The sequence below is a fragment of the Carya illinoinensis genome, chromosome 2 (genome assembly GCF_018687715.1).
Source record: "Carya illinoinensis cultivar Pawnee chromosome 2, C.illinoinensisPawnee_v1, whole genome shotgun sequence".
In the NCBI taxonomy this organism is placed as follows: domain Eukaryota; kingdom Viridiplantae; phylum Streptophyta; class Magnoliopsida; order Fagales; family Juglandaceae; genus Carya; species Carya illinoinensis.
The window spans coordinates 2,655,024-2,714,374 of NC_056753.1; the positions used below are offsets into that span (position 1 = coordinate 2,655,024).

At 35.6% G+C, this 59,351-nt stretch overlaps 3 protein-coding genes across 3 annotated transcripts; 1 reads left to right on the plus strand and 2 right to left on the minus strand.

The window, feature by feature from the left end:
- The first annotated feature begins 11,774 nt into the window (after nucleotides 1–11,774).
- Nucleotides 11,775–14,906, plus strand: LOC122296853 (BES1/BZR1 homolog protein 2-like). The gene is made up of 2 exons (XM_043106653.1): nucleotides 11,775–12,200; nucleotides 13,894–14,906. Exons 1-2 carry the CDS (start codon nucleotides 11,976–11,978, stop codon nucleotides 14,617–14,619), a joined length of 951 nt encoding a protein of 316 aa, XP_042962587.1. The 5' UTR covers nucleotides 11,775–11,975; the 3' UTR covers nucleotides 14,620–14,906.
- A 1,116-nt stretch (nucleotides 14,907–16,022) lies between these two features.
- Nucleotides 16,023–31,461, minus strand: LOC122296861 (aminopeptidase P1-like). The gene is made up of 16 exons (XM_043106661.1): nucleotides 31,175–31,461; nucleotides 30,399–30,462; nucleotides 29,882–30,021; nucleotides 28,729–29,013; nucleotides 28,459–28,581; nucleotides 27,959–28,237; nucleotides 21,832–21,918; nucleotides 21,381–21,448; nucleotides 20,784–20,850; nucleotides 19,865–19,999; nucleotides 19,609–19,689; nucleotides 18,511–18,565; nucleotides 18,271–18,375; nucleotides 18,106–18,177; nucleotides 17,360–17,484; nucleotides 16,023–16,349 (listed from the first exon to the last, which is right to left on the minus strand). The coding sequence occupies exons 1-16, from the start codon at nucleotides 31,265–31,267 to the stop codon at nucleotides 16,188–16,190; spliced, it is 1,941 nt and encodes a 646-aa protein (XP_042962595.1). The 5' UTR covers nucleotides 31,268–31,461; the 3' UTR covers nucleotides 16,023–16,187.
- Nucleotides 31,462–32,553: 1,092 nt separating this feature from the next.
- LOC122296866 (probable NAD(P)H dehydrogenase (quinone) FQR1-like 2) lies at nucleotides 32,554–35,357 on the minus strand. The gene is made up of 2 exons (XM_043106665.1): nucleotides 34,622–35,357; nucleotides 32,554–33,062 (listed from the first exon to the last, which is right to left on the minus strand). The coding sequence occupies exons 1-2, from the start codon at nucleotides 35,167–35,169 to the stop codon at nucleotides 32,834–32,836; spliced, it is 777 nt and encodes a 258-aa protein (XP_042962599.1). The 5' UTR covers nucleotides 35,170–35,357; the 3' UTR covers nucleotides 32,554–32,833.
- Between the last annotated feature and the right edge of the window lie 23,994 nt (nucleotides 35,358–59,351).

A 59,351-nucleotide genomic window follows, 5' to 3' on the forward strand; every position in this document is an offset into this window, starting at 1 on the left:
TCTAAAAAGGAGCATTATAGACAATTCTAGAGTAGGAATCTAGAAAGTTCTTTACCCTTGGATTGATGACAAGTGTCACAATCCTAACCATTCTTTGTACCAAGAGCTCCCTATAAATAGAGGGGCTCTCATTTGTGTAAATCACCAAGCAATAAGAGAAACAAGTTCTCTAGAGCATCTCTCTCTATCTTCTCTCTCTAGTTTGTTCTCTATTGTCTTGAGTCCTTTAGAAGGCTTACTTAGGAGCTTTGTGGGAGAGAAAGCCTCCTAAGGCCGCACGGGTCGAGTGAAGAAATTCTAAGTCCGTGACACCTAGCTGATGGTCTTAGTTTATGTGCGAAAATGAATATTAAACACATAGAAGTTTAAATGGATTCTAAGCTAGTGGTTAATTGGTGGGAGAAAGGTGGGCAAGTTCCATGGCGTAGTCAAAAATATTGGAAAGAGGCTAAAGAGACAGCTCGTTCAAAGGTGATATGTCTTTATCATTCCTTTAGGGAAATGATCCACATTGCTGACATATTAACTAAATTGGGCACAAGAGGTACATAGTTATTATTCAATACTAGAGACAACCTTCCAAAAGCTATTAGGGGATCTATTTGTATGGATCAATCATGATACAAGTTATACGACATCGATAACAAGTTAAGTTTTCTGATTGCAGGTTGGAGCATACCTTTTTATTTTTTATTTTTTGTTAAGCATACACTTTTGTGTTTTTTATTTGACATGTATTCTGTGGATTAGGTTTACTGTTTTCTTTTAATTGTGTTATTGCATTCTATTTTGATACCTGGTTTTAGATTTTATGATTATCTGTAATCTCAAGTATCTAGTTATAACCATGATTTTCCTCCGTAATAAGTGAGGGCATTCAATAAAATTAGGATACAGTACTCTTTATTAAAAAAAAAAAAATTACTAAGAAAACTGAGTAATTTGAGCTTGCATTGTTGGGAAGGGTGGTCCCTGCACTCACAAGTGTCTCTCATCCAAGTTGCCCCCGCATGTGTTTCAGGTACTGTTGCCTTTCATGCATGGTTTCTCCAGCTGCCCAAACTTAGCTAGATATGCACATGGCCAATCCTCTATAATTTTCTTTTTTTTATTGGCTGTCTGGTAATAATGGTTCGATTAATTTTGGATATATAAGCTCTCAGTAAGGAATTTTTTATAAGTATACTTTAGATAATTCCAGAAAAAAAATCTCTCAATCTATAATTCCTAAAAATTATTTACATCTAATAATGTAAGAGCATACCCTCAAATGCAATCACTTTTAACCCTTAGGGAACCCCAAATCCCATATAATTACTTATTTGGATTTAGACCCACACCCACTTTCCTTTTTTATTATGTGAATATAGTAGCAACTTTGCAGTAGTTTATTCTTCAATATTTATTTTTAGAGTAAGCAATACACCCATAGCTTCTGTTTGATTTCGTCGAAGATGAAGGTGTGAGTCTCAGCTCCACCTTCCTCTCCATCTTCTTTTCCTTTACTTTTCCTTTCCACTACCTATATGTGAATATACTTATATGATAATTTTTGTTCATCGATTCGGATTTTTTCAGCTCTGTTGCATTCCAGCCATGAAAAGTCGATACATGCCCCACAATGATGTTCCCATACCACCAATCTGATGGGATACGTGGAATCACACCCAAAATGTTGGCGTGTGGTCTTCACGTGCCGCTGCCCTCCGATAGCTTCGTCGTCTATACGCGCCGCACTAGCAAATTCTCTACCTTCCAATCCTTCAGATTGGCCCGACCCCACCTCCATACCTCCAACGCGTGGCCCTCACACGCCACTCTGGAGGCGCGAGTTGACTGTACCTCAGTCGCAAATCTACTCTTCTAATGTCGGTCTATCTGGATTATCGCTATTCATAACCAGTGATATTGTTAAAGGGATTAAAGATCTCCCAAAAAAACATCTCAAGACAACGAATTGCAATGCACCCACTTACACCGTCTCTACCAGTGGCTTCTTTCTAAACATTTTTTAAGATGATACCCTCTTTGTAGGGCTTGGATAGAGACCAAAATATTGGTCTCAAAACTTCTTCTTTTTTCCTTTTTTTTTACTACTTTTATATTATGGTTGTTGTATTGGAGTATTTGTTAGGAAACCCACCCCCTAACATATATCAACTTTTATCTTAATAAAGTTTGCTGGCATAAAAAAAATAAAAAAAGGGCATTACACCCACAATCTTTATAATTATTTCTTAAACGGTCATGTTTTAAGATATTTTTGTGAAATGAAATGATATTAGTTTTATAAATTATATTTTATTTAAAATATAGTTTTGTAAAAGATTGTAAAAAAACATTATGTATCTATAATTTTTTAATTATTTTATTTTTAATGGATGCGAAATTTAACAGATATAAATAATTAAGAAAAATAAATTGATTTTGTTATATATGAACTTATTTGTATGGCCATACATAGTCATTAATGGAGACTATTGAAGCCATTAATTAAGATCATTGAAGCCATTAATTAAGACCATTGAAGCTATCAATTAATACTTATCTTTAGCCTACAATTAAGACCATTGAGGCATACCTACTCCTTTGTACTCCTATATATATGGGCATCATTCACATGTATATCATCAAGTTTTGCATTGAAGAACAACTCTTTCTCTTGCGATATTCTCTCTATCTTGTTATATCATTTCTCTTTTAGTTTCATAGCACGTTATCAGCACGAAGGTTCTAATGAGTTTGAAGCTAGTAGTCTTCTACTTCAAATAAGTTTTTCAATATATTTTTATAGTTTATATGAAAAGTTACATTACTCATTATTATTTGATGAAAACTTTATGTTTATTCTCTTGAGTTTGTGAATGTATTTCTTATTTATAATATAAACATACTTATGTTCCTGATTTATATATATACAAAATGTGAAATCTTACAAAATTAGAATTCATTGCTCTTGACATTTCTGGAAAAAATTATTTATCTTGGATCCTTGATGCTAAAATCCATCTTGATACAATGAACCTGTGAGATATAATTAAAGAAAGAAATCAAGGGTCCCTGCAGGACCGTGCTAAGGTAATGATTTTCTTTCGGCACCATCTTCATGAAGAATTAAAAATTGAGTATCTAACGGTGAAAGATCCACTTATTTTGTGGAATGATTTAAGGGAGAGATATGAATACCAGAAAACTGTAATCCTCCCAAAAGCTCGTCATGATTGGATACACCTGAGGTTATAAGACTTCAAGAGTGTTAGTGAGTATAACTCTGCACTCTTTAAAATTATCTCACTATTGAAATTATGTGGTGAAAAAGTCACTGATGATGACTTGTTAGAGAAGACATATACTACTTTTCATGCATCGAATGTGCTTCTGCAGCAGCAGTGTCGAGAGCGAAAGTTTAAAAAATATTCTGAACTTATATCTTGTCTTCTATTAGCTGAGCAAAATAATGAGTTTTTGTTAAGAAATCACCAATCACGTCCTACTAGTTCTATATCATTCCCTGAAGTGAATGGTACTAGATTTACATCATTTCCAGAAGCAAATGGTGCATCTTTTCAAAGAAACCGAGGGCGTGGACGTGGTAGGAAAAACTATAGAAGTGGAGGTCCTAAAAGTGACCACATTAAAAAGGATAATAATATATATACACTGTACTACCAGAAGTGGTTCAACTCAGAGAATGACAAAAGTCTTCAAAACAAATTTTTAAAGAAAGATGAAGATGGATGCCATAGATGTAGTATGACTGGACATTGGTCTCGTGTCTGTCGTACAGCTAAGCACTTGGTTGACTTATAACAATCTTCTATAAAAGAAAAAACAAAAAAGTTTGAAATAAATTTTGCTGAACCATCATATACTTTAGATTCTATAGATGGAGAAGATGTAACAGCCCTCTAGAAATTCAATTGTGAAATTTTTATTATTTTTAGGAATCTCGTGAAGACTCCGTAAGTTTTCACGAATCCATTAATCGTATAGGTTTTAGTCTAACTACATAGTTAGTGTTATTATTTACTATGATATTAGATGTGTGTTTTTTTTATTATTGAAGATAGTTAGAAGTGTCAAAATTTATTATGGTTTGTACCATTAGACTCGGAGGGTCATTTAAGGTCTTATAGTGCAATAACACTTTTTCATATTTTCGGACGAAACGTCGGTTCAAAATTGTGGATATTATTGGATAAAAATATCTTAAGTTAATTTTTTGGTTATTATTGGATAAAAATATCTTAAACTAATTTCGTGGATATTATTGGGTAAAAAATATCTTGAGATGATTTTTGTAGATATTATCGGGTAAGAGAGTCCTACACTTAACTCTCACTCTAGATAAGAGAGACCTACACTCAACTCTCACTCCAGCCTCATCTCTTCCATATCTCATCCATAAGTATTTCCAGCCACCCCCCACGAAATTATCTTCATTTACACTTTCCATTAAAAGAATACCAAACACTCTCTCTCGGACAGCTTTTAGGAGTTCTTTTGCACACCCATTTCGAAGCTTTTACAAGTGTTTTATCATAAAGTCTCCTTCATATAAGTTGTTCCTTTTTTAGTCTAGTTTACGTAAATATCTTATTTGTCCCATTTGAATATCATTTGGTCAGTCAAATATTGTGTAAACTATAAAAAAGTCATTCTGAGAGATAAACTGAAGAATATGTTATAGTTTGGAGTTTTTGACCAAGCTAATGGATAGATATTGGTCTGAAAGTTTTATGAAATATTGTTAACATGTGTATATGATTATTGGTTGAGAATTTTTGCATGATTAAAGGTTTTGATGAAAGATTTTTTTAAATTTAGAAACTTAGAAACTGGAATAGGAAAAACAGTTCTGTTTTGAGAAAATTTAACTCTTTGGTGGTATAAACCTATTCTAAATGACTTTGATAATTTTATTGGAGGATCCTAAGCATCTTACATACATATTATATTATTATTTTGAATATATTTGATGTTAGTTTCAAAGATATGAAATTTTATGCAAAGAGATATTCGGATAGGCTAAAGTGTGGATGTTATTGGCTCAATTTATGTTTTGGTTAATGTTTAACCATGTGATCTTGAATTAGAAACTTATATATATTTTAGGACATCTTTTTAAACCATGTGATGGTTTGGTTTGAAGATCACATCTTTATAAGTCATAGATCAAAAGGTTAATAAAAACAAGTTAGAAATAAAAATCAATGGAAATAGCATATGAGAATTTCGGCCATATGGAGTTTTAATAGTTGTGATTAGTTTTAAATTTTTCTAAATTGATATTTGAGTTGAGGATAAAATTTACATGAGACATGTAAATTTTGGTGACTTTTGGAGTTAGTATGCAAAATCCTTAAGTTATGGGTAAAACGGTCATTTTCCTACATGTAGAGAGTAAAATGGAAATTTTACTCCTTAAGTTAGTATTTTACATATTTCAAATTATTAGTGATTTAGTGCTAACTTTTAGAATCACTAATTACAGTTCCTCGTGATCGCACTTGAGGTTTTATAAGAAACGGGAAGATCGAGGTAAGTTAGCTTTTAACTTACTAGCAGTCTACTGTGTATGTGTGCTAAGTAAAGGAACTACAATGTATGTATATATGTTATCATATATGTCATGCCATGCCAAGTCATCACGTAATTGTCTGTTATACAAAATTTATTCTATCATCAGTTTTTATCTGTTACATAATATATTCTGTCATGTATTGCTATACATTACAAGTATATCATGCTAAGTATGCCATTTATTACATGTATGTCAAGTCATATAATATTCACTGTTGCAAGTATGTCATGTTAAATATGTTATCTATTATATATTATGGTATGTTACGAAATGTTTCTATCTCAAGTTGTTCATGTATTTCAAGTTATGTTCAAGTCACGTTATGTTATGTCAGAGTTTCAGTCCTTTCGTATTCCAGTCACGTTTCATCTTGAGTTACATTCAGTTTTGTGGGGTCCACAACAACTATGACACACAAAGTATGGGGTCACAACAATTGTGACGCATACACTACATGAGATACAGCAATTGTGATACGTAGAATACATGGGACTACAACAATTGTGGAGTATATATTTAACTGCATTGTGACGCGTAGAATATATGGGGCCGCAACAACTGTGGAGTATGTATTTAACTGCATTATGAGGTGTAGAATACATAGGGCCACAACAACTGTGGAGTATGTATTTACACGTAGAATACATGGGGTCATAACAACTGTGGAGTATGTATTTAACTGCATTGTGATGTGTAGAATATATGGGGCCACAACAACTGTGGAGTATGTATTTACACGTAGAATACATGGGGCCACAACAATTGTGGAATATGTATTTAACTGCATTGTGATGTGTAGAATACATGGGGCCACAACAACTATGAAGTATATATTTACACGTAGAATACATGGGGCCACAACAACTGTTAAGTCAAGTTTCAGAACAAGTTCATGATAAGTCAAGTTTCAGATCAAGTTCATGTCAAGTTAAGTTCAGTTTACGTTTCAATTTAAGTTATGTCAATTATGCTATATACATGGGGCCACAACAACTGTGGAGTATGTATTTTTTATGTTAAGTCAAGTTTCAGAACAAGTTCATGTTAAGACAAGTTTCAGATCAAGTTCATGTCAAGTCAAGTTCAGTTCACATTTCAATTTAAGTTATGTCAATTATGATATGTTGTACGTCAAGTTATGCTTTAATTACTTATAAATTTGATTATACATTCATGTTTTTACTGTCATCCATGCATCATTAGCCTGTGTGGAAGTTGTTGTTAACTTACTAAGATTTGTAATCAAATCTTACTGTGATAGTCCCAACTATCATTCCTCCCGAATGGTAGATCTTGTTATAAGACCTGAAGGAGAATCAGGAACTGATCAACTAGACATAATTGACTAAGCGACGATGCGACGTCAATGTTAATATAGTAGTTAACGTAAATTACTACTTGTACGATGGAGTTGCATCTCCAGTACTTTTTAGATCATAAGCATTTTAAATTAGTGTTATGATCTTAGTTATTCAATGGGTCTTTATATATGAAGTATGTTTTAAGCATTTGAGATATTTTCAATTTGGTGCATAGTATTGCTAAAGAAAAATTTATCCGCTGCAAATATTGCATAATGTTAGATGCATGTTAGGAACATTGCATCTTATGTGTCATGAACGGGGGCAGGTAACCTTGTGTTGCATGTCTCGACGCCTCAAATGTCCATCCAATCCCAAACAAAAATTTGGGGGCATCACAGAAGATATTACAAACCTTGATGTTTCTGATTTCTTTGAAAATTCTAGTGGTAGAGTTGATCATTTGATTGGTGATGGAAGTGTTCATTTTAATTAATGTATTTCCTTTATCTTATTATAAAATATTTTTTTTTATATTTTGCAATGTTTTGTAGCAATGAAAGTTTTATATATTTTGTAGAATCATGAATCTTACTGATGAACTTTCTATCTCTGAGATGAATAATAGAGATGTATGTCTAGCTGACAGTGCTACAACTCACACGATTCTTAAGGATAAAAAATATTTTCAAAATCTAACATTGAGTAAAGCCTATGTTCATACCATTTATGGTTCATCGAATCTAATTGAAGGTTCCAAAAGAGCTTATATTATGTTGCCTAATGGCACCAAATTTTGTAGATGATGCTCTATTTTCTTCACGATCCATAAGAAATTTACTGAGTTTTAAGGATATACGTCGTAATAGTTGTCATATTGAAACTACTGACGAAGACAATAAAGAGCATCTTCTCATTACTAAAACAATTTCGAGCCATAAGCTCGTATTAGAAAAACTGTCTGCTCTCTCATCTGGATTGTATTATACAGAAATGAGAACAATTGAATCACATATTGTAATGCACCAGAAGTGCATTGATCCCAAAATATTTATGACTTGGCATAATCTTCTTGGACATCCAGGATCAATAATGATGCGACGAATAATTGATAATTCGTATGGGAATACCCTAAAGAATCAGAAAATTATCTTACCCAATGAATATCCATGCTCTGCATGTTCTCAAGGTAAATTGATTATCAAACCATCTATCTCAAAAGTTATTTTTGAATCTTTATCATTTTTATAAAGGATTCATGGGGATATATGTGGGCCTATTCAACCATCAAGTGGACCGTTCAGATACTTTATGGTTTTAATTGATGCATCAAGTTGATGGTCACATGTTTGTCTACTTTCCACTAGAAATATTGCATTTGCTAAACTTCTTGCCCAAATAATTAAGCTACGAATACAATTCCTTGACTATCCAATTAAAACTATTCGATAGAATAATGCAGGAGAATTTACATCTCAAACTTTTGATAATTATTGCATGTCAATAGGAATAGATGTTGAACATCTAGTTGTCCACACACACACTTAAAATGGTTTAGCTGAATCATTAATTAAAAGGCTTCAGCTAATCGCTAGACCTTTACTCATGAAATCAAAACTTCATATTTCTGCCTGGGGACATGCTATACTTCATGAAACATCGTTGATTCGAGTTAGGCCATCAACATATCACAAATATTCACCATTACAGCTTGCATTTGGTCAGCAACCAAATATTTCTCATCTTCGTATTTTTGGATATACAGTATATGTTCCAATTGCACCTCCATGACGTATAAAGATGGGCCCCCAACGTAGACTTGGGATATATGTTGGGTTTGATTCTCCATCTATTATTAGATACCTTGAGTCTCTTACATGGAATATGTTTAAGGCACGTTTTGAGGATTGTCATTTTGACGAATCCATTTTTCTAACATTGGGTAATGAGAAGTCGGTGCCTGAAGCATGACAGGAAATTATTTGGAAAAATAAAACTCTTTCCCAATTTGATCCTCATACAAAAGAATGTAAACTAGAGGTTCAAAAGATTATTCATTTGCAGAATGTTGCAAACCAATTATCGGATATATTTACTGACACTAAAGGTGTGGTAAAATCATATATTTCTGCTGTTAATGTTCCAGCAAGAATTGCAGTCCCTGAAGGACAAGTTGTCAAAACAGCAATATGTGAGTTTAAGATACGCCTGAGGCGTGGACGGCCTATTGGTACTAAGGACAAAATTCCTCGGAAGAGAAAAATAAAAAATGAATTTGGTACTCCTGAAGAGTCCATACCCACAACACAGACCATAAGAGTAATTGATGCTCTTGAAGAGACTAAATCTCCTTAAAAAGAACCTCCTGAAGAGATATTTAATGAAATGTCTTCCCTTGAAGAGGGACAGGTACCTGAAAATAACGAGATCTCAATACATTTCATGAGTACTGGAAAAATTTTGAACAGAAATAAAACTATTGTCGACAACATATTTTCATATAAAATGACCCTTGACATTACCAGAAGTAATGAAAAAATTGAGCCAAGAACTGTCGAAGAATGTCGACGTAGAAATGACTAGCCAAAATGGAAATCAGCTATTGAAACTGAATTAAACTCACTAGCAAAGCGAGAGGTCTTTGGACCAATTGTACAAACACCAAAGGGTGTAATGCCTGTTGGATATAAATATGTATTTATACGTAAGCGTAATGAAAGTAATGAAATTGTGCGATATAAAGCACGACTTGTTGCACAAAGTTTCCTGCAGAAACCGGGGATTGATTATGAGGAAATATACTCTCCTGTTATGGATGCAATCATATTCAGATTTTTTATTAGTTTGGTAGTTATAAAAAGATTGGATATGCAGTTGATGGATGTGGTTACTACATATTTATATGGATCATTAGATCATGATATATATATATATATGAAAATCCCTGAAGGATATAAAATGTATGAAACTTCTAATCTGAGTACATCCAAAAATATGTATTCTATTAAATTTCAAAGATCTTTATATGTGTTAAAATAATCTGGACGCATGTGGTATAAATGTCTTAGCGAATATCTATTGAAAGAAGGATTTGAGAATAATCCAATATGCCATGTGTTTTTATTAAGAAATCATACTCCGGATTTGTTATTATTAATGCGGTTTATGTTGATGATCTAAATCTTGTTGGAACTCTTGAAGAGATCAAAAGAACCGCTACATATTTAAAGAATGAATTTGAAATGAAGGATCTTGGCAAAACGAAATTTTGTCTTGACCTGCAGCTCGAGCATTTGCAAAATGGAATTCTTATTCATCAGTCAAATTATACAGAGAAAGTCTTGAAACATTTTTACATGGACAAAACTCATCCCCTGAGTACTTCAATGGTTGTTCGATCACTTGATGTACAGAATGATCTATTTCGTCCTTGTGAAGACAATGAAAAATTTCTTGGTCCCGAAATACCTTATCTAAGTGCAATTGGAGCCTTGATATATCTTGCAAATTGCACTCGACCTGATATTGCGTTTTTAGTTAATTTACTTGCAAGATATAGTTCCACACCAAGTCGAAGATATTGGAATGACATTAAACATGTCATTCGATACCTCCGAGGTACGGTTGATATGGGATTATTTTATCAACATGGTTCAAGTTTACAATTACTTGGATATGCGGATGCATGTTATCTTTTAGATCCACACAGAGGTAGATCTCAAACTGGATATGTATTTACTTATGGAAATTCTGTTATATCATGAAGATTTGTCAAGCAAACACTATCTGCTACCTCTTCAAATTACTCAGAGATCATTACAATTCATGAGGCAAGTCGAGAATGTATTAGGCTAAGATCAGTGATCCAACATATTCAAGAAAAGTGTGGCCTTTCAGTGATTAATGATAATCCAACAATTTTATACGAAGATAATGCTGCTTGTATTACTCAAATTAGAGGAGGATATATTAAAGGTAATAGAACTAAACATATTTCACGTAAATTCTTTTATACTCATGAACTTCAGGAGAAAGGTGAAATTAACGTCAAGCAGATACGATCAAGTGATAATCTGGCAGATTTATTCACAAAAGTATTACCAACTGTAACATTTAAGAAGATTGTGCGGAACATTGGAATGCGAAGATTTAAAGACCTATTATCATGCATTTTTCAGGAGGAGTAATGTCTTAAAGACTTGTGCTGATTGTACTCTTTTTCCTTCGCTAAAGTTTTATCCCACTGGATTTTCCTTTGCAAGGTTTTAATGAGGCAATCTTAAAGCATTTGGTGATATACATGAATATCGTACTCTTTTTCTTTTGCTATTGATTTTTTTTCCACTGAGTTTTTCCTTGGTAAGGTTTTAACGAGACATATTTTTTATGTATGATCATCCAAAGGGAGAGTGTTATATATGAACTTGTTTGTATGGCCATACATAGCCATTAATGAAGACCATTGAAGTCATTAATTAAGACCATTGAAGCCATTAATTAAGACCAATAAAACCATCAATTAAGACTTATCTTTAGTCTATAATTAAGACCATTGATGCATACCTACTCCTTTGTACTCTTATATATATGGATATCATTCACTTGTATATCATTAAATTTTACGTTGAAGAATAATTCTTTCTCTTATAATATTCTTTCTATCTTATTATATATATATTTTTTTAAGTTTCATAACAGATTTGATATTATTATTATTATATTATTCCTCTCACGCGTGGAGATGACTTGACTCTTGGAAAAAAAGGGAAAAAAGAAAAGGTTGGAGGGGGGTCGTAAGACTCGTAACGTGAAGTGTGAACGTGGGCCATTTTGATTTGGGGGCCGACGCGCCCTTCTAAGTTCTCAGCACGTTGTTTGTCCGTATCCATTATAATCCCCCTCCAACTCCAAACTGGTCCTCACGAGAAAGCAAAATACCTCCTATTCCTAATCACGACCCCTTTTCTTGTGAGGCAGAGATACTGCCCAATTTGATATCCCCCTCTACTCTTTCCCCGACAAGTTTCAGTAGCAACGCAGAAGTTTAGAGGGGAAACCAAGAAGCGAGAGAGAGGGTTTTGGGTGGACTGATGTCGGGCGGAGGGTCATCGGGGAGGTTGCCGACGTGGAAAGAGAGGGAGAACAACAAGAGGAGGGAGAGGAGGAGAAGAGCCATTGCTGCGAAGATATATGCTGGTCTCAGAGCTGAGGGTAACTATAAGCTGCCCAAACACTGCGACAACAACGAGGTCTTGAAGGCTCTCTGTGGCGAGGCCGGTTGGCTTGTTGAAGACGATGGCACCACTTATCGCAAGGTTCCGTTTTCGCAGTTTTCCCTTTTTGTTTTATGCCTTATTCTCTGTGTTGGACACACTTCGGGTTTTTCGTTTCAGTCATTGATTTTAGTCGATTTATTTATTTCCCGTATTTACTCGTCTTTAAACTAGCCTTTTGGAGTTTCTGGGACATATCAATCAGGTGTTATTATCTGGGTTTCTTCTTTCCTATTCAAAGATCCACACAGTGCATCTAACAATCAGGTGTTAGTATCTGATTAGATTTTAATTTCGATAGGTTAGTTGAATAATTTTGTTTGTTTTCCAAAAAAAAAATGGTCTTTTATTTTCTTAGATAAAAAGGAACATCCGGATCATGGAAACCGCCCAAATATTGGTTCGAAAGCACAATAACAAGACATTTGCGGATAATATCTGAAGTGCGACATGTTATGCATGTAATGTATGCTATGATCCAGACGGCAAGGAAAAAAACATTTGCGGAGGGATCGTCTAAATTAAGAAATAAGGTCTGTATGGCAATTTGAGTTTCAAATGGATGGATTTTATTGCTTCTGAAGAAAAATTAATTACAGTTTCAAAGCGGGAGGAGGACTTTGCTATCCTGTGCCTTTCTTGGAATTGGAATCCCAAAGAAGAAATTTGAAAGGGTTAAGAGTCATATTATCATCCGTGATGCATTCATTTGCGAAAGATACTTATTAATTATTATGTCTATATAAAATGTAAACAATTAAAAAAAAAAAAACTACTTTAAATTGTAGGAGTTTTTTTTTTTTTTTGAATTTGCCATACTACAATACATACTTTTCGTAACTCACTTCTTCTCCACGCAATTCCCTCTATTCCCTAGCCTGTGGTTTCTTTGTGTAGCATGTAGGCCACCCGTGGTAACTAGATCTATGGTCTCTTCCTCTCCATTTCTTTTGTGCAAAGAGAGGATGTCCTGTTGGGGATTATAAGTCATAAGTTCACTCCACCCTTTAGGGAGGGAGAGGATATGCTGAATGAGCTATAGCTCAACCGGTCATAAGTTTTTTGGATGTTTCTAATAATACCTCCAAAAGTCATGGCAACCCTGTTTTTTTATTTTGCCTGCAAGTGCACCTCGGTTAATTAATTCAAGGGGAAGCTCCCTCAGTCAAATGTCCCCTAGCAATTGTTTGCACTCAAAAGGATTTGAGCCTTAGACCTGGAGGGAGCATACCACCAAGACTAAGGTCTTTACCACTTGAGCCAACCCTAAGGATTTCTTTTTATACACGTCTGCTTTATCTGAAGTCTACCTCTAAATCTAAAGTCTGCTTTATATATTCACATGTTATATGGCATAATGGATTGGCTTCATTTTAGAACATGTTTGATTCATTACTTCTGAGTTTTCTTTGTCAGCTGTTTTACAAGTAGATTTTCATTCCTTGCCATATGCTGCAATTTACTCGAATCATTGTCTCAAAGATTTATGTACATTATTGTGTTGTAAATATGCCTTAACAGTTCCTGCTTTGACTGGTAGGTGGATTTTTGATTTGCTTTTTTTTGTACATTGTCCTGGGAGTCCCATTTATTCAACTTAGGGTGTTTTTTTTGGCGCGGTGGGTGGCGGGACACAAAAAGCCATGAAAATTGAAACTATTTGCTGCTTAGCAATTGGTGAACATTTTAGATTGATATAATCTCATCTTGTGCCTAACATTACTTTCCCATACAGGGATGCAAGCCACCCCCAGCTGAGATTGCAGGCACTTCAATTAACCTCAGTGCAAGTTCCTCTCTTCAACCAAGCCCACAATCCTCAAATTTTGCAAGTCCTATACCATCCTATCACGCCAGCCCTTCATCATCCTCATTTCCAAGCCCTACACGCTTTGATGCAGACCCCTCCTCTTACCTTCTGCCATTTCTCTGCAACATTACCTCCATTCCTACAAATCTCCCAACTCTTAGAATATCTAACAGTGCTCCTGTAACCCCACCTCTTTCATCACCAACCTCTAAAGGCTCAAAGCGGAAACCTGACTGGGAATCTCTTTTCAATGGCTCCCAAAACTCATTTCGCCACCCTCTCTTTGCTGCCTCTGCCCCTGCAAGCCCCACACGACGCCACCATATGACACCTGCCACAATACCAGAGTGTGATGAATCTGATGCTTCCACAGTTGACTCGGGTTGCGGGGTCAGTCTCCAGAAAGTTGCACATCTAGCAGCTCCTCCTTCACCAACGTTTAATTTGATGAAACCAGTGGCCCAGCAGGGTTTCCTCCGAGATGTTGATGGGCATGGAGGCCTAGACTGGGGGGCTGCAGCACAGAGAGGGAGAGGCGCAGAATTTGAGTTTGAGAGTGGCAACGTGAAGCCATGGGAGGGCGAGAGAATTCATGAAGTAGGAGCAGAAGATCTGGAGCTTACACTAGGGAGTGGGAAAGGCTGTTGTTAAGCATCCAGATGATGATCAGGGATGAGGATGTTATTAGGGAGGAAAGATTTCAGCTTGCGTGTTGGCTTAGTTGTGCATTCTCATCTATACGTGGTTTTTTAGCCGTGCTCTGTGTAGCATTTCTTGGGGTCTCGTGTGAATTCTGCCACTGTAGGAAGACTTGAATTTGAAATTGATGCATCCTGTTTTTTCTGTGTACAGTTCTCTTTCTGTAGGAGCCATTAGAGGATTGGAAACCGATTAACTATTTATGAAAATATCGAATTGAAGGAAAGTGTTCCTAGTTATCTTTGTGCGGTGAGGAAGGCTCTGGCGGGTGAATGTAGAGGTCATGTTCTTCTCCCCGTTGATTATGTCTAGCTTCTTACTCAATTCTTCGTTTATTACGGTAGTGACTTGAATTGTAACTACGGTGGTCCTAGAATTGTGTTCTTTATTACTGGTACATACTTGAAAAGATTACACAAACTAAACCTATAAACTGACGTGACTTTATGAAATCTATTAGATTTATTTTATAATAAAATTAATTTTATAATTTAACATATTACATTAAGTTATATCAATTTATGAATTTACTTTTGCATAATCCCTTTATAGTTAAAATATTTTCTTATATATATATATATAAGCAATAAAACAAAGGGGCAAAACCACTTGAAGATTGTCTTCATCCATTCTTCTCCGTTTTGGTATTTGTGGTGAGAAACCAAACCTTACTTTAGCGAAAACAAATTAAAAGAAGAGGAATGCTATATATCATTCCACACCACACTTTATATATTAAAATATTATTTTTTATTTTTATTATTTTTTATTTTATTTTATTTTTATTAAACTAATTGAATTATTCTATTTATCATCCACACACTACATATTTATTATAGAAAAAAATTAAAATAAGTGTAATATGTGAAGTGTGAGGATAATAAGAAAAATTTTCCTTAAAAGAATATAGGTTCACAGAAAACTAAAAAGTAAAAAGATTACTCATCTTAAATAACAATAATAATTTAATTAAATATATCAATTTCATTTAACTATTATTATAAACAAAATTAATTATTTAATTGGATGTATTATTTTTATTTTTTAAACTTAAATAATAATAATAATAATAATAATAATAATAATAATAATAATAATAACAGAATGGAGAAGGGGAATGAATGATGTGATTTAATTGTAATAATGATCATTTAATGATAATACAGTATGATAATTGAAAATGTAACTTCGTATGAATAAAATTTAATGCTTTGGAAAGTATATAGTAAATATAAGATATAGATATGGTAATGAACTCAAAAGAGTTCCATTTGACAGTCTCTCTTTCTCTTCAGGTTGCCACAGAAATCAACACCCATGACCAATTGAGTATCAAATCCATATGGGACCCACTATTAAACTCAAGTTGATTAATATTCTTAACTTTTATAAGAAACAGCAGCATAAGCAAATTTTAGAATAGGACATAGGAGCATCTTGTGATTCAACAACCAAATTATTGAAATCAATATGTACATGACAAAGCTTTAGCAACAGTGTATGACATTATTGTGCGTGTTTTAAACGCGCAAAGGCTCAGTAGCTTTCTTCAGCCATCCCTTCTCAGACTCATTCAAGTAGGGAGCGAGAATATCCCTACACTTTGAATGGTAACCATTTAGCCAATCCATCTCTTCACGAGTTAAAAGGCTCAACTCAATCAGCTTTCTCTGGTATGGTGCCTGCATGTCAAATGCAAAACAACAAATTCTAGCTATCTATAATCTGCTGTTTCCATGCAAATACAACAAGCTCAATTTGTATAAGAATCATCAAATACAAGACACATTCGGCTTGGCAGACGGCACATTTGTTTCTCGTCTTTCACACACAAATATAGGAGTAACACCCACAGTGAATCATGTTATCATTGTTATTGTTATTATTCTTTTTATATTCTTGCTACAGAACCTTCTTTCAAGTTATGAGATATAGTTGAGAGGGTTAAAGAGTATAAATGTAAGGGCATATTACTTCTTTTCCACCTTAAACTATGAGGTCACTTGCAATGTCCCTTCTAAAATTCAGATTTGAGATATGAACCCCAAAAACTACAGGTCAGTTGCAATGTTCTCTAACATTAAATTTTCTTGTATTTCGTCTTGAAGTTCATGTCTTAATCAAACTATCACACAATAACGTGCTTATTGCTCAATGTTTTGATAATGTGATAGGCATGTTAAAGTCAATGACTATACAAATGACCTCATAGTTTAGGGTGAGAAAATTCGCTTCATCCTAAAAGTTAAATCTCAGAAGGCATAGTATATGCTATATTTCCATTTAAACGGCAAAGGACTGGTCAGTTGAATAGATACCAATTTTTGGAATCAGTTGCATATTAAGTAGTGTTCTAAGCAAAGAAGCTCTGGTCAATTGGCATTCAAAGGAGCATTTGTACAAAAAAAATTTAATAACAAAAATGAAATAAACTACGAAAGGCATTTTTAGAGTATAATAAGAGGCTGGGAGTTGAAACCAGCTAAATGACATGCATGATTGACGGCCAATTGGTGCAGAATCTTCATCAGTTCCAAATCAAAACTAGGTGAAACATATACCATTTTTTTTTTTTAGAGAGGAGAGAAGAAGAGGGGGGGGGGGGGGGGGGGGGGGGGGGTTCAAACAAAGTGAAAAAATTAACAAACAAAAGATTTAGATGATTTCCGAAGATGGATGTATCAGAACTTACCCATGTTATGTGCTCGAAAGACAAGTAACCCTTGTCAGCAAAGTTGAATTTTGTACCAGCTTCCTTTATTACCAGCACATTCTCCAATCTTATGCCGAAGTTCTCGTCCTCATAGTAACCAGGTTCTGACAATTGCAATTCCAATCCATTGTTATTAAAGTTGCAATGGCATGGTAGGAATCCTTCAATTCTTAGGAAAAAGATCAAGTTTGAGGAAATAAACCCAGAACCATGATATTGAGATACAAAACTTCCGATTGAGTTTAAACTATAACAGCATGTGAAATTACTTATCTTGAGACCATTTGACTAATTCACCATTGTGGACTATTGTCCCAAAAGTCCTTGGAACAAATATGCCCGAGCAAAATATCAGTTGAGAACACACAGAACAAGTATGCATGCACAGCAGTGAAGATTGAGCAGCAAGAAACAGAACAAAATAAACTAAATGGGAGAAGGTAAAACAGCAGATTTGAGATTCCTAAGCATTTTAGCACTAGATGCCAAGGATCGTAGGATGCCAGGGTATTTATTTACCATATAATAAAACCTTTCTAAGCAGGAAATCATTAGCAACTATGTCCACCATCCTGGCTATATTTTTTTTGATAAGTCCATCCTGGCTATAATTACCAGATGGAATCAACCAAATAGTATGGCAGTCCATGTGGCTGTCCAAAGTCTGGTATATAATGTTCTGTAGTCTTAGCAAAAAAACCGTAGTCAATGGCAAGGATATTAACCGTCTGTTACAGTCATGGATGCTTGTAGCGGCACATTTCGAGCCTGGGGCCTGAAACTGATCAAATGAGGTCCTGTAGAGTGGAAAAGGAAAAAACCCTGTAATTAAATCAAATCAATCTGGGTAGAGAATAGCCAAAGGCAAGAAGTTATCCTTCATCCGTTACCTTCATGAACATTTAGGTAAGACCCAATTCCATGACCAGTACCATGACGGTAATCAAGACCATCCTTCCACAAAGGAACTCGAGCAAGAATGTCTAGGGCCTGACCTGAAAAGGCACGCAGATGCAAATGTTTCCACTTCATCTTTAAATGTGGCAGATCAATAGAAATACACTTAAAAAAGATCTTTGTTTGAATGTGGAAAAAATAAAACATAAAAGAATAAAAAGAACTTGTTATACCATTAGTTCCATTAGGAAATCGAGCATTTCCGAGAGCAATATGGCCCTTGAGGACCTGCACAAAATGCATCAAATTAAGCAACTTCTTAAGAACAAAAAATATTGATCACCAAAAAGAATACCTATATACGCATACCCACACACACACATAAATATCTATGGGGAGAGAGACAGAGACAGAGATTTAAAAAGAGAAAAAGAGGTACAATAAAAGTTTGGCCCAATAAATATAGTAAAAGAATATGAAATTTAAATCCTTTGCTAAATTCATACAAATTGGAGAATGAAATAGCAATTTGAAAAATAGAAAGAAAGAAAGAAAGAAATTCTCTCAAAGCGTAGGCAACTGAACTGAACAAAATCTCACCTTCATTAATTGGTTCAGAGAAATGGAATATGTCACTATAGCACCACATAAAACAACCAAATTTAACAGAAAAATAAACTCCTTAAATTTTCCTTGTTTTCTTACTTTTCTTTGTGCTTATTATTTAATGATGTTAAAAATTGCTTTGATGAATGACTAAAATTTTAATCTTAGAGAGGAAAAAAAATTATTATGGAAAAGATATTGTAGGTTCCGCTGAGAAACAGGAAAATGATTCAGGTGATTCATGCTCCTGTGGGCTGTTGGGATGGGGATGTGGTTCTAACTGCAGGTAATGGGCACATCTGCAGAACAATTTATCACTGGTTTTCCAACATGAACATTATCGACTAGGCTTAATCTTGCAACTAAATTGCGTGCTTCCAAGCACAAACTCCTTCAGTAATATTCATTGATTTTTTTAATATAGCCCAACATTTCAGAACTACTGAGTGATTTCCATCATATAAACTGTTCCTCAATCAGTTACGTTTGTAGGATAATCAAAAGGACACCTTAGCATACAAAGCCATAAATTGTTCTGCCCACAAGAATCAAATCGTTTTTTTTTATTTTTAGACAAGGCCTGCTAATGACATCTCCCTCTGGGGAAAAGCTATATTTCAAAGTTCAAACTAATATGGTTTTTTTATATTTTGATAAATGATTTTAAATAAATATGATAACAGTTGGGACAAACTAAACTACCAAATGAAGTGGAAGACACTTACTGCAGTATAGCATGCTTTCTCGTGTTCTGAAGGTTTCCCAAAATGAACTGTCCGTGTTATATCAGTTGTTCCATCCAGGTACTTCGAGCACACCATCAACATTATCGGTAGCAGAATAGAAGCATCAAGGATATTTCAGAACTAAAATATAAAAGTTGAAACAATTTATGACTATTATTTTGGTTATGGCTATGTTGCAAACAATTTATGATAATTTCAAATTGAAAAAGTAAACTACCTATGATATTTGACAAACCTGTGCTCCTGAATCAAAAAGATAGATTCTGTCCGGATCAAACTCGGCGCATGTTTCTGCATGTGGGGCATAATGGATGATTGCTGCATTGGGGCCAACTGATGAAATAGTACGAAAACTTAAGCCTCTGAAATACTGCAACCATAACACAAAATAATCATCATGTCAAACTATGCAGACAGAGATAAATTAAACTGCATTCCACAGTTCCAATTCCAGCAACCAATTCAAGGTCTTTCATATTACTTTTTATCCTTGAATATCTCAGGTAGCTTTATCCCAGTTAACTTTAATAACCAAGAACATTTCACACTGAAACTATCATTTTCAAATAACATGAAAATAAATAATCATCTCTAATGCCAGATCATTAGTTTTGATGGCAAAAAAGGTACTGAAATAGGGATATACATGAATGAGTACTTATTTTATTGTGATACCTTATCACATGAGTTGTCATGGACAGGGAGACAACAGAATACCCCCCTCCCTTTCACCACCACACTGTGGCTGGTGGGTTAGTGGGCAGGTGGGCCTCACGCAATACTGAGAACTGGGAATGGATTTACTGCTGCTTCTTAAAATCATTTCAGACATAGTGATTTTCCTTTAACAGGTATAATCTATCAGATTATAACCTTTTGCAACCCCTTTAAGTGATTGAGTCATTTAGACTGAAAAGAAAGCAAGGAAGCAACCAGAAATATATATATATATTTATATAAGGAAAGCCTCAACTGGATTCATTGGACCCCAGTTTCACCGTAAAAAAATCAGATTAAAGAAGATGATAACATGAATCATTTCTTCAAATGAATACTCAAATTTACACAGAACAGGTCTGGCTGTGTCAAAAAGGGTAGGCATGCTAAAATTTTTCTTTTACGTACATAGAAATCTCACATGAAAACGACGTTACCTCTTTTGATGCTCGAAAACTCTCCAGCTTATCACTTGCACTCACCTCTGTCAGCTTCAAGGTTTCCCTGCCATAAGTTCATTGCAACAACATGCCAAAATACCAATCAGCAACTTGTAAACTCCTGTCACTGCAAATATGTTCTGTGCATTTTGTGCTACAACGAATAATGAATCAATACTGATAGTAATCAAATAAGTTAAGGACTTGCAATACATAATTTCAAACAGAGAAAAAAAGAGGTCAATGAGTAGATGGGGAAAAATGCACAAGCTCCACTCATTTTGCCATGTGAAGAATAATAGTGGTACTGCCATAGAAGGTAATGCTTTCTATGCAGTATTGTCACAAAACTTAGTGTTAGAAGATGAAGTTCTCATTCAATTATATGTATCGGCAATTTATACCATGTGAAACATAAGTTCATTTTTAGTGCCACTATATTTTTTTCCTAGTAGTACCAATAAGTTATATGATATGTCAACTTTCACTGAAATAATTTATCAGTTTATGCCTGGACTATGATACATCTCACTAACAACTGTGGACTTAATCCATGAGAAGCGCTAGCATAGTAAATCAGGATAACAAACTCACAAATGCTTTTTCTGGTTCACTCCTATACCCTCCAAAAAGTAGCCAGAAGCACCATAAATCTCTTGCATCTGCAATGAATAAGATTAGGCATCATTTTCATGCCTTGGATTTCGTTTCATATGTTGGCAAACATAAACTAAATGCATGAAGACCACAAGATCTGAGAGAGAGAGAGAGAGAGAGAGAGAGAGAGAGTAGAAAAGCAGAGACTGTGTAAGGACTCGGTACTCTTACAGCTTAAGGGTGTTATTTTACTTATGTTATAGTTTACATAATATAAATATGTGGTGAAAAACCTTTTATGCAGAGACTAAAAACAAGACCTTTCTTTCACATTTTCCTTGTTTCCTCTTCTTCTAACTATTTTCAACTTTACAATTCAACTTTTACAACACTTGTTTATTATCCAGAGAATATACTAAGGTCAGAATTAATAAGTTTCACAGCATACCTGAATATCTAACCAGGCAAGATATTGCACAACAGCTGCACCATCCCGAATGTGTGCCCTTTTTAACCCTTCCAACTCAACCGGGTTCTAAAATATTATAAATCTCAGTCAAGGAGTAAAAAAGAAACATAGATAGTAATGCTTGAAAATATTTCAAGAACACAATCAAATAAAATCATCTGATTGTTTTGCTATTCTAAATTTCAAATGATGCACTGATCTTGTATGCTTGTAACAAGCCAAGCATCCTCTTCTTTTTTGGGTTATAAATTAAAAATAAAAATGCACACTTGCATGTTTAGATCCCAACCTCCAACCACCTTTGCAGCTTGCAGCCTTCATACTGGCACAATTGTGTGCATGTGTGTCTGTGTCCATATACCGAATATATAGTTTTCTAGGAGACCTGGGAAAAATATTTAGACTCTGCTGGAACACCCCAGAAAAAAAAAAATATATCACCGATATTGATAGGCTAAGAAACTCAAACCAACTCCTTACTAAATGTATAGAATTTAGAACTTGCACTACTCATACAAGAAGTTCAAGTGACTCTTTACTTTCTTGATAGCCCTTTTTCACTTGCATCCTTCAAAGTAGTGTCTATAGCCTCGCTAAGTCCAAAACCCTGTTCGAAGGTGACCAATGTTGACTTTAACATGCTTTTTTTTTTTATATAAGTAATTATCTTTATTGATCGAATGCAACTAGGCAGAGCTCATGTACACAGGGGGTATACAAAAGAGACACCTAATTACACTCTAGCAAGCTGAAAAGAAATCAAAAACTCATGAACATCCCCTCCCTTTAGTACAATAGCCGAAAACCATTGGACCAAAGAAAATACAAAAAAATTCCAGATTTCCCCCACTGTTCTCTCCTTGTTGTTGAAGCATCTCTCATTTCTTTCCACCCATAGGCACCACAGTAAACACAAAGGGATCATCCTCCACAGCGCAGCCAGTTGTGAGCTTTGATGGTACCTCTTCCAGCATGCTAAGAGATCCACCACCCTCTTGGGCATGACCCACTTCAACCCAGCCCTACATATAATGCCATCCCAAAGCACCCTTGCCACTTCGCAATGCAGAAAAATGTGATCAGTCATTTCGCCATTCTTCTTGCACAGGTAGCACCACTCCAACACAATCATCCCTCTTTTCCTTAAATTGTCAGCCATCAAAATCTTACCCAAAGCTGCAGTCCATGCAAAAAATGCAACTTTCGAAGGCACTGGAACTCTCCATATACTCTTCCAAGGGAACCATTCTGGTGGTCTTGCAAGGGAACTCTCCATAGGCTGGTGGTCTTGCAAGTGAACTCTCCATAGGCCGGTGGTCTTGCAACACCTTATAAAATGATTTGACAGAAAACTTTTTGTTTCCTGAGTGTTTCCACAGCATTTTCTCTCTCCCATTCCCTCCTATCTTCATGGAGTAAAGAAAACTGTAAAAATGTACTAACTCCTCCACTTCCCCCAATCCTGCACATTTCTGGGAAAAAACAGATTCCAATCCACTATGCCGTTAGCTCGACACAGCACATCTGAAACAGCCACCTGTTGATTTTCGGCAAATCTGAAAACTCTTGGAAAAGCAGCAACTAGAGCTCTCTTTCCACTCCATTCATCAAACCAGAAGCTAATTCTTGATCCCACACCAACCTCAAAATTGGTATGTGTTGCAAACACCTTCCACCCCTTCCTAATAAACTTCCAAAGACTCACCCATAAGTCCCCCTACCCTCCTTAGAACTCCAACCCCACCAATCGCATCCATACTTCTCCTCCACTACCATTCTTCACAACGAATCCTCTTCCGATTGAAATCTCCACAACCACTTTACTAATAATGCTTTATTGAAAGTGATCAAATTCCGCACCCCCAAACCTTCCATCTCCTTTGGACTGCACACCTTAAGCCACCCCACAAGATGAAATTTGTGTTCCTCACCCATGCCACCCCCACAAGAACTCTCTAAAGAGTTTTTCAATCCAATTAGCCACCCCCACCGGTAAAGGAAAAAGAGAGAGATAGTAAGTGGGAAGGTTTGAAAGGGTACTTTTGATAAGAGTTACTCTCCCACCTTTAGAAAGGTAAAGCCTCTTCCAACCCGACAATCTTTTTTCTACCTTCTCTACTACCCTATCCCCAATGGAATTTGCTTTAAAAGAAGCTCCCAAAGGAAGTCCGAGGTAACTCATAGGAAGTGCTGCCACTTTACAACCCAACAAATCAGCTAGGTGGTCTATATTCTCCAACTCCCCCACGGGGACCAATTCCAACTTTCCCAAGTTTACCTTGAGACCCAAAACTGACTCAAAACACAGGAGTACAGCTCTTAAAGCTTTAAGTTGTCCGCAGTCCGCAACACAGAAAATTAAGGTGTCATCTGCATACAGTAAATGGTAGATAGATAACCCATTACTATTATTTCCTGCAGAAAAACCAGCCAAGAACCGACCCCTTACCACAGCTTCCAACATTCGACTCAGCACCTCCATTACAAAAACAAATAGGAAAGGAGATAGCGGGAACCGGGCAGTTGAAACACAATGTTTAACCCACCCACACCACCTATCACCCAATCCGCATCTCCTTAACATTTAAAGCAAAAAATCCCAGCACACATGGTCGTAAGCCTTTTCCATATCCAGCTTGCAAAGGACTCCGGGGGTACCATCCCTCAACTAGCTGTCCAAGCAATCGTTCGCTATCAAAACTAAATCCATAATTTGACGATCCCGAACAAATGCATTCTGAGGTTTGAAGATAATATTATCCATCACCATACTCATGCAACTTGCTAGCACCTTCGAAATGATTTTATAAATCCCTCCTACCAAACTTATGGGTTGAAAATATTTCAACTCCATGGCCCCCGCAATTTTTGGAATGAGAGCAATTAAAGTGGCATTAAGGGACTTCTCAAACTTATGACAAAGACGAAACTCTTGAAAAAACCGCATCACATCATCCTTCACCACATCCCAACACTCTTGAAAGAAAGCCAAAGAAAAACCATCAAGGCTCAGGGCTTTGTCTTTACACATACTACGCACCACTTGATGCACTTCATCCTCCTCAAATGGTCTCTCCAACCACCTAGCAATACTACCATCTAGCTGGTCAAAAGACAAACCATTCAATTTGGGGTGCCATCCCGCCGACTCTTTAAGAAGCTCCTCATAGTAACTCTATGTGTTCTTGAACATCCTCCGGTGCTTGAAACAACGTCTCTCCCGATTGGATACCCTCTATTCCATTGTTCCTCCTATGTGAGTTTGCCATTTTGTGGAAGAACTTAGTACATTTGTCTCCCTCCTTCAACCATAACATCCTAGATTTTTGTCTCCAAGAGATTTCTTCCGACAACAAAACCCTCTCTATCTCCGCCACCACCTCAACCTTCCTCAAAGAGTTCTCCTCATTAGCCCCTCCTGCTTCTAGAGAATTCAACTCCTCCTAGAGAAAACTCTTTTGCTCATCCATGTGTCTAAAAACCTCAACATTCCAACTCTTTAAGTCAAACTTAAGAGCTTTTAATTTGTTAGCCACCGTGAAACTGGATGTGCCATGGAATGAATAGGAGGCCCACCAATCTTCACCCTCTCCATGAAATTAGTCAATTGAAGCCACGTATTCTCGAATTTGAAATAATGTTTACCCTCTTGAATTCCCCTATAATCTAACATGATGGGAAAATGGTCTTAGCAAACCCGAGGCAATATCTTCTGGCATAAATCTGGATACTGAGACTCCCAAGAAGTAGAGATTAGAAATCTACTATTGGACCACGTAGTGCTCCCCCCATGCAAGGGGAGATCAATCAAATTAAGATAAAAAATCAGCTCCAAGAATTCCTCCATCGCCCTTGTCAAAGAGGAAGCCCCCTCCCTCTCACAAGGGAAACGAACAACATTAAAGTCCCACACACAACCCAAGAGAGTTCCTATAACGAATATAAACCCGCCAATTCCTAGCACAAATAACTTCTGTCTCTATCAAGATTCGGCCCATACACTCCCGCAAGAGCCCAGTCCCACCCATCCTCAGTGTTCTTGAAAGACCCCGCAATTGAGTAATTTCCAGGGCAAACCTCTACTAGTTCCACCACTCTCCTATCCCACATCAACAACACCCTACCTGAGGCCCCCAAGGAAGCTAAATGGGTCCACCTCACAAACGAACAACCCCATAAGCTACGGATAATATTTCTATCAACATAATACAGCTTGGTCTCTTGAAGACGAACGATATCCACTTTCCAACTACGAAGAAGGGATTGAATGCGAAGTCTCTTATTAACGTCATTGATCCCCCTGACATTCCAAGATAAAATTTTAGGATGCATGAAGTAAACAGATCCCCCTCCCCACACTACACTCCTTATTGTCATAATTAATAGTGCACGCCAATCTTTTCAGCTCTCTATCTTTTTTAACCGCTGACTTCATAGCCATTGATCTACCTGCTTCTATGGCCACTAAAAGAGCCTTAAATTGCTCTTCATAACCTTCACATGAAATCCCAACCCACTACTATAATTCTACCACTTTTTCCAGCAACCAATCTGGTGACTTAGGGATTGAAATGGGTGGGATAGCACAAAGAGGAGTGGGGCTACCCAACTCCTTCAGTTCATCACCCCCACTCAGAAACCCCACCTCCCCTGTAACTCCATCACCCATCTCATCCCCTTTGGATGAATTTTCTAGCAGTTCTGTCCCTGTTGAAAGAGCCAAACTGCACTCCCCCTTCAACTCCTCAATAGAATTCCCATTTGATACCTCAAAGGGCCAAACTGCGTCACTCTCGCCACTACCCCCAACTGATACTTTACCCACATGGGACTAGCTCCCTCGAAAGATCCTTCCCCACCAAAACCTCCCTCGAAGGAACTTACCTCGATGAAGCCTCATCCGCCTCCTCCCCTTCCCCTACCAGCTCTCCCTCCTCCATTTCCTCTCGTCAAGGTGGCTATTGAGACCCACCATGATGTTCAACGGCAACCAACAAAAATTTTTGTGCCGGTAAGGGGTCCAGCAGAACTCGTGTCGACACCACGGAAGGGTGGCTCAAGCCCTTGGCCGATATTTCGGCTGACATCCGAGATGCCTTCCAAAAAAACTTAGGGCCTGCTATCTTGCCCAACCCAAGGCCCAGACTGTGCCGTCTGCCTTATGTCCTTAAGGCTCGAGTCTCGGCCCAAGCCCATCTGCATAATTCCCTTTCCTTTAACACAACGTTTAAGCCAGTTTATATCTTCCATTAATAACCCCACTCTTTCCTCCATCTCAGCCAACACTTTTATCATACTATCCTCATTTGCACCCAACATCACGCTGCCATCAACCTCTCCTCTCTGAGCACCTTTCGAAATGGAAATGCCTGCCAACATTGCGTGCTTCATGGCTTGAGGTAGAGCCCTCTAAGCTTGGGTCACCTCATTGTACGTCCGAAAACCTACTGCTGTCGACCGTGAATGAACCACCTGTGATGTGCCTCCGTCTCCGCTGCCCACTCTGTTTCTCCCACTCAAAATAGGGGAAGAAGAGGTGAGCTCCTTCAAGGTATCCCTGAAATTCCTCCACCCCTCCCCCTTCCTCCCTTCCTGCACCACTAACAAGCCTCTCCTCTTCTCATGGCCAACCACTAAAACAGAGAAAAACCTGCCATTGTGGTTGCAACCCCTCTGCACCACTAGCACCTGATTACCTTTCCTTCGAGTTCTAAGGAACTCAAATGAGTGAAGTTACACCCTCCATCACCATAGACCATACACAAATCAGAAAACTCAAAAAAATATAAAGGTAATTTCAATAACATCCAATATCAGCCAACCATTATAAAAAAGGGATATTCAAAATCACATTGAAAGACATGTAGCAAAATATATCAAGAAAAAAAAAAAAAAGAGTACCAACTAAACTAGCAAGCTGTCTGCAGCTCAAGAACTATTTGCTTAGCTGCAAATATTTTCATGGATGGGGTTCTATACAAACACATTTGATTAATTTATCTATGATCTCAGCTTATCAGTTCATTAATATCATAGGTAAGCTTCAGTTATCAGCATTAGAAAAAACCATTTATTATCAATTTTGGATAGGAAGCATGTATACTACCTTAATAGCTTTTGCAAGAGCCAAAGGTGATGGCTGTAGAAGAACCTTATCAGCATCCAGTTTTGAATGCAGAGCATAGCAGCATGAACCAGGGTCAATCCATATGAGGTCAAAATCAGCCTCACTAGGATTAATTTCCACATCACTCTTGACTTCTGTTTGAGCTCCTTTGATAGCAGACAGAGAATTGAGTTGATCAGATGCAAGCAAGGTCACATCTGCACTCAACGCACCATACTCCCGAATTTCAATTCTGTTCTCCTCCATATAAGAGTTTACCTGCATACAATATGTTTCTCAGAAAAGTCTACCAGTGTAATTAGGTCAACACTATGAGCTCAAATTTGTATTGAAAAATAACAGTTGGAACAGCCACTATGATACAGTATTCGTTAAACTTGATACTTCAGGGAATATTATTTGTTGTTATCAGAAATTTGCACCATCATTTATCTTTTCAAAGACAGCAAAAGCAGTATTAAAGTTCAATCTTATCTGACCTCCGAAGAGAGCTTCCTCCTGTCCACATAAAAGAAAGCTGAGTTGGATGTTACTATAGCAAACGCATGAACAACTGGGCAATAGGATACATCAGTCCCACGGATGTTATACAACCAAGCAACCTGCACAAGCAAAATACTGAAGTTTTGCATGAAAGAATCAATGATAAAGTATCTGAATGGAGGTCAGAGGCCCAAATTTCAAGAAATTATTAACAAGAAGATACAAGGAGCAGAAAGAATATAAGTTTAGGAAAAATATAAACTTACCTCATCAAGTGCTGTAATGATTATACCACGAGCCTTTTGTTTTATGAGATTTTCTCTCAAATCATTCAACTTGTCTATGACAGAACAACCAGCAAATTCCAATGGATGTATAACAACAGGGCTAATTTCCAGTGGAGGCCGATTTTTCCAAACTTCATCCACCAAATTTTTAGAAGTCTGAATCAGTTTCTGCTGTTTTTTGGCAAAAGCACGCTCCCATCTTAGTGCGGTGTCTACGGACACGCACCAGGGATCGACACCAATGGCAGCTTGTCTCGGCAGATTCTAATAAAACAAAACAAAACTTACACTAGATATAATGAAGCAAGATAATTTAATATATAAAAATGCATATTTAAAATAAAAACTAGATTTATAGAAGTAGTAGAACCATCAAAACTATCATTCTGTACGACCAATATTAAATGACATGATTCTATAGCAACCTGGGAAGTTAAGTGATCAAGAGATAGAGACTTAAGAATCAAGTTGGAGTCTGCATGTAACAACCAAAAGAAAGCCCAAGCTAAAATTTAGATTATACTCCAAAACAAATGGTTTATGTTACAGTTGGAATATCTTGAAATCATTATGAACCTTAAGAATTTCTTCCTCCTAGGCAATATGGCGTCTCAGAATTTCTTCTTTGTAGGCAATGCAAGATCTCATTCACCATAATTCCTTTACTAAGTCTGGGTGTCCCTCACTCATATGACTGACGTACTCATTAGGCTATTCCAGAAAAGGTATGGCTCAAGTCTCACACTGGTAACTTGAGAATTGTCCCTGATACCATTGTTAAACGAGAAAAGCCCAAGTCACATTCAAACTTATACTTGAAAAAAATTAATCAAAATTATAATTGAAACTCCTTGCCATTATAAACCACAAGAATTTCTCTCTCCCAGGCACTATGGGATCCCATGCACAACCATTCCTATACCCAGTCCAGGGTGTTACATAATGAGTCCAACCTCGTGACAATAATCTAGAAATAAATACATGCTTTGGTTGAAATTGGGTTGATATAAAAAGTACAGAACAAGATTCATGAAGACATACTGAAGATTGAAAAGGGATGATAGAAAGAAAAAGACATCCATGAGAGTATTCAAGAATAATTCAAACGAATATTTAAAATATAGTGACTCACATCTGCCATCCAGACATCTACAGATGGGTCTTCTCCAATACGCATGAGCTCCCATTCATCACTAAGTTCTTTCGTTGCCTGCAAAAAGTAACGCCCATCTGTCCACAGCCGTGCTTCTTTCATTGTTATAAGTGCCAAACCTGAATGAAATACAGATAAAGGATAGTGAGTTTAATGCAGAAGGTTTTTTTTTTTTTTGGGGGGGGGAAGGGTGTGGAGGACGATTTCCTAGCAATGTGTTCTATTCAAATTTGCACATAAAACCCCTGACCTTGACGGGTCATTGCTGGAAAATGGGGCTCTAGTACTGCACAAAGCTGTGCAGTACGGCATGTTAACAAAAGATGGAACAAGTCAGCCCCAACGAGTTTAATGTTGCTTAAATAAAAACTACAATCAGCTCATCCTAAGATGGATTATTGTCTCAAGAGAGTATCGTACTGTATGCTTCCTACTACAATTCAGTACCAAAAAAAAAAAAAACAGTTATCAGTTGTTTCTTATATTTAAAACGAACCAGCACTTCCAGTGAAGCCAGAAACAAATTCACGTCTCTTGTCTCGTGCAGACACATACTCGCTCTGCAGCAACAAACACAGTTCACATTTAAAAAAGTAGGAAAAATTAAAATTAGTACATTGAAATACTGTACTGTTGAATCGTGTGCTGCAAAAAAAAAAATAATAAATAAAGATTAATAAACAAAGTCAATTCATCCGAGATAATCAGAGGAAAAAGCAACTCCGATCCCAAAACAGATTCAAAAGACGTAGTGTCATAAATGAGGCGAGATCAAACTTATCAATTGCTAAAAAGAATAGTGACATCGTCTATAACTGGTAGTCTGGGACCGCAGCTAAAAAGAAGAGATTAGAGTTATATCTAGCAGCATGAATTAGAGTTGGACGAAATTGGAGGCTTCACTTTACGGTTGTCAACATAAAGGTTCTCCATTCCATCAAAAGTCCAAATTTAAAGCCGAATTCCGTGGTGCCAATCGTATTTGCCACGGTGACGCTGCGCAGCTAATCTCTAGATCCCAAACACCATTTACAGATAATCTATGATGAATAAAAATGTAGCATAGATTTCAATGGAAGGTTACTGTTCATGACTGATCAGAATGTTGTTAGTGCAGCCAATTATTGAATAAGAAGTTCTATCCGAAGCATGAGAAAGTAAGAAAACAAAGAACGGGAAATAATATAGCTGGGAACACTTAAGACTAGACGGAAAGGAGATGTTGGGACGGGGACTGAGAGTGAGAGAAACAAAAGAGAAAAGAGGCAAAACCTGATGATAATCTTCGGAAGGCACAACCAAGGCAGCAAGAGGCGGAGAGTGAGAAGCCATTAGAGATCTCAAAGCACCCAGAGTGTCTTCCATCTCTGTCTCTCTTTCTTTTATTTCTTTCTTTGCGATCTTAACGAGTTTGGAGTCTCGAGTTGGGAAGAGTTCGAGCAAGCCTGGTACTTACATATAGCATGCACATATCGCTGGTAGGAAAAGCAAAAGGAAACTAGTCGGTCACAGATGCGTTGCGCTTGTTCGGAAATTCTTTTCCTTTCTTTCTTTATCTCTAGCGTAAATCTACTACGCCGAACCATTGTTATAGCATAAATCTAGCATGTATAATTTTTTTTTTTTAAAAAAAAAAAAACTAAGGAAGTGGTTTTAATGTATTAATGTATTTTTTTTATTTTTTAAATATATTTAAAAAATATTAAAAAATATCTTAACGATAACAATAAGCGGTACTACTCTCGCAGGGCACCGCTGTTATTTCTAATCATATTTATTACGAGAACAAAGTATGTACAATAAAAATTCTAAAATTTAAAATTTAAATTAGGAAAGAAAATATTGAATTTAAATTAAAAGATACTAAAATGAGATTATTACAAAATTTTATGTGGCACTCTTCTAACAAAATATATAAGAAAAATATAATTTATCATTATCACGCTACACACTAATATATCATTTGTCATTTTTATCATTTTATTTAACATACATATATCATATATCACCACATTTTATAAGAGATTTGTCATTTTTATTATTTTATTTAAACAAATATATCAGATATTGACATGCGGTGAAAGAGATGATAAAAAGAATTTTTTTAATATATAAATATGCGGGAATCATATGTCTTATTTATTTGGTTCGTTTGATGAGAAATGAGAATCCAGATGTACAAATCTTCGTTTCTATACGCGGGAATCGGTTCTCTTTGCTTCCCCATTTCCCTTGAACTGCCTACGTGGAGTTTCACAAAATATTGGCTGTTTATAACAAATCAAGGGTTCCGGTTATGCCAGCTCAGCATATTCTTAACCAATAGCTTGGTTGTAATATGACCACCGAATAATTAAAGTTGTCATTTTATTCTATAACTATTTTCGTGCTTTCCTTCTCTCTTTTGTGAAAGAAGCATGTCGTTTGAGAAGAGGAATCTGTTACATTTTTAGTCTTTCTATTCTTTTACTTTCTTGATGGGAATCTGGAATAATTTCTTCATCCTCTACAGTGTTTGGAAGACAAGAATATTGGTCAATTTAGCTAGATCTAGACTGGTTCCCTGTATTCATTCGGAGCTCATTGAAGATTTAAGAGCAGATAAACTAATCCAAACTGGTGTAGGTGATTTGTCGAGATGCGAATCTTTCTTTATACAATCTACTAATTTCAATTTCATTTCATAGAATAAAGTATACATGAAAAGCAATTGGACGAGTTCACATGATTATTAATGAATCAAGCAGAAAAATTTTCAAAACATATACAGCTTTTCAAAGAGAGAGAGAGATAGAGCTCCCCGGGGGGAGAAGAAATAGGAGACATAATTGACTATGGTACCCAAAATTCCAAAGACCAATCAAGGAACGAATATTTATGATTTGATGAGCTCGAACTATGTATACTCATGAACTGTGTAGTATGTGACCATCATGCAATGTTGAGCCTCTTGAGTACTGCAGCCATATACTTGCCCTGATGCTCCGCGATTGCCAATTCTGTCTCGCTAGGCTCTCTTGTGCCATCTCCAGCAAAAACTCCAGCACCATATGGTGAACCCCCTCGAATTGAGTCCATCTTGAACATCCCAGCTCCGAAAGTGTACCCAATGGGAACAAACAGCATTCCATGGTGCGCTAACTGGGTGATTGCTGACCAACTGCAGCCAATAGGAGAATGGAGACCATTTGAATCTTTTCTCTCCAACTATTTACACTGATGTTAACAAGCATCAAAACTAAGGAAAGAATGAACAGATGCACTTATGAACACAGAGAAATAATCCTTTTTTTTTTTGGTAAGTAACACAGAGGAACAATCCTTCAATTCCTATCTGCAAAAATACTTTCATAAACGAAAATTTATATGGAACCCACAACTTTAAATCTTCAACTTTAGCCACACCAACCAGCAGAGGTTAGTCAAAAATACTCTGATTAAGCTCAAGCAACTGCCACACCAATCTCCACTAACTCAATAAAAACATTAGGATAAAAGAAAATATTGATAATGTGTAAAATTTTCAAGGCTCTGAAGTTTCCGACTTTCAAAATCTTAGCCCTGTAGAAAATTCTGCCCTCATGATGAATGCAATAATCCATACTACAATCATAGTAATAGACGACAGAAACTTACTAGTTCATTTTGATGGTAGGAGTCTCATCTCTTCAGAATATATTTAGTAAAAATTCTGTTCATGTTGCAGTATTGGCAACTGATAAAACCTTTTGTGAAGTAGAATCAAGTAACAGCATTCTTCCGTATAGAGTAGAAACCCATTTAACGAAAGAAAGTAAAAAAACAAGGATTATTAAGGCATTACAAAACAGTTTCCATCAAGTACATGTACATATGCATGTGTGGAGTATATAAATGTAGCACATTAGCATTTCCACTCCTAATTGAACTATGGGCATTGGAATAACCGATTCTTCATAATAAGTGGGCTGAAAATCTGAACTTTTCAGAATAAAAACCAGTTTATATATCTGTAATATAGAATAGCTAATGTTAGTGACCCAAAGATAGCCACACTGCATTAAAACGAGCTCATATTAACTTGGCCCTCCAACTTTAACATCACAGGAAACACATGCATTCTTCTGAACGCTGATAATCAAGCTCCCACATCTCCTTAGATACAGATTTCATAAATCCCCAGAATGAAGCAAATGCCTGATAGATGGTCAGTGGCAGAGGAAGAAAATGCCACGCACTTTCTTGCCTCTAAAACTTTACCGGATACGCACCTACTAATGGGAGCAACAATTCTTTTTAATCCCCAGAATTAGGCTCGCCTAATTCTTTCACGGAGAAGTACAATTCTATACCCATAATATTCTAATCCACCTTGACAGCTTTTTAACCCCCATTTTCATGACAGCCACCCCAAGCTCATGACAAATGACACCAGAAAATAGCCAGTGGAGGGTGACTTGAACGTCATTTTATACTAGAAGCCTTATCGAGGATCACATTGACATTTGAGTCAGAGAACACAAATATTTTATAACTAGAAAATCTGAACGTCATCCTATGACTATGGTTTGAACGTCATTTTATACGCAAACATTTTGTCAAATAAATATATTAAACCCATTATGAGTTAGAGAACAATTATCATGGTCTTCTACGCCACTGAAGCAATCCTTCAAGCAGACTAAATGCACAAATACAATGATACAGTATCGATATTCCATTTGGTTAAAGTACGCTTACGCAGTGGTTTCTTGGCCGCCTCCTTGGGTGCCCGTGCTAACGAAGAAGCCTGCCGGCTTACCCGCGAGCTTCTGCTCTTTCCAGAGCTGCCCCGTCGAGTCAAAGAACGCCTTCATTTGCGCGGCCATGCACCCGTACCTCGTCGGAAACCCGAAAAGAAGCCCATCGGCCGCAGCCAGCTCCGCCGCCGTTATCTCCGGGATCCCGTCATCCTTGGGCGGCGCCTTCATCTGCTCCAACACCTCGCTCGGCAACGTCTCCGAAACCCTGTAAAGAACTCCCTCGACGCCGTCGACCCCATCCACACCTTTCTTCATCCTCCGGGCCAGGCCTTCCACGTGTCCGTACATCGAGTAGAAGACTATGAAGATTTTCAGCTTTGCAATTGGACCGGAGGTCGTAGTTTCGACAGTGGCGTTTGGCTCAGCGCCATGGGGTTCGTCCTCGACCGGGATCGGCGCGTTCCTCGAGCCACTCTGGGCATCGGCAGCAGCGACGGCTGAAGGTACTTTCTTCTTGCTTGGAACACAGCCGCCTCCCTTTCCCATCGAGGAATTCCTTTAAATGGGGACAGCTCGGGACCAAACCTGGAGAATCTCTGATCCGATTCTGGATACTGAAAAATGTTTCCTCAAATGTTTCAGGTGAATTCAGAATGATTTTTGGACATTGGAAGTTGGGATCTGAATTGTCGAATCCAAATTTGGCGAGCTCTCGGGTAGGACTGTTCTGAATGGTACCTTAATTATTGTCAGACACGTGTCATCTACGCTAGTTATGAAGAGATTTTTTTTTTTTTAAAAAATTTTTTTACCGTTTAATATTTAAGAGATATGGAAGAAAATACGGTAGTTATAAGTATAACTGTGTACTAATATATATATAAATTTTATATAATTGATTAAAAAGTAAATTTTATTAAAAATAATATTAATTTAAATTTTAAATATATAAAAATTAGTATTAATACGAAAATTAGTACGCGATTTTACTTGTATATAACAAAATTCGATTATGCTAGAGTGACTATTAAATATACATATTAAATATATATACTAGTACAAATAAGTTTTTATTTATTTATTTTTAATAATTTTTTAAGCATCCTTAACCATTAAAGAAAAATATATATAAATTCAATAATAGTTAATAATAGTTACTTCCTTAACCATTAAGAAAAAAATTTAAAAGAATAAAAATATATGAGTGGACATATTTGATATGTATATTTGGCAATCATACTATCATTTTCCTTAAACCAAATCATCTTAATTTACAAATTTAATTTTTCTAAACCTCTTTATTAGTAAAGCATTTCTCTTAATATTACTAAAAAACAACTATTAACTTCACATATTATCTTTTAAGGTATAGCAGAGAAGATATGCATTAGTTAAATAAGGATCTAGCTATCAGCTATTACAAGTGAGAAAACACAATGAGCAATACAATCTATGTCAATAAGTTCAATGTCTCGCAATATAGCCTCTCGAGCTAGCTTGTGTGCTACACAGTTGATCTCTCGCTTAACATGCTGGATCTTCCAAGTAGAGATAGCCATCAATTGGCGAAAGTCAGTGATAATACAACTCAGCTGACCATTATGAAAAGCCGGAAATGAGCCCAATTGAACAACCACTCAGGACTCACCTTTAAAAACCAAAGAATGTAAGCCAAGGTCCTTGCAAAATGCAGCAGTTGCAAGCAACCCACAAGCTTCAACAATGGAAGGTTCAACACAGTAATGCAGTGGTTACATCGGGCTGGCCATAACAAAACCACTAGAATCTCTAATGATGATCCCAACGCCAATCTTGTTTGAGTATGTTTGAACATCCACATCCCAGCTTACCTCAAGTCAATTATCAACAGGGGCTTGCCATTGCTAAGGAAGAGGAGGAGAGAAAGGAGTGGGAGGTAGGGGAGGGATGCATAGCTTCGAGAAAATCTTCGTGGGCTCAGACTGCATTCTGGTAAATAGAAGGTGGTGGCAAAAAGCTACCCCCATGAGTAAGGGAGTTCCTCTTGAACCAAAGCAACCAAGACAAGATGGCAAACAAGACCAAATCTTGTTGCACCAGTCTGCTACACAGTTGTTCAAACACTTTACCAAAATCACTGGTTGTGATAGTAGCTTTTTGGAAAGGTTTTTGCTCCTAATAACCAAACTTCTCTGGCTAAGGGGCACAACCACAATATATGACCCAGGGTTTCCTCTTCAAGCATACAAACTAGACACAAGGAGTCAGCTACTATTCTTTTATGAAACAAATTTTGTTTCGTAGGTAATGCATCATCACATGCACTCAAAAGAAATACTTTTAACTGTATTAGTGGTCAATAGAGACCAAAGTGTCTTCCAAATTGCCCTTTGTAGACCTTGCCAGTAATTACCACCATTTGACCAAGCAAGTAATTATTTTTGCAGGTGATAGGCGCTTCTTACTGAGAAATGACCAATAGAAGTACCTCTCCATATCAACTTATCTACCTGGGACAACAAGGACAATGTGCTGACATGGTGTTTAACAATGGCTTGAAAATCCTCTTCATTAAAAATCGAGTAAAGAAGATTTAGGTTCCACTAGCCTTGCTCTTTGTTAATGAGCTCAACAACCTTAGCATGTTCATCTAAAACTAAGATAGGGGAATGAAACTTACATGAGAAGTTTCGAGATAGCCATTTGTCATTCCAAATACTGATTTGAGTCCCATTACCAACTTTTCAAATGAGACCTTCCTTCAGCAAAGAAAGAGAATGGTTAATGCTCCTCCAGATGTAGAAAGGCCTAGACCCTAGTTTGGCTTGTAAAAATGAAAAGGTTGAAAAATAGTTAACCTTAAAGATCCTACTTGGTAAGGAAGTAGGATAGTCAAGGAACCTCCAAGCTTGTTTGGCTAAAAGAGCATGGTTGAAACAATATAGGTCTTGAAACCCCAGACCACTTGCAGCTTTCCCACAGCTTAATAATTTTCAATTCTCCCAATGAATTCCATTATGAACGTCTTGGTGGCCCTACCAAAAATTAGCAAAAATAGAATTCAGTTTGTTGCATAAGGAAAGAGGGAGCAAGAATACACTTATACAATAAGTTGGGATGGCCTCAAGGACAGCTTTGAGGAGGATTCCCTTCCTAGCCTATGAGAGAAAGTTATTCTTCCAATTACCAAGTCTCTTACCAATCCTATCAACAATACCCTTAAAGGCCGCCACCCTAGATCGACCAATTAAAGATGGAATTGGGAAGGCCTAAATATTTATCCATGTTTGTAGTAGCTTTCAAACCCTGCCACCTCCATGAGATATGCTTTAGTTGCTAGCTTAGTATTCGAAAAACAAGGAACTTACATATCATCAAATGTGAATTATCATATTGAAAAATCAAATAATAAATAAGTTCTTTGTGATAAAACACAAATTTCAAATTTTCTTTTTTCAAGAAAAAAAGTTAAAGGGTCACCGGCCTAATGCCCTTCCAAATTTTCTCCAATTTTTATATCTTTAAATATAAAGTCTACTCTTTGTTAAGAAATACTTATTTCAAATATGCTATTTGCACACGTATTTGGGGAACCCCCACGTACGCGTCCACATGTACTAATTAATGAAACGGTGTGTCTCGTTTAACAGAAGCCTTTCCCCCTGTATTCGTTTTTCCCCCTTCTTCGTTTCTCCTTCCCCCCTTTGCGTACAAAAGGCAGATGAGATTAGGGTACAAGCATCGTTTGTAGATAAGGAAAAATTGAAAATAGACCATAGCTAAGACACAGGTAATCCAAAATCTTCCCCTTCTTCACATCTAAAATCATTTTCATTTTCTTCTAATATTTCCCTCATCTGCTTCTCATTTGAAACACAACACTCCCTTTCATATACCCACGGAACAGATTAAGTTTCTAGAGCAAGCTTCCCCACACACAACCACGAAGACAGGTTATTCTGATCTACTGGTTTGCATCTTCTTCTCATATTCTTCTCATCTTCAAACTCTTGGAAAATATTTCTGACCAAGCCATGCACCATTGTTAGTGCTTCTTCAACCAATGATTTATTCACATGCCCTAAACCCGAAATCTCTCATTTGTAGTGTTTCTTGAACACTAGATTTCAAAATGCCCAAAATATACAAGCCTCAAAATTGCTCCTAATTTCGAAATTTGAAAACCCTAACCCTAACCCTAAATCTAAGCAATGGAAAAGATTTTGGACTTTTATTTGAAAGTTGTGCACGATGGATGTTTCATGTGGGACAAAACCTGATTTTAGATTTAATTGGTGTAAAAGTGTGGTGGCCAGTTGTACATGATGTAAATGACTACTTATAATGTTCATGCTTTCTTTTGGGTAAGCACTAAGCATACCTTTTTAATTTATTTATTAATATATAATCTTATTTTCTCATTTCAATAATATAAGAATCTGCAGCTCAAATGTAGAAGTACCAATAGGGGGAACTGATCCATAAGCATGGCAATTCATAAAGCTAAACAAATGCTAAATTATATACACAATATTCTTTCATTGTGGGTCTGGCTGGCTGTATCTCAGCAGTCTTGATAAGAACTGAGGGGCAAGCACATAATTTCAACTTTTAGAGTAGTGAGTGGCTGCAGTTACAATGTGCAAAAACTAGAAAAATAAAATAAAAAAACAGAGTTGGTGTCACTATGTATAGCATAGTGACACCATCTTAGCATTTCTCTTAGCAGAGAAAGTGTCAGTGCAGCTTCATCTTGGTTTCCACTGATATGTTGAGAAATTTGTACATTTTTTAGTATAAGCTTTGTGAGATGTACTTGTCTTTAGGGCTATACACCAAACCAAAAAACCGGCCTACACCGACGTAAACCGACTGTCGAATGCCGAAACTTGCCGAAACCGGCGAAGAACTGGTCAGTGGTTGAGTTAAATATATAGGAATCAACGTCAGCCGGTTCGATTCGCGGTTTGACACTAAGAAAAATCGTTAAACTGGCCGACATTAGCTATAACTTTTCTTTCCCCTACCTATAGAGAAACGACACCATTTCACTTTAATGAGTGAAATGGCATCGTTTAAGACCCTTGACTAAGAAAAATAATTTAGTGGAACGGCGTTGTTTGGCTTAAGCCAAACGACGACGTTCCAAAATGGCATTAAACGAACTCCCCCCATCCTTATTCTCCGTCCTCTTCTTCCAATCAGGGTTTCTTCTATACTTCTCTCTACCAGAGCCTCTTCGCACAACCATGGCAGCATCGCAGATAATCATCCTCCGTCATAGACAACGTCGACAGCAAACCAAAAACTACACCGACGCAAGTCGAGACTAATAGAATCGGTTTTCTCTCCCCAATCGATCTGTTTCGTCCGGTTGTAAGTATCATTCTCCCATGTCGATGGGGTTTCAATTTGGCACTAAAACCAATGCAGACGCATTGGTTTTCAGCCCTACCTATCTTATTTGATTTGGCTTTCATTTTGAAAAATGAAAATTTGTGCATATGTGTAAACAACATTTAGATTGAGAATTTGATATTTTTTTCTAAAAGATTCTAAATTTATTTTAATAACGAACAAGGGTGAGACTACATTGTTAAAGAGATACATATTAGGAAACTTCCTTTCATAGATGCATGACCTTAATCAAGTATTCAGAATTATAGTATTTTAACAATTAATCAAAAGGGAAGTGGTTGTCCTATTTTTCTGACAACATTTTTCGTGGCATTAGATTAATATAAGAATATTTCATCATCCATGACGACGTCTTCTTCCACTTTTGCCAAACGAATTCTGGGTCATCCATTATACTTCTGTGAGATTGAAGCCCAACTGAGATACTCAAATATTCAAAAAAATGCAAGACGACCCTTCTTAGGTTGTTCAAAGTACAACAAAGAGATAATTAAATTCATATTTAGTTAAATTATTAATATTATGTTCATCTAACATTTTTGCAAAAAATCTGTATAAAATCACATAATTACGATATTGTAAGTATTTCAAGTGGGTAGAGAGGGATGAATACAAGATTTTGGATCATCCAGAAACTCACAATGAAACTATTAAGAAAGGAGAAAGAGCTAAAAAAAATATTTAACGATATTGAAAAGATCATTATTGATTTACGTAAAAAAGCATATGAGATCGAGTTGGTACTATCCAACAGAAATTAGGAGTTACTGAAGGAGTTGGTGGCTGTTGTACGTGAAGCTGAAATAAGACGTTCACGCACATTACTCTGTGTGTTTTGGGTTTTTGCATTTGTTGTAGCATATTACTTGATAGTACATAAGTGATTTTAGATTAGTGTTAGAAGTTAGTTGCTATGTGTATGTAATATTGTTTATACGTTAGTTTTACTTATCAACCATGTCGATTGCACCTGATAACAGGAGTGGAACCAAGCATATTTTGTACTATATTTTCGTTGGAATGGAAATGATTCCTGGGACAGATGTTTTAGTTATGTTGAAATTGGTTATTTTGTATTGCATGAAAATGAGTAATTATCTTTGGAAAACTATTTTAGCAGTGCCTTTCCATGGATGCATTACATGGACTGTATAAACCGTATAAGCAATTATCCTAGTTTATCGTGCCATCACGATTAGTAAAAGAAAACATTTGACCTGTGCTTCTTGCTCCAATAACAGCTGGCCATACTTCTCAATTTTACTGGACGGGAAGAGTAAAATTTTCTTGCAGCCCCCTCAATTTTATTGGACAGGAAGAGACATATCTTGTATGTCTCTTGCAATGATTTATTCAGATTGTAGACTATCGTTTTTCTTCCTTTCGTCTTTCTCTTATGCTTTCATGGGAATTGGCCTGGATTCAATAAGATGTTCCATGCATGCGGCCTTTAAAAGATACTAATAGTGTAAACACCAACTTGCCATATTTTATTACAAGATCCATGCATCCTGCTTATAATAACACCAACTAAAAATGATCAATTCAAATCTTGCCATCCTATGTAAACGCCAACTTCAATGGCTTTTTTCACATTTACTTGTCAACTTGATTTGCATCTAGTAAATATTACTAACCTAGCACTAGATAGAAATTAAGAAGAATCTAAATCAAGGGAGTATTAAAATTTTTCTAAGGGGTCAGCAAGGAAAAAGAATTAGCACCAAAATAATCAGTATAATTTTTTCATTCATTTACTTAGTATCAAAACATACAAAAATATTGCAAAACTCTCATTCCTTCATGAGAATGTTCCACATACAAGGTATACTTCATTCAACAACAACAACAACAATAACAACAACAAAAAAACCAATATTCTAGTCTGCCAACTTAGCCAAGTGGCTAACCGGTACTTCTTGCAATCCTATTACCAGGATCAATCTTCAAAACACAACACAATCATTTTCATACATGAGAGCATGTTATACAAGGACAGTTACAGGAGAGCACATTGTACAATGAAAGATACATTTGCTCCATTATTTTCCAATACCTACACAACACAATCCAGATTACTAACATTATTCTTAAGAGAAATAATGTGTGTAATTTAATCACTATAATGTGTTATTTAATCACTAGTTAGTTTGTTCAAATAATGCCCTTCTTCACAGGCAAGTATTATTCTTTTCTGCCTATAGTCTGAATGTCAGAAAAATGCTAACTAGCTTAGATTCATTAGCTCTATGTAGGTCTACTAATGTTATGCCAAGCACCCCAATGATATTACTAATAATTCAACAACTCTAATGCCAACATTACCAAAGTATCAACCCATGGTTACTCGAATAATCACTTTACCAATATTGAACTTAAAAGTCATTGAGATTGTACCAGTTGTGATCCATCCAACCAAATAGCATCTGCAATGAGTAATATATAAATCTTAGTGTAATGTTAATATTACTATTTCTTAAAAATGCTGAAATATTACGCTTTCTTGACTCCCAATCGTTGATTCTTGTCGCTGGGTTTGACTAATATCAACATTGAGCTATCTTAAAGAAGCTGGTGATAACATAACAAAAAAAAAAAAAATGGTAAGAAGCAATAAGTAAACGTCAAAATATCTATGTTAGGAAATTAATATACCTGCAACAATCCAACATTGGACATATCTTTCTCTGATGAGCCAAATAAATTCCTACACGTGTTCGACAATGGTGTATCTCCTCCATCTCTCTAAAGTATACACTTAACCAAACACATTTGTAAGTGTCTACATTAATAACTTATAAAACTGCATAAACATCTATATTTATTTGTAACTAGCTTAGTGAAGTATCTATTTACCTTTTCTCTTAACTGGTGCTTTCTTTGCATTCTCTTTAACTTTCCACACCTCCTTTTCCATTATTGATGCTCTCCTCAGATATGGTGGTCTGCCTTTCCCTCTTACTATTAGCGAACTGAGTACTTTCTATGAATCACCACATGTAGCTATCTTCGGTATCATACAAATAATATTGAAACTCGTGCATGTTCCTGATGGAGGTTCTTGGTTGTCACTATATAACTCAATCATTGCATACAACTTTTGTGTTGCATCCTCAGTATTTGTTTTGAACCCGTTGCATGAGTAATCATCTCATAACAGATATTTAATAGAGTTGAATATTTGTTAGTATCTGCCCGTTGAGCCCCTATGTCATTTCTAATGTCGATTAATGTGTACCTCCTCTTAATGTCTTTCCTCCATCTCTCTAAAATGTACTGATTTTACAAAGATTTTATACCATTACATTTAAATACAACCAAAATATGCCTGCACAATATATCCCTCATCTGAAATAACATATACGAACATTTTGCAGCTGTATCCACCTCACTAAAGTCTACTGAATATGTAACTAGCTTAGTGAAGTCTTCCACATGAACGTCATCCTCTACCAGATACGTCTTTATTGCACCATCTCTCTTAAGTAACTCTGGAGCCAAATCCATAAGACATTGAAGTTCCCGCTGAACTTCCCTGAATTTTACAATCATGTACAATTTTTGAAACTTTCCTTCGATCGGAGATCTAGATATGCAGGGAATGGTAATACTAAATGAGTGGAAGTTAGCGATATTTTCATTCTCAATTTTCCTCTTCAATGTATTGTCAAACTAGTCGACAAACTCTTTCAAGTTTGTCTTAACATGAACATAACCACTAAAAAAAAAAGCATTCATACTCTCACTTCATTGCGTTGTACTCATCCCCGCCCAAAAAGAATCTTTCAAGAATGCCAGTACCCAATGCTCATGCTTAGTGTATAAACTTTGCAGCCAAGCATTCTCCTCCAAGTTGTAAGTGGTGATTAACTGCTCCCAAGAGCTTTCAAACTCTTCAACACTTTGGATATGATACACGCATTTTATCGAGGCATTCTTCATCCCACTTTTGTAGATAGCATAGGAGGAAAGACTTTCATGGACTTTTTCAGTATATACCACAAATAAAATCGATGTCGACTTTTTGGAAAGACAATAGCAATAACATTTTTCATTGCTTTGTTTGGATCTGTGATAATAGTTTTTGGAGCTATACCATCCATACACTATAACCAGGTCTTGAATAACCACACAAACGTTGTCATATCCTCACTGGATATCAATTCTACTCCCAAAAGAATTTATTGGCCATGGTAGTTTACACTAACAAATGGTGCAAATAGCATCTCATATCTATTCATCAGATATGTGGTGTTGAATGTAACCACATCACCGAAATCTTCATAGGCTGTCTTAATACGGAGATCTGTCCAGAAGACATTCTTAAACCTCCCGGTATCACCTAAATCCATTAACGCAAAGAACCTAGGATTTTTGTATTGTATTCGTAAAAAATATTCCCAAAGTGCTCCAGCACCACCAGCACCAAGTCGTAGATGTCTTGCCTTATCGATGTAATTTCGACAATCCTTTTCAAAAAAGTGAGGTTTTCGAAACCTCCCATGCCAACGACAAGAGATCCAAAGCTTTTATTCATTCGGATTCCAGCCAGATCGTTTGTATCTAGGACTCTTTTTATGGAGTCACTAACTTGTTTATTACATCAAAAGAAGCGAGATTTTTTTGGACTTAGGATGTTGTTATAAATATTATGAATTGTTGTCAACTGAAATTTTCCGTCAACTTTTAAGACATTAATCTTCGCCTTACACTCTGTATTTCCTATCGGATGTAGTCTGGCGACATTCAATGTCTTATTACAAGCATTTCCACCACAGGCACAACTGAGGGTGACATATTTAACAATCTCATCATATCTCTTCTCAGTCCTTCTTATCATCACTCCAAATCTAATATTCTTAGCATATTGCTTATAATAAGTCATTATTTCTTCAAAAGAATTAAACTCCATCTTCAACTTGGGCTCCTCAATCGTATCTCCACCAACTTCATCCTCTAATTTAGGCGTCTCAGCAATTCCATCCTCAGTTTCCACTGAATATGGTCTACCTTCTTTGCTTTCTTCAACTCTAGAGGAGGTACATGGAATATCAATTTTCCTACAATCAGGTGTTTCTTCTATATAACCTCTTTTGCTTGCAACAAATCCAGTAGTCATGAGAGGAGTCGGGTAACCAGCATTGTGCTAAAAGAAAAAAAAAATCTATGACATTAATCTTTAAAAAAAAAAAACAACTTATAAAAAAAAATCAAGAACACAATTGAATCGCCTCTTGAATATTATTGCTTAGATATTGGCAGCCATCTGGATGTTGTATAAGAGCTGGTGACCATACATGAAGCTCTCCATAGTAACTGTGCACGTGTATGTAATTTCTGAAACCTAGAGAAGTTGTTGGTATGCCCTAACATGTTATTACACAAGTTATTCATGTACAAAATCCATAGATATCAACCCAACACAGTTCTACAAGTTTTTAAAAAATATAACACACCGTGGTTGAAAGATTTGAGCTAGATGATGTTAGTGGATATGGGTGTTCTTCCCCTTTTTCCATGATAAGAAGAGATGAACTGTATAATTCCACAAAAGTAATTAAAACTGGCCTTACAAGTAGTACATCTTGAATGAAAAACTGTAAAATAAAAAAACTGAACTATAGAAGGGTAATTTAGTCATACTTAACTGAAATTGTAACAATACCAATTAATTAATCTAATTCTACAGATTTATCTCCAGATGAAGAGCCTTTAGATTGGTACATCAGGATGAGAATAGCTAAAGGAGCAACTAAAGGACTAGAATATTTGCATAGCTGAAGGAGCCTTCTGTCCTCAATCCATGCTCTACAATGTGTTTCCAAGACATTAAACCAAATCCCAAATTTATATCCTATATAGCAAGTTAGTAATTGTTTAGGCCTCGTTTGCTTCCGGGAATAAAATACAAAACTTCATAAACTTTTCAAAATTTTCGTACAGTTAGATGATCTCTAAAAACAAACAATCAATTTATATCTCAAGTTTTTATCTCCCCGGATCTTACAGTATTTCAAAATTGTTCCATCTAATAATATATTTTAAATAAACAGTAAATTGACATAAATACACACTGTAAAAAAAGTAAAAGTTGGACCGAATGTGCAGAAGCAGCAAAAAAATAAATAAAAAAAAATTGACCAAATGGTAAAAATAAAATAATAATAATAAAAAAAAGGTCAAAATACGGAAAGCATGAAAGTGGTGACAACTTTCATGCCATAAAATGGCGTCGTGGCCAACAGTTAAACAAATAAAATTCTATAAAAAGTATTACAAGTACTTGTGGGTCCTATCATATTAATAATTATAACAAAATAAAGTTAATCTCATCTTACCTAATCTCATCTCAATATATCTCAAAAGATTTTATCTTATCTTATCTCATCTCTGAAAATAAACGAAATTGTCCTTGCAGTTCTTATTTATATTTTGCATCAGTACGTATCATTATAGAGTTGGTATTTTAGCATCATACTTTGAAGTGAGACTAGAATTAGGGGCACAAGGTGTAGTGGACAAAAAGTGGTCTAAATAGTTAATAATTATATGTCTTAAGTTCTCCAAATTAATACCAAATTAAATGTTTGATTTCAATTGACAATATCTAGTGTTGCAACCATAATTAAATGGTCATCAAGTTTTTGTCAAGCATCATGTGGGTGGCTAAGGTGATGAGTCGTAAGAAAAACAAATTTTTGGGTCATAGATTGCCATTTTCATTTCCTTTCTTTAGTCAACGGAATGGTTCAAGCCCTTGAGGTTTCCAATTGGTGTAAAGGCTGTTTTGTAAAGGTGTCAAGATTTCTATCTTCATCTTCTTGATTGAACCAAATTTGTTTCTAACATAAGAGCAACAATGCAAACACTTAAAATATGAGTACTACCATGTATATCATTCAATCAAGTCGTTTTAGAAATGCCCGTGTTTTTTTTGAGTTAATACTTCCTAAAAATTTCACATAATGAAAAGTTCATCTACTTAGATTCATCACACAAAACTTTAAGAAACATTAATGACAATTATAATGGCAAGAAATTTATAATTGCTATATGAAAAATTGGATAAAATTAAGAATTTCATAAGAGGGCCAGTACGTTTAGATTGTTTTCCCTTTCCCCCTTTTACTTGCCTTCATACTTGCAAAATCCAACAAATTTATACCAACATTGATACTTAGAAAATCCAACAAATAAAGCTATAAGATTGCAGTCTTAACACACATTTGGTTGGACAAACCAAAACCCTAATATCATTTTATTCATTTCCCACATTTGATTGGAAAATAAAAAATTCACCAATTTAGGGATAAATATGTGTAAACTATTAAGGGGTTTGGAGCTATATCTTGCTTAAAACAACAACAAGAACTATCCAAGGAAACACAACTACACCAAAATCAAATGAAGGATACAGTAATCCCACTTTTGCATGAACGAAAGAAACTAGAACCACCCAAGGGTAGACACTTCTCCAGCTTATGTAGAAACCATCAAACTACAAGACCTAATCCATCAAAACCAACCCATTCGCGCGGTCTATTTCACACAATTCCAATTAATTAATTCTAACACAAATCTCCATGAAGCAGTGTCAACCTCTTCTTTTTCTATACACCGAGTTTGTATAGAGACACATTCTACCGTTAACTTCAAACTAGAGATTATTAACAATGTGCAAACAAAGTTTTATAAATGGAAAGATAAAAATATTGCAGTAAACAAATGAAAGAGCTTTAAACTCACCGTTTCAACATTAGATCGAGCAAAGGAAAGGGCATTGAATGACACTGGGTACCCAAGCAGAAGACCTGAAGTTTTTAGATAACGACGTGTGCAAAAAATCTACTGGGATTGTATAAATGCAAAAGAAGAGGAATAATGTGGTTGGTAGCTGAACAATCTATTGGGTTTCAGACTCGACGGCGAGGTTTGTGTGGTTCTTCAGTGCAGGAGTGATTTTGGTGCTCGCGGCTCATTTCTGCAGATTTCTGGATTTGAAATCATTTAATCGATTTACTACTTTTTTTTATTAATATATCGGCTTATGCCACGTCAGCCATTTCGCAATAAGTACCTAGCGGCGGGTACCTGTAGCAGTATTGTACTTATTTATCATTTCAAAACAATATATTGATTTTCTCAAAAATAAAGTTGGCATGCTGTAATATATGAAATTACCGCAAGTTTTCAATTAAATTTTATGTAAATCTTATCCTTCTACTAATCTAAATCCTAAAGTTCAACATAAAACTATAAGAGCATCTCCATCCGGCATAGCATCCATGATTTTTTACTAAAATATGGTAAGAATTTGATGGAGTGATCAGTTTGACTCCATATCTGGCTAAGCATTTTAGGGTTTATTTTTGGGAACACCACAATAGATCCTCATATATGAGACTATGTTGTAGATCTCCTTTCGAGTAAAGAATTGTTTTCCTCCTTATGGTTCACCCTTCCAAATTTCTCACTCTCTCTTGTGCCCTACTCTGCTCGTGAGTATCCTTCGAGTCCATTAACAATGCCCCTCCAATTGTCTTCTTTGGTAAGTTTCTCTACCTTCGATGTGCGCACGCACACACACGCACTATATATATATATTTGGGAAAAGCTCTCAGTTGGTCAAGTGAAAACTCCAATTTAACACTGGCCAATAAAACTCTGCCACGTAGGACGTGCAACAACCCCCCTCCCCCCCTCCCCGGTTAACATCCAGATGCAGTGGATTCCCTATTTCATTTTTTGTCGCTTCCTCCCTTTCTCTCTTTCTCGCTCTCTCACCCTGTCGCCTACAACCCCCGTCTCTCTCTAAAATACGCTTTTCTCTCTCTTTAAGACACTCTCCTTACTCCACTCTGCAGGTCGAGGAACCCATTGGTACATTTGAGAATAAATTTTAAATATAGAGTTAAAAAATAAAGTTTCATGCATGAATGGCAAATTAAATACTGGGTTGAGATGAACTGGAGCCACTCTAAATGCTTCTTCTGTTTAGAGGAAAGGAGTTTTCAAACAATGTCTTAATGGCTAATTTGGAGGGGTCTATTTTTTTCAATTTCTATCGGATCTCTAAAAGTCAATATTAGCTTTTAATATATATATGTATATACATATTGGTTCACGAGAATCTTATTGATCGATGGATATTACGATCAATATACGTGCTTAGGCAGCTGGAAATATAGAAGCATGGTTGGAAACTTGTACTGGTCAGGGAAGAAGAATTTATATTCTTTACGATTATAGATCTTCTCAACATACTTGAAACAAAATTTCAAATTCGAGAAAAAAGTTAAAAGTACTTGCCAACCCCAAGGTCGCAATCCTAGAAAATGCTATATATTTTAAAATAATATATTTTTAGAAAGATGGATAGTATTCTTAGAAAATTATTATTAAGAAACTTTATTTACATATAATTTTCATTTAGAGATTATTCATATAAGTCTATATAATTATATTTAAAAAAATTAAATTATAATAATATTTTTTTTAAATAATTTTTTTTTCTTTTTATTCCCATTTATTAATGAGACTACATATATAATCTCCCTACTTAAAATTGTAAATAAAATTTCTCTTAATTAACACGGAGATAGGCAAAAGTACTTACCTACCACAAGGTCGCAACCAACAAGAAGGAAAGCTCCCACAAGTGCTACTCAATGCCTCAAGCCGAGGAAAATATAAAAGCCCTAGAAGTGAGTTAAAATCTTCTTAGAAAACCTTGATATTGGTACATTCAATTTGGTCATCTCTACCCAATAAACTTGACCAACAAAACAATCCCCAGCTAGAGACGCCTGACATGTCTCATTGCTCTGTTTTGTCTTTTGCAAGTTGCTCACAATTTAAAAAATTGACACCCAGTTATAGATATTCAAAAACTATACAAATAATTATTATGAGAAGTTCTACAGTTATAAGAAGACTTCATAAAAATAATTTCATAAATTGACTTACTTTCATATAATACATTAGATCTATTTTATAATAAAAATAATTTTACAATTTGACATATCATATTAAATAATATTAATTTATAATTTTTTTAATGAAATCTCTTTATGATTAAAACATTTATCAATTATTATTGTGATCTTATTTGTTACATTTGAAATCGATAAATGTCAAAAGAGTTAAAAAGTGGCTCTGCGTTCATCAAGTCTAAGTACATATTTGATTGGCAGAATCGGACCCCTAGCCAATGTGCCGGCCCATACCACCCCCAATGTGGATGGCTCAGTCTTATCCTAGGCCATCATATGGGTGGTCATGGCCACCCTTGTGGCGCCGGGGGTACACGGTAGCATTGTGTTGCTCCCGAAAAGAGTTTACAGGGGTGAAGGATCACTTTGTGGGTTTTGATAGCTGGAAGGCCAGCAAGCGTGACTAACCAACATAATTCGAAAAAAGATTTGTAAGAATTTAGGCTCCGCTAATTAATTAAAATTAAAAATTTTATCTTATCTTAATTTATTTTAATTTATTATTATAATTTTTTTAAATTTTAATATAAATTAATATTAGAAAATTATATTATAATAATATTTTATTTATTATTATTTAAAATACATCACATCTCATCTTATCTATATAACCAAACGAAATCTAAAACATTTATTTTAAGAATAGTAATTCATTCTATTTGAGGGAATAAGAATAGCAAGTTCCAAGGAATGAATAGTTCTCATTCAAAAAACAATGTAAAACAAAAAACTAGCCATTCTAATCGAATAGCTATTCCTTTACCTCACCCTATTTATTCCGTGAACCAAATGTACCCTTATAGCGATATATAGTCTTGTACGACTCTATGCAAAGATTAATTCTAAAGAAAGTTAAAGGTGCGACAAAAACCAGTACACTATTAAAAAGTGTGTGTGTCAAGCTGCAAAAGAGACGCTAATTTGGCCCACACGAAGAAGATTTTCCAAAATGAGATTCCTATAGGAGGCATTTGATTGTTTGCTTTTTAATTCATTTTCTTTAAATTGCGTTCTAATTTAAACAAAAAATATTATTCTAAATGTGACTTTACGTATACACTAAATCTCACTATATGAAGAGAAATAGACAAAACAAATCATAGGTATGCTTCACAAAAATCAATAAATTAACTTTTATGTAATTCTTAAAGAGAAATCATCTTTGTAATCGTAAAGTGCATAAATATCGCATAATTTCTTTAGAAAAAGTAAGTGAATACGAACCTACATAAAATAAAATTTAAAAAAAAATAATTTTTTAATAATAGACCCTACTTATTTTTAAAACGATTGTACAGTACTGACGTACTTCACAACTGTATGTAATATTATTCATTATTAAAACACTCAATTATAACAGTGAATAGGGAAAACTATATCAAATAGTATTTTCATCTTAAATATCAGGGTTATGCAACTTTCTCAACATGACTTGCCTATTTATAAGCCTACAGTTAAGAACTTAAAATAAGATATAACTATAAGTTAATCCGAATCAAATTTTAGGTGAAAGGAAGCCTAATCTATTTAAAAATTAAACTCCTAATAACAATCATCTTGTCCATAAAGTCTTAATTATTTCAAATACTCATTACAATTCAAGTTGAAAAGTCTATCTAAAAAACGGATTAAGATTGATTATGCTATTCTCACTCGATTGAGCCTTGAGCTATACATCAAGTGAACCCTTTTGTTGATCCTTGTTTGATCGAACATTAGACAAGGGTTGAGCGAAGTCTTGACTTGGATTGTTCCTGCATCGGGATATCTCTCGTAACAAAGATGATGCCCTCCTTTTCACGCGTTGAATTAATTGATATAATATATTTTACATAATTTAATATAAAAAAATTTATATATACAGTCACTTTTACATATTCTTTATACATTCTACTAATAAGATTGGCTGCATCACTTTATTTTAATATAAAATAATTATTTTGACCAATCATATCAATAAAGTACATAAAAGTGACTATGCAACATAATTCAAATTCTATGATGAAAAAATGTTAAAAAAATATTTATTTTTTAATAGAATCCACATTTTTTTAAAGTTCCTGCACATGGTTTGCACAATTTAGACTTGTACTGTTATATTATCCTTTAATTAATATAAATATTATCTTGTTCAGAAAAAAGATTAAAAAAAAAAAAAAAAGTTCCCGAGCTGCAAATAATCGAATGATGTTGAAGAAACTCTTTCAAAGTACTATCCATCATTGCGCTTATTAACTCCATTTTGGATTCCCTTGATGGTCATGCTATGGAAAATTTTAATATAAAGAAAATCATTTAATAAATATTCATAAGGCATCTAGGGCTGGGCAACCGGGCCGGATTTTTTTTCGGCCCGGTCCGGAACCCGGATAACCGGGTTCCGGTTACGGGCACCGGTCCGGAAAAAACCCGGGCCGGTGCCCGGTTTCTAAAACCCGGATTCACCCGGTCCGGGTACCGGATTTAGAACCCGGTACCCGGGTTTTAAATCCGGTACCCGGGTTTTTAAAAAACCCAAATCCAGTGCCAAAACGACGCCGTTTTGGCACTGGATTATATCCCTCACCGAGCCTCGGCATCTCGATTCCCCCCCCAATCTCTCTCTCTCTCTCTCTCTCTCTCTCTCTCTCTCTCTCTCTCTCTCTCTCTCTCTCTCTCTCTCTCTCTCTCTCTCTCTCTCTCTCTCAGAATCTTCCCGAAACCCTAGCCTCATCCCGTCGTCATCGTCGTCATCCACTCATCCCGTCACCGCCGTCATCCCGTCGTCGCCGTCATCCCATCGTCGCCGTCATCCCGTCGTCGTTTCATCTGGTCATCCTCAGAAACACTACAAATCAGGTTAGTTTTTGATAAACTCTTCTTCCATTTCGGTTTCTTTAGTTTATGGTGTGGTGTTTTTAGTGGGTGTGATTTGTTTGGTGTGGTTTCTGATTGGGTTTGATTTGTTTAGGGTTTCTGATTTTGGGTGTGATTTGTACAAATTTTGCAATTACAGTTGATTTATGTCTTTTATTTGCTTCTGCTTATTGAGTGGACTATAACCTTTTCGTTTTGCTGCTGAAAAACAGTAGGTATCTGCCCTTGTTTATTGTTAGTTGATTTAAGCTTATTGGAGCTTAGACCCTAATTTTGATGGTGCCGGCCATTTATTTTTATTGTTAAAAAAAATTGAGTCTTTTTTGATAATAACTTGGCTTGTTAATCTGACAAAACCATTTATAAAAAGAGATTCACATGAAGCTTTAGATATTAGGGTACTAAGCAAATTAAAGTGTTTAGTTTAATAATAGAGAGTCAATACTTTCTTTGTTTGCACACTAACATCATTTTCTTTCACTTTCGCCTTCTTATCAAGTAAGCTTAATTTCTTTGGAAACTCTTGCACCAACATCCCAAAATTAAGAAAAGTATGACTAAAAAAATATAGGGCCGGCCATTCATGATGATATCATTAAATTAATTGAATCTGTATTAATGGATCAATTCGGATGGTTTCAAACAAAAATCTGAAAGATTTTTGTGGCTACATATGCATGCTTTGCTTAACGAGGCGGACGTCGTTAAATATGTGATAATCTTGGGCTAGCTAATTAGAAAAAGGGGCCTAAAATTATATGTTAAGCATTCATAAGATAAACTAACTACATCATGTAACTTTGTAATGATTTTTAACCACACCTCAGACGTCCATGGATTGGTTCAGATGCATGGACAACTTGAGCACCGTGCACATAACCTAATGCCTGCAAAAGCATAAGTAGTTCCAAAGAAAATTTAAAAAGGGAAATATTGTGAATAACTGTCTTTAAGAAGGGAAACAGCCGATAAAAAAAAGAGGCAAACAAGCAGATGCATGATCCTTGAGGGGAGAAACACTGACTCGTATCATAACATATTTCATTTGATTACATGCAAAATATAAGGCATAATCCAAGAAGAAATACAGCAGCCAATACAACAGGTCCTTTTTTTTTTTTTAATACGTAAGAAGTCAATTTTTTTTTAATACACGTGTTAATCCTGTATATGTGAGTTACTTCTTTTCCCAACGTGGGATTGAGCTATTGAGGTGGTCATGTGCAAAGTCATCGTTCATGTCATCGGGAGGTCTCCGTTTGCTTGAATTTTGTCTAAAGTTTTTTTTTTCCCTACCCTTTTATTTATTTATTTATATGACCAGACTTTTCTCTAAGTAAGAGAGTATTAAATAAAATATAAATAATATTATATAAAACCAGGAAACATCGATTAAGAAAACTCACAAATAATCAACAATAATGTAGCAAGTACATGGTGGTCACACACCCTGCTCAATAGGACCAATCCTTACCCCCTTGCAATTAAATTGGCTGAATAGACACTTCAATGCAAGTTAATGACTGGCTTTTATTATTAGGTGTGGGTTAGGTATAACTAGACCCATATTTCTATTTATAATTCATTTTTATCATCGTTCTTTCAATATCATATCTTATGGTATCAGATGATTGATCTATAAATTGAATATAATAAATAATTTTTAATTATTTCATACACAACCATATACGATAATTATTTCATGCATCTTCTCAGAGTTAAGTATAATACCTCTTATACATCATACTTCAAAATTAAAACTCTTGGCACCTGGACTGAGTTTTCTGCATGAATTAATTTACTTTTTGTTGTTGTTGTTGTTGTTGTTGTTATTGTTGTAACTTTAACAGATGGAAAAAGATTCTGTGAGCTGTAATGTCGGTATAACCCAAGGGGTTGGCGACTCCTCTTCTATTCCATTGGATGTAGAGGAGCTTGGGACTCTTCCAACCCCTTCTTCATCCACACATACACAAGAACCTACTCGTTCCATACCACCTTTACCCAAGAAATCCAAAAAAAAACCTAGCAACCAATCTGTGGTATGGAAACACTATACTAGAGTGCAACCTATTGACCACGATAACCCAAAAGCTCAGTGCAATTATTGCGCTAAGCTATACAGTTGCCACTACAAAAATGGCACTTCATCTATGTTACACCACCTCCAGAATGCATGTGAAACTTCCCCTCTTAGAGTTAAAGGAGTTGGAAGAAGTCAATCCTCTAGTGTTAAGAGGGATGCAGAGGGAAGAGTGTGTAGTCCACAAGTCCTAGTAAAGTACGATGGAGAAAAACTTAGGGTGTCAACCGCTAAGTATTTTATTAGATGTGAATTGCCTTTTAGGCTTGTGGAACATGAAGGTTTTATTGAATATGTAACGGATTTAGAGCCTCGATTTACTTTGCCATCCCGAGGCACTTTAAAAAGGGATTGTATTAAACTGTATAAAGAAGAGAAGATACAATTAAAAAAATTGTTGGATGGTCAAAGAATTTGTCTTACCACCGATACTTGGACGTCGGTGCAAAATCTGAACTACATGTGCATTACCGCACATTTTATTGATTGCAATTGGAGATTGCACAAAAAAATACTTAAGTTTTGCCAAATTCCTGACCATAGGGGCGAAACCATTGGGAGAGTGTTAAACTCGGGATTGCATGAATGGGGTATTGATAAAATTTTAACCATCACAGTTGATAATGCATCCTCAAATGATGTTGCTGTTGATTATATGAGGAGGAGAATAAAAGACCATGATCGTACTATACTGGGTGGTGAATTTCTTCACATGCGATGTGCTGCCCATATATTGAATCTGATTGTTATGGACGGCTTGAAGGATGTAATTGATTTTGTGTCAAAGATTAGGGATGCCGTCCGGTATGTGAAATCCTCACCTTCAAGATTTGCCAAGTTCAAGGCTTGTGCGGTAAAGGAAAAAATTAGTGGGAGGATGATTTGCTTGGATGTTCCTACTAGATGGAACTCTACATATTTGATGTTGAGTACCGCTGAAAAACACAAACAAGCCTTTGAACAATATGCGTTTGTGGATGACCAATTCTTGAACCCCACTAGCAATGATTGGAAAAATGCACAGATTTTTGTGGAGTTGCTGAAAGTTTTTTATGATGTTACATTAAGCATTTCTGGTTCTTTGTATGTGACAGCTAATGTTTATTTTGAGCAACTTTGCACAATTGAGGATACATTAAATGATATGTGCTTGAGTGATGATATTATCACTAGTACTATGGGCATAAATATGAGAAACAAGTATGAGAAGTATTGGGGTAGCACAAATAGGTTCAACTTGATGATATATGTTGCTTTTGTACTTGATCCACGATATAAAATGATGGCAATGAATTTCTGGTTGCAAAAATGCAGAGGGTGTGAGTTGGCGAATAAGATAGAGGACAGGGTTAAACTCCTTTTAGGCCGCTTGATTGAGCAGTATAACACATTTCGTGTGGCTAGTGGGAGGAGTTCTAATGTGGCTCAAGGAATGCCAAGCAGCACTAATATAAATATTGGTAATGAGCCAGCACCGGTTCCTACTAAATTTAAGATCATGTTTACTAACTTTCTTAAGGAACGGTGTGTTACGGAGTTTAGATTGGAGCTAGATAGATATTTTTCTGAGACGTGTATAGACGACTCGCTCGGTTTTGATATCTTAGATTGGTGGAGAATTAATGTCGTTAACTATCCTGTCCTTGCTGAGGTAGCACGTGATGTGTTAGCCACCCCCATTTCCACTGTTGCCTCGGAGTCCGCATTTAGTACTGGAGGACGCATATTGGATCCTTTTAGGAGTTCCTTGTCTCCAGAAACTGTTGAAGCTCTCATTTGCACTCAAAATTGGTTAAGGACCAAACCAATTAACATTCGGGATTTGGAAGAATACATACAGTCGATAGACCTTGAAGGTAAGTTTGAAACGTGAAATATTTTTTTTAATATCTATCTAATTCGGTTTATTATCCATCTAACTCAATTTTTAATTTTTTTTAGACGATCATCTAGCTTCATCTTCAACCGAGACTGATGTGAATCTCCATTCCCATTCATGCTGAAAAGTTTATCCTTGGTTAATCTTCAATGGAGGTAAGAGATTTTTTTTTTTTTTTAACAATTAGCAATGCATGTTTTGTGTTAAAACGTGTTCTGATTCTATAAGACTTTTGAACCAATACTGGAGTCATCAATGGCATATTTACTGACAGTTTATTGAGTTATGTGAATATCAGATGATTAAGCATAATATCGATGAGAAATTAACTGGGTAGCACTCCAACTGAAAGAATTGAGACCAGAATTAAAAATGAAAAAACGTCAAACGAGAAAGGTAAATATATGTCATAACAAATCCTCTGATTCACGGAATTTCAAAGGTAGTTAATCAAACAGATCATCACATTTATAGTGGGAAATAACAGTCCAACATAATATGTCAAGGGTTGCAGAAAAATAGAAGACTTGAGATATTTTGTTGTATGGAACGAATCCAGATAAATATAGAAAGACTTAACATAATTTTTCGGATAACTGGAAGAATACTTGTGAAAATAAGAACTACTACGTGCTTGAGTTGGCATTTTATGTTGGCCTTATTTTCATGCATGGAATTGACTATAAAATCTGTGTCTTTTGTTTAGTATGGACTTTGTGGGCACAAGGCATTTCTTTGAAGTTGATTCCTATCGTTCCATGCATGGACGTGTCAATGATGGGTCAAGAGCGCTCAACTTCTACAGAATTGTTGGTTGGATGCACCGAATTATTGATCAGTAGGAATTTGTAATCTGATTTATCTTCTCATTTTCACTTTGTGTATGTTTTTGCACGAATTGGCATGATTTTGGGATGATTTTGTAATGAGGAATGTTGATCTGAAAAAGAAAAAGAAAAAGAAACGTTATGTGCAAGATCTGAAGGAACAATATTTTGAAGGAACATCAATAATCAGGCTTTGTTAAAAAAATAAAAAAATAAAAATAAAAATAAAAAAAAAAAAAAAAAAAAAAAAAAAAAAAAACCCGGGTATAAGCCGGAACCCCGGATTTCCGGGTTGTAAAAACCCGGATCAATCCGGGTTCCAGCCCGGGTCGTAACCCGGGCATATCTGGGCCGGACTCCGGTCCGGATTTAGAATCCGGGTTCCGGGCCGGGTATACCCGGATACCCGGTCCGATACCCGGTTGCCCAGCCCTAAAGGCATCTACAATGTTATGCATTATCTTAATTATTATGTTTATCATTTTATTTACACCATCTTAAAATGATTTAATAGAATTATTTAAGGAAAATGCTATTCTATCTGCTTGTGGCTTCCGCTAGGATTTTTTATTCTTTATTTAATAATTAAGTAAGTATTTTTTAATAATATTATAATTTTTTTTTTAATTTTTTAAAAATATTTAAAAGTATTAAAAAATGAATATAAAAAAATATAAATATAACCCGCGAGAATCTCAATAGAGCTCTCAGCCGTAGCAGTAGAGCAACCTATTATTACATGAGAAATTATATTTACAAGCTTCAAGTAGGGACTGCATGTGCAGGTCTTTTATTAACTGAGAAAAAATATCATTTTATGAGAAATATTTTAATAATTTTAAAAACTTTTAAAGATAAAATTATCTATACTTATATTGTAGTCTCTATTTAAAATTGCACGGAATATTACTCTAATTTAATAAGTGAAACTAATGTGTTAATCGAAGTTTAGTCGTCATAGCTTCATTTGAGTCATAGTTCGGTGGAAAATCATGATTGAATATATTGTTAAGTGATTTGGAAGAATTCTATCTTTAACTAATTAAATTAAAGCACCTTTATCCTCAAAAGTCATAAACAGTTCATCTTTTTTCGATTCTTATCTTCTTCCCTTTTTTAATTGTCTGGTAAGCAAATCTTACGTTTGGTCAAAAATAGAAAAGAAAAGAAAAAGTAAAGCTCACGTCTTAATTCTTAAATGAAAAGTTAAGCTCATATTAAAAATAAGTGTCATCAGATTGGGTCCCACTTAAGAAGGCTTCTTTGTTTGAATTGTATAAGAAAAAGAGAAGGGAAATGTTATGTATATATATAATTTGCACAAAATGTTATATATTTTACCTTCATTCTATTTTTATTTGTTGTAAAGCAAGACTCAAAAAAACAGTTCGAATTAAGTTGACTTAATCGATTTAAATTAAATTGATTGAAAATCGAATGATTTAAATGAAGTAATTTAGATAATGAGTTGAGATGAAAGTAGAAAATTGAATAAAATATTATTTTTAATAAAAAACACTAGTTTTATATACCGAAATTTTGTTTATTTATTTTTTACTTAGTGATTAAGTAAGAGTATTTAAATGAATTTATGATTTTTTTTTATTTTCAAAAAATTTCTAAATAGTTTTAAAAAATGGTGAAAGAAAAAATAAAAAATTTTAACTGATCAGTAAAGGATTTCGGTAGAAACC

Coding starts and splice junctions, on each gene's coding strand:
- LOC122296853 (XM_043106653.1), top strand. CDS start 11,976: ATGTCGGGCGGAGGGTCATCGGGGAGGTTGCCGACGTGGAAAGAGAGG. Junction 12,201..13,893: donor ATGGCACCACTTATCGCAAG/GTTCCGTTTTCG, acceptor TTTCCCATACAG/GGATGCAAGCCACCCCCAGC.
- LOC122296861 (XM_043106661.1), bottom strand. CDS start 31,267: ATGGAAGACACTCTGGGTGCTTTGAGATCTCTAATGGCTTCTCACTCT. Junction 21,449..21,831: donor TTGCCTGGTTAGATATTCAG/GTATGCTGTGAA, acceptor TATTCATTGCAG/ATGCAAGAGATTTATGGTGC. Junction 18,178..18,270: donor TTACCTAAATGTTCATGAAG/GTAACGGATGAA, acceptor TCCACTCTACAG/GACCTCATTTGATCAGTTTC.
- LOC122296866 (XM_043106665.1), bottom strand. CDS start 35,169: ATGGGAAAGGGAGGCGGCTGTGTTCCAAGCAAGAAGAAAGTACCTTCA. Junction 33,063..34,621: donor GGCGGCCAAGAAACCACTGC/GTAAGCGTACTT, acceptor TATTGGCTGCAG/TTGGTCAGCAATCACCCAGT.